This window comes from Henckelia pumila, chromosome 4 (assembly GCF_033568475.1).
Source record: "Henckelia pumila isolate YLH828 chromosome 4, ASM3356847v2, whole genome shotgun sequence".
In the NCBI taxonomy this organism is placed as follows: Eukaryota; Viridiplantae; Streptophyta; class Magnoliopsida; order Lamiales; family Gesneriaceae; genus Henckelia; species Henckelia pumila.
This window is the reverse complement of record NC_133123.1, coordinates 80,256,965-80,329,053: the sequence shown is the minus strand read 5'-3', so window position 1 is coordinate 80,329,053 and position 72,089 is coordinate 80,256,965. Positions and strand designations below refer to the sequence as shown.

Here is a 72,089-nt window from a genome sequence, read left to right as displayed (position 1 = left end):
ATTTGACCTGGATTGGCTTGATATCTGCTCGTGACGCTAAGAGCATAGGCCACATCCGGTCTAGTAGATATCATCCCATACATGATACTACCTATGACTGACGCATATGGTATATGTGTCATTTTCTCTATCTCTTCGTCAGTCTTGGGACACATAGACTTGGATAGAGAAACTCCATGACACATAGGTAGATGTCCTCTCTTGGACTCATCCATTGAAAACCTTTTCAATATAGTGTCGATGTAGGTTGCTTGAGTGAGTCCTATCATTCTCTTAGATCTATCTCTATAGATCTGTATCCCTAGAATATAGGATGCCTCACCCAAATCCTTCATCGAGAATCTACCTGATAACCATATCTTTGTTGACTGCAACATCCCTACGTCATTCCCAATGAGTAGGATGTCATCAACATAAAGTACTAAGAATGTTACCGCATCCTTAACTACTTTCTTGTACACGCATGGTTCCTCCGGGTTCTTGATGAAACCAAAATCCTTTATTGTTTCATCAAATTTCTGGTTCCAACTTCTTGATGCTTGTTTGAGACCATAAATTGATCTCTGAAGCTTGCATACCTTATGCTCGCTTCCCATGGATGTGTATCCCTCAGGCTGCATCATATAGATCTCTTCCTTAATGTTTCCATTAAGAAAAGCAGTCTTTACATCCATTTGTCATATCTCATAGTCATACCATGCTGCTATGGCAATAAGGATTTTTATGGACTTGAACATTGCGACTGGTGAAAAGGTTTCATCATAGTCAACTCCTTGTCTTTGAGTATAACCTTTTGCCACCAATCGTGCCTTGTAGGTCAATACCTTTCCGTCAGGCCCAAGCTTTCTCTTGTAGATCCATTTTCACCCTATTGGAACAATTCCATCGGGAGGTTCTACTAAAGACCAAACTTGGTTAGAATGCATCGAGTCTATTTCCGACTGCATTGCTTCAAGCCATAAATTAGAATCCGCATCAGAAATTGCTTCCTTGAAGTTTCTTGGATCACATCCAATATCGGGTTCACTTTGATCCCCTTCAAGAAGAAGACCATATCTAACAGGAGGCCTAGAAGTCCTCTCGGATCTTCTAGCAATAGGCGTGTCTTGTGATGATTCTTGAGGTGTAGGATCGTTAATTTGTATTTCGGGTTCTTCTCGAATTTCTTCGAGTTCCATCATCTTGCCTTTCTTATCCAATAAGAATTTCTTCTCCAAGAAGGTGGCATTCCTTGAAACAAACACCTTTGTTTCAGCAGGATGATAGAAATAATATCCGATTGAATTCTTCGGATACCCCACAAAATAACATAAGATGGATCGACTATCCAACTTATCTCCCACTGTCTGCTTCACGTAAGCAGGACATCCCCAAATCCTCAAGTACGAATACTTAGGAGTTTTGCCATTCCATAACTCGTATGGTGTTTTATCTACTGCTTTATTGTGAACGTTGTTCAACAACAAAACCGTCATTTCAAGCGCGTAGCCCCAAAACGATGGTGGGAGCTCAGTGAAGCTCATCATGTATCGAACCATGTCCAACAAGGTTCTATTACGACGCTCCGAAACACCATTCAGCTGTGGTGTCATAGGAGGAGTCCACTGAGAGAGAATCCCATTCTCTTTTAGATAGTCCAAAAACTCGGCACTTAAGTATTCTCCACCACGATCCGATCGAAGTGCCTTAATACTTTTGCCTAGTTTGTTTTCTACTTCAGCCTTGAATTCTTGGAACTTTTCAAATGCTTCAGACTTATATTTCATTAAATATAAATACCCATACCTTGAATAATCATCAGTAAGGTAATGAAGTAGGTGTGGCCAAATTGAGTACCAATTCTAAATGGACCACAAACATCTGTATGGATCAAATCCAACAGATTTTGACTACGCTCAGGTTTCCCCTTGAATGGAGATTTAGTCATTTTTCCTTTCAGGCAGGATTCACAAGTAGGTAGAGAGTTAATATCAGACATATCAAACATGCCCTCTCCCACTAGCTTGTTCATCCTCCTTGAGGAAATATGACCTAGCCTAGCATGCCAAAGATTTGCCGGGTTTTGACTATCGTTTTTCCTTTTATTTGTTGTTACCGGTTTATCGACATAATTCATTGAAACGTTTTTTAATTTTAAGTTATATAGATCGTTTTCAAGTTGTCCATTTCCAATCAAACATTCATTCTTGTAAATATTGCAAATCCCATTCACAAAATTGCAAGAATAACCATCTCTATCAAGCATAGAAATAGAAATAATGTTTTTGACCAAATCCGGAACATACAAAACATCTCTCAAAAATAACTTAAAATTGTTTTGCAAAATTAAATAAATGTCTCATATCGCTTTGGCTTCGACTCTTGAACCATTCCCGAGTCTCAGTTGGGTCTCACCTATCCTTAGCTTACGACTTCTTGTCATCACCTGCAAATCATTGCAAATGTGAGATCCACATCCGGTATCCAATACCCAAGAAGAAGTATTAAGAGAAACATTTATTTCAATGTAAAACATACCCTTTTCAGTTCGCAACTGATCGAGGTATTCCTTGCAGTTACGTTTCCAATGACCGGGCTTCTTGCAGTAATGGCAAACGTTTTCATCCTTCTTATCATATGAAACCTTGGCCTTCCCCTTCTTATTCGGTACACTCTTCTTGGGCGGGGCAGAACGCTTCTTACCCTTTCCACTTGGCCCCTTCTTCGAGTTAGAAGAGGACCCAACCAAGAGTACCGGTTTATCCTTCTTTAGTGTGGCTTCATATGTGACAAGCATATTGACCATCTCTTCAAGGGTGGCCTCTATCTTGTTCATGTTGAAGTTCACCACAAAACCGTCATACGATGAAGGAAGTGAAAGGAGTAACAAGTCCGAGCTGAGTTCATGATCCAAAGTCAAGTCAAGTGTTACCAACTTTTCAATGAGCCCAATCATGCGCACCCCATGCTCACGGACAGAAGTCCCCTCTTGCATGCCGCTTCTCATGAGCTCTCTGACAGTGGCATACCTCTCCGACCTTGACTGAGCTCCAAATAGCTCCTTGAGTGCTTTGTGAATGTCAGGAGCATTCACGGCATCCTCAAATCGTCTCTGGAGTTCATCAGACATCGAAGCTGTTGGAAAACGGTGTTCAGATCAATCAGAATTGATACCCGGCGCAGCGGAAGTTTAAAAAATTTATATGGAACGATTCCATAATGGGTATCAAAACTTTACGATTAAATTGTGCGTGTAAAAATTAAATAACAACTAAATTTTTACCTCCAATCTCGAAACGAGATTATGGACACCAACAGATTACTCTGCTCTTGTTGTATATCCCAGGAACTAATGGACGAACAATTCTTCAATCAGGTCCACGAACGGAAATTTAATCCCTCTGATAGATTGCACTAGAAAATCTATCAGAAGTTTCTACGAAGAGAATTAACGAATTTGATCCGTTAAACCAGACTGCAAATTCAAAATTCACAGGCTGGAATTTTTCGAGCAGAGAGGGAGAGGGGGCGGCGGCCACAGTGATAAAAACTAGGGTTTTTCGAAAATTGTGAGCATCTGTTGTGTAATTTCTGTACTGCAATAACTTATTTATAATGTGGGCTGCTAACAGCTTAGGGCCCATTAGTCATAAGTTCAAGCCTCACAAGCAAAGCCCGCAAGTTCAGAAATTAATATAAAATTTATCGTGACTCAGATTGATAAACCAATTTCACCAATGTGCACAGAAACCATTTCTGCATCTTTTAAAGTCAAGATAAATTTTCTGAATCCGAATTCAGTGATTTCCAAAAATGCCCATCCCTATGTCATTTTAGGAAATCTTACTCCTCTACTCTGATATAAGAAGTCCTACTTCTTTGTTCATTAAATTTAACTCTTTAAATTTAACTATCTCAACGGGGATTAAAAATCCATTACTTGTGTGACCCTCAATGGTTCAGGGATACAGCTAGCCGTGGGCTCACAACTCCTTGTGACTCGGAACAACAATTTCCGACTTGCCCATCGAATCATGGTAAGAGCGCCTAGCAACATCGCCCCATGATTCCCTAGGTATCACTGATAGTGCCTGCAAGAACCAATAGATTTTGGTTAGCGTACAGTTCGGTCCCTTCATCCAAATATCCCGATCGAATCAACAACCATTGGTAAATCGAGAGTCGTTCGAGATTCGATAACTATGCAATACATCTTGAAGATCAAATAGTGACATCGCATGTGCTACTAAGAAACCATTTCTTAAAACACATCATGTACTCTGGCCAAAGATTCGTCACACTAATATCTCCTCAGATTGCATAGGATATCCACACTAGCAAGTATGTGGTGAATCCTTGACAACAAAGCATCGACTCCTATATGTGTCGTAACTGTACCCAATCCCGACACCTGATGACCCCAATAGAGTCGGTAAATGAGTCAAAGTACAGTACTAGCATATAGAGTCTCAATGATGTTTCAAGTAGTAAGGACTAATGGTGTACAACCAAAACCGCGGACTTTATCCACTCGATAAGTGATAACCACTTGGAAAGTCCGGATAGGGTAGTTCGATCATTCATCGTATGAATATCCATTTGCATGCTTTGAACATCTCTATGTTCCATACCAATGAAACGTGTTACTCGGCATCGCAAATGCTAGTCTCAATCTCGAGCGATCCTTATCCTTATTAACGGACGGCTCAATCGACTAGGAACTGTTTAGAATATACAGTGACTATAAGATGTGTTTCATGATAGCCATCCCCATGTGCCACCACATCCTACATACACTATAGTATATTCAAGGTCTTCATCTAAAAATCTTATAGTATGTCACAACATAATAATATGATAAAAGATAAAGTAAACGCCTTTATAAAAGTGTAAATTATATTAAACAAAAGATTGTTTATACATAGAGTCATCAAAGCCCTTAGCCACAAGTTGGCTCACCGGGCACCCACTCTTTCAATCTCCCACTTGCCCTATAGCCAACTAGTCATACTACGCAGTCCCATTGCTTCGCGATGTTTGTCAAATAATGGTCCTGGTAAGGGCTTAGTAAGTTGTTACGCCTTAAACGCATATAAATCTCGAATTATGAGATTAATGTTTTTAATGCATTAACAAGTTTTATTTCTCTATGTTTTGATGATTAACAAAACTAGGTTAAAATGTTACTAATATTTACATTACGCATTTATTTACCGCACTTATTATTTGATTGCTTAAGTCTTCCGCTTGCGTACTTGCATAATCGCTTTAAATTGCTAAAGTTGCCAATAGAACCTAAATCCCCCCCCCCCATTAGGTTCTAACAAGTGGTATCAAAGCCATTTGAAAATACTTTTCAAAACCTTTTTATGGCAAACCTAGCAAGTGATTATGCTCAAGGGCAATCTACTAATCGTCCTCCTCTTTTCAATGGCATAAACTACGGGTATTGGAAAAATTGTATGTCCCTATATATCCAATCCGTAGACTATGACCTATGGAAAGTGACGGTGAAAGGTCCCTATACACCTATGAAAATAGTTGATGGGGTTGAAATTCCTAAGGGAATGGATGACTTTTCAAAAGAGGACATGAAATTAATTTCGCAAAATGCTAAAGCTATGAATATCTTGCACTGTTCCTTAGATATGAACGAGTACAACCGGATATCGATGTGCTCATCTGCTAAAGAGATATGGGACAAGCTAGAGATATGTCACGAAGGCACCAACCAAGTGAAAGAAACAAAGATCGACTTACTCCAACTCAAATACGAAACATTTGAGATGGAATCCAACGAAGATGTTGACACCATGTTCCGAAGGCTTACTCAAATCATCAATGAGTTAGCACAATTGGGAGAACAATATCCTACCAAGCAAGTTTGGAGGAGAGCTCTTCGTGCCCTACCAAAAGAATGGGATGCAAAGAGAACCGCCATCATCGAATCGAACAAAGGGGACACTGCCGCCTATGATCTTGATCAACTACATGGGACCCTAAAAACCCATGAGTTAGAAGTGTCCACAAGAAAAGAATCAAAGAAAGAAGATGTCAAGCACAAAGGGATAGCCTTGACTACACAAGTCGAAGAAGATGACGATGATGACATGGCTCTCTTCGCAAGAAAATTCAAGAAATTCATGCGAGGAAACAAATTCAAAAAGGACAAGAAACCTGAGAAAGAAGTGACCTGCTACAAATGTCAACAACAAGGTCACTACGCCAATGAATGCCCACTCAAGAAGAAAGTGGACAAAGGAAAGAAGAAAGCCCTACTAGCTACCTGGAGTGATAGCGACGACGACGACGAGGAAGCAAACCTCTGCTTAATGGCTAAAAGTGATGACATCGTCTCTGATGACAATGACGAGGTACCTACTTACGATGAACTCTTACATGCTTATAAAGATATGTTTGATATGGTTAAGGTTCTTAGAAAAGAGAATAGAAATCTTAAAAAGGAATTAGAAACTAAGGAGCATGATAACCTTAGACTTAAGGATGACTTAGATCACTTAGAAAAATCTTTCGATAAATTCAATGTGAGTAGCAATAAATTAAACAACCTACTTAGCATGCAGAAATGTAGCTTTGATAAGGGAGGAATAGGCTATGGTAAGAAGTCTATAGACTTTGCTAGTCTAATAGCTAAGGCTAAGATGAGATCACCCCCTACTTGTTCTTATTGTTGCAAATCTGGTCATGTTAGACATAAATGCAGATCATTGAAATATCAATATGTTCAAAAGAGCTATATGAAATGGAGGCCTAAGAGTACTTAACAACTCATTAGTCGACATTATGAGATCACAATCTAAGGGAGTTCAATATAGACCGGCTTAAAAATGCCTTGACTTGCGGCTGGTCTCCCTGTTGAACGTTGCTCTGTCCAAGGAAATAGGTTTTTAAAGTGGCCATATGCCCTACCTACTACTGGGAGCACTCTTAGAAAGTGGCGATGATGTTGCTATGAGAGACTGAACTCTTAGAAGTCTATTTTGTATCTCTCCTTTCTAACATTTTGGACCCAAAAGAACTAAAGGGTACCAAAATCAATTATTTTCAGGGAAACAAGAAAAATGCTCTCCCTAGCATATGGTATCTAGACAGTGGATGTTCTAGACATATGACGGGGAACAAGGATCTTCTTCAATCAATCAAACCAAAGGAGAAGGGGACTGTCACCTTTGGAGACAACAGCAAAGGAGTAATTGAAGGCATCGGCTCAATAGGTATATCTAATTCTTGTCTAATTGATGATGTACTCCTAGTGAAAGGACTTAAGCATAATCTACTAAGCATAAGTCAATTGTGCGATAGAGGTTATGAAGTCAAATTCACTCCCCAACACTGCACTGTATCATTTATTAGTGACAAATCCATAAATTTCAAAGGATATAGAAGTGAGAACGTTTACAAGGTCTCTTTAAATAATTTATCTTTATCAAATATAAAAAGCCTTGTATCCGTGAATGTTGATGATAACATTCTTTGGCATAGACGATTGGGTCATGTTGGTCCTAGTACCATCAAAAAACTTTTAAAACTTGACTTAGTCGTTGGTATGCCAAAACTTGATTTGAAACTTGATTCTGTTTGTGATGCGTGTCAATTTGGCAAACATACAAGGGAATCTTTTAAAAGCAAAAATTTTGTATCCACTTCTATGCCCCTTGAACTTCTCCACCTAGATCTATGTGGTCCCTCGAGGAACGCTAGTTTAGGAGGAAAGCTTTATGCGTTTGTCATTGTAGATGATTTTTCACGTTACACGTGGACATTGTTTTTAGCTCACAAAAATGATGCCTTTGAGTATTTTAAAAATTTTTCTAAACGAGTTGAGAATGAGAAAAATCTTTCAATAAAACAGATCCGTAGTGACCACGGAACTGAATTTCAAAATGAGAATTTTTCAAACTTTTGTATAGAAAAAGGCATCGGTCACAATTTTTCTTGTCCTAGGACTCCTCAACAAAACGGGGTCGTTGAGAGGAAAAATAGGACACTAGTAGAGATTGCAAGGACCATGTTATGTGAGCATTCTCTACCAAAATATTTTTGGGCTGAAGCAATGAACACTGCCTGTTACATCATCAATCGCGTATCAATAAGGCCAATTCTCAAGAAAACTCCATACGAGTTATGGAGGGAGAGAAAGCCTAACATTTCATTCTTTCGGGCTTTTGGATCTAAGTGCTTCATTCACAACAATGGTAAGGACAACCTTGGCAAATTTGATGCCAAATCCGATAAAGGTATTTTTCTTGGGTATTCTACTACAAGTAAGGCTTATAGAGTATTCAATAAGCGCACCTTACTTGTTGAAGAATCAATGCATGTTATATTTGATGAATCTTTGTTAAATATTTCTCGCACTAACAATGATGATATAGAAATACTTGAAGAAGAGATGGTTTCCTCAAGCTTAAATGATATAGATGCTACAGTTGAGGAAACACCACTTCCTAAGGAATGGACACATCACAAAGATCATCCTAAAGATCTGATAATTGGAAGTCCATCAAAGGGAGTATCTACTCGCTCTTCTCTCAATAATATTTGTAATCATCTTGCTTTTGTTTCTCATGTTGAGCCAAAATGTGTTGATGATGCTTTACTTGATGATTCCTGGATTATTGCTATGCAAGATGAGTTAAATGAATTTAAACGCAATAATGTTTGGGATCTTGTTTCTAGGCCGCATGATAGACCTGTGATAGGTACTAAATGGGTGTTTAGAAATAAACTTGATGAGCATGGCACCATCACTAGAAATAAGGCTAGGCTCGTAGCTAAAGGATATAGTCAAGAAGAAGGCATTGATTATGATGAGACTTATGCTCCTGTTGCCCGTCTTGAATCCATTCGTATGTTACTTGCTTTTGCATGCTCTAGAAATTTTAAATTATTTCAGATGGATGTTAAAAGTGCTTTCTTGAATGGTGATTTGAAAGAAGAGGTCTATATTGAACAACCTGATGGCTTTGTTGATAATTTGTTATCTGATCACGTATATAGACTCAACAAAGCTTTGTATGGATTGAAACAAGCTCCTCGAGCTTGGTATGAAAAACTCTCTTCTTTCCTTATTACCAATGGCTTTACTAGAGGAATTGTTGATATTACATTGTTTACTTTATCTAGAGATAATGATTTGCTTATTGTGCAAATTTATGTGGACGATATCATTTTCGGTTCTACTAACGAAGATCTTTGCCAAGAATTTTCTAAGCTTATGCAAGATCACTTTGAGATGAGCATGATGGGGGAACTTAACTATTTCCTCGGATTGCAAATCAAGCAGTGCAAGGATGGGTTCTTTGTGAACCAAAGCAAATACATAAAGGAGATTCTAAAGAAATTCGGGATGGAGAACACAAAATCATCATCCACACCGATGAGCACAGCAATCAGACTCGACAAGGATGAAAATGGTAAAACTGTAGATCAATCTTCCTTTCGTAGTATGATTGGCTCCTTATTATATGCTACTGCTAGTAGACCGGACATTATGTTTAGTGTATGCTTGTGTGCACGATTTCAATCATGTCCAAAGGAATCACATTTGTTCGCCTTAAAACGCATTTTTAAATATCTTTCAAATACTCCAAATCTCGGCTTGTGGTATTCGAAAAATTCTTTCTTTGATTTAAAAGCTTACTGTGATGCCGACTTTGGTGGATATAAGGTGGACCGGAAAAGCACTAGTGGAACCTGTTTCTTTTTAGGAAACTGTTTGGTTTCTTGGTTTTCCAAAAAGCAAAAGTGTGTTGCGTTGTCAACGACCGAAGCCGAATATATGGCTGCTGGTAGTTGTTGTGCGCAAATTCTTTGGATGAAGCATCAATTGCTCGACTATGGCGTCTCTTTTTCAAAAATCCCTATTTTCTGTGACAACACTAGCGCCATTTGTCTTACAAAGAATCCGATTCAACATTCGCGCACCAAACATATTGACATTCGTCATCATTTTATTCGTGACCACATCGAACGAAATGAAGTTGAACTTCAATATGTTGACACTAAAAATCAAATTGCCGATATTTTTACAAAACCACTAAATGAAAATACTTTTATTCGTTTGCGTGGTGAACTTGGCATGATTGAATTGTAATCACTTGTAGGCATAAATTAAATTTAATGTCATATTAAGGGGGAGCTTAATATTAAATTCGAGCAAATTAATTTTGGATAATGCAAATCAATTGTATTTATTCAAAATTAAGAAGCTCACATTTTTATGTGAATTATTTGCTTAAATGTTAAATAAAATAAATTTTAAAAGAGTAGAAATCATGCATTCTTCCTATGGCAGATCGGAACCACCGCTCCAGATCGGAACCACCGATCCAGATCGGAACCACAGATCCAGATCGGAACCACCGATCCAGATCGGAACCACCGATCTGTATCCCGCCACTTTTCATCTTGCGCGGTAATTTTTCCCTCCTAGATGCGGATCGGAACCACCGATCACGATCGGAACGTCCGATCCCCATCTAATCCGACTTTTCAAATTACTTTTCACCGTCTTATCTTTAATTACCGCCTCAGGATCGGAACGTCCGAAGCATGTTCGGAGCTTCCGATCGACACGTGGCCTTACCTCAGTGGACCGCACGATCGGAACGACCGATCCAGATCGGAGCTTCCGATCGTTCCATCCACTATAAATATCAGATCGCTCATTCCGATTTCTTGCACCTAAAATTCTTCTCTTATCTCTATTTTATCCGATTCCAACATATTAAAATTCCTGTCAAACGCCGTCGCGATCAGGCGAGTTCTAGTCGTCCTATTATTGTCCGTGATCCTACCCAACCAGTTGTGTCTAGGCCCATACCTGATGATTATTTACATCGTCAGATTCATCCGGGTCGTATCTTAGATACTATTTACTTGGCCCAATCCCATCTCCTACTGTTGAACTTAATCAATGTTCAACATTGGGAATCCTTTTTTCAGCCATCTGTCCCCGACCGAATCTTTCCTCCACTAATTCACGAGTTCTATGCCAACCTTGAACTCGAATTAGGGCATGGTGATATCACCATTGCCACCATCGTTCAAGGTAGGCATATCATTTTTTCTTCTGCTGATCTGTCCTCCTGGTTTGATCTTCCCAGGAATGGACCCGGTGAATACTTCTCCCAAACTTGGCCACAAAATGATCCAAACTTTGATCGTGATCTCTTTCTTTCTACTATTCTCGGTCGTCAAGCCACTGCTGCTGACGATCGAATCCATCTCAAGAGTCTTTGTCCTGATTTCCAAATCATTCAAAAACTCATCACCACATCCATAGTTCCCCGCAGTGGAGACCTCTCCACTTGCAAATATCTGGATTTGTATATTCTTTTTCATATCATCTCCTCTCGACCTTTTAACCTTCCGCGCCTTGTTATGCAGACTATGCATCACACGGCAACGACGGCTAAAAAGGTTTCCTTTCCTTTTGCCCGGTTTATTAACCGGATTTTGAGTCGTTTTGATATTGATTTTGAGGGGATCCCTTCTCTTGAAATCCAATCGAGTCATATCATCAACCATCAGTCTATTATCAGGATGGATTTATCTTGGAATCCTGTGTATTCTCGATGGGTTGATGATCCTAGTCGAGCTTTTTCTAGATTTTCTTCTATTTCTGATTTTCATCGAGACTTTTCCTCTCTTCCTCACTCTATCCAAACCAAAGGCTTTCCGACTGGTCCGCCCAACACTGATATTCCATCCTCTTCCAGTTTTGAGGCCTTTGCGTCTACCATTGGTGATCTTCCTTTCCAGGCTCCTGAGGTCCCTCCTACACCAATAAATCAATTTCCTAGCGACTGACTCTTTGAGGCTCTTCATCGCATTGAGACGAGTATGCACACTCATTTTACCGAGTTGACTGCTAGAGTTGCCTCTCTGGAGACTCGATTTGATGATTTCGCCGCTCGCTACCCTCCTCCGCAGCATGATGATGACTCTTAGATTTTTATTTTATTTGTTTTTTTTTTCTCTTCTTTCTTGCGTTGTATTAAAAATTTATTATTGTAAATGAAATTGTTGAGTATTTTTTATATGTTTCATTACTTTTTGTTTATCACAAAGGGGGAGAATTAATGGTTAAAATATTAATTAAGATAAAATTTGTTTATCTGATAAAATTTGTTTATCCGTTAAAATCTGTTGCTTAATAAAAAATTGTTTATGATTATCGTATATTTTATCTCCTTTTTTTAACCAAGTTTTGTGATCATCAAAAAGGGGGAGATTGTTACACCTTAAACGCATATAAATCTCGAATTATGAGATTAATGTTTTTAATGCATTAACAAGTTTTATTTCTCTATGTTTTGATGATTAACAAAACTAGGTTAAAATGTTACTAATATTTACATTACGCATTTATTTACCGCACTTATTATTTGATTGCTTAAGTCTTCCGCTTGCGTACTTGCATAATCGCTTTAAATTGCTAAAGTTGCCAATAGAACCTAAATCCCCCCCCCCCCCCCATTAGGTTCTAACATAAGTGGATCAGCGATATTGTCTGCAGAGGCCACTCTCTCGACAGTGATGTCTCCTCTTTTCACGATCTCTCGGATGATGTGGTATTTCCTCAGTACGTGTTTGGATCTTTGATGAGACCTTGGTTCCTTTGCCTGAGCAACGGCACCCGTGTTGTCACAGTACACCGGGACTGGACCAACAACTTCAGGAATAACGCCCAACTCTTGGACGAAATTCCTCATCCAAACGGCCTCTTTAGCAGCAGCTGATGCTGCAATGTATTCTGCCTCAGTGGTGGAATCCGTTGTGGTGTCTTGCTTGGAACTCTTCCAAGAGACAGCACCGCCATTGAGCATGAACACAAATCCAGAGGTTGACTTCGAGTCTTCCACGTTACTTTGGAAGCTAGAGTCGGTATAGCCTTCCAATTTCAGTTCTCTTCCTCCATATACCATGAACATATTCTTAGTCCTTCGTAAGTACTTAAGAATGTCCTTCACGGCTTTCCAATGCATTTGACCGGGATTAGCTTGATATCTGCTCGTGACACTCAGAGCAAATGCTACATCCGGTCTGGTAGATATCATCCCATACATGATACTACCAATGGCTGACGCATATGGTACATGTGTCATTTTCTCTATCTCTTCATCAGTCTTGGGACACATAGACTTGGATAGAGAAACTCCATGACACATAGGTAGATGTCCTCTCTTGGACCCATCCATTGAAAACCTTTTTAATATGGTGTCGATGTAGGTTGCTTGAGTGAGTCCTATCATTCTCTTAGATCTATCTCTATAGATCTGTATCCCTAGAATATAGGATGCCTCACCCAAATCCTTCATCGAGAATCTACCTGATAACCATATCTTTGTTGACTGCAACATCCCTACGTCATTCCCAATGAGTAGGATGTCATCAACATAAAGTACTAAGAATGTCACAGCATCCTTAACTACTTTCTTGTACACGCACGGTTCCTCCGGGTTCTTGATGAAACCAAAATCCTTTATTGTTTCATCAAATTTCTGGTTCCAACTTCTTGATGCTTGTTTGAGACCATAGATCGATCTCTGAAGCTTGCATACCTTATGCTCGCTTCCCATGGATGTGTATCCCTCAGGATGCGTCATATAGATCTCTTCCTTAATGTTTCCATTAAGAAATGCAGTTTTCACATCCATTTTCCATATCTCATAGTCATACCAAGCAGCTATGGCAATAAGGATTCTTATGGACTTGAACATTGCAACTGGTGAAAAGGTTTCATCATAGTCAACTCCTTGTCTTTGAGTATAACCTTTCGCCACCAATCGTGCCTTGTAGGTCAATAGCTTACCATCAGGCCCAAGCTTTCTCTTGTAGATCCATTTACACCCTATTGGAACAATTCCATCGGGAGGATCTACTAAAGACCAAACTTGGTTTGTAAGCATCGAATCTATTTCCGACTGCATAGCTTCAAGCCATAAATTTGAATCCGCATCAGAAATTGCTTCCTTGAAGTTTCTTGGATCACATCCAACATCGGGTACATCTTGATCCCATTCAAGAAGAAGACCATATCGAATAGGAGGTCTAGAAGTCCTCTCGGATCTTCTAGGTATAGGCGTGTCCATCATTGGTTCCTGAGGTGTAGGATTATTATTTTGTATTTCGGGTTCTTCTCGAATTTCTTCGAGTTCCATCATCTCGCCTTTCTTATCCAATAAGAACTCCTTCTCCAAGAAGGTGGCATTCCTTGAAACAAACACCTTTGTTTCAGCAGGATGATAGAAATAATATCCGATTGAATTCTTCGGATACCCTACAAAATAACATAGGGTGGATCGACTATCCAACTTATCTCCCACTGTCTACTTCACGTAAGCAGGACATCCCCAAATCCTCAAGTACGAATACTTAGGAGCTTTGCCATTCCATAACTCGTATGGTGTTTTATCCACTGCTTTGGTATGGACGTTGTTCAACAACAATACCGTCGTTTCAAGCGCGTAGCCCCAAAACGAAGGTGGAAGCTCAGTGAAGCTCATCATGGATCGAACCATGTCCAACAAAGTTCGATTACGATGCTCCAATACACCATTCAGCTGAGGTGTCATAGGAGGAGTCCACTGTGAGAGAATCCCATTCTCTTTCAGATAGTCCAAAAACTCGGTACTTAAGTATTCTCCACCTCGATCCGATCGAAGTGCTTTAATACTTTTACCTAGCTTGTTTTCTACTTCAGCCTTGAATTCTTTGAACTTTTCAAATGCTTCAGACTTATATTTCATTAAATATAAATACCCATACCTAGAATAATCATCAGTAAAGGTAATGAAGTAGGTGTGGCCAAATTGAGTACCAATTCTAAATGGACCACAAACGTCTGTATGGATGAAATCCAACAGATTTGACTACGCTCAGGTTTCCCCTTAAAAGGAGATTTAGTCATTTTTCCTTTCAGGCAGGACTCACAAGTAGATAGAGAGTTAATATCAGACATATCAAACATGCCCTCTCCCACTAGCTTGTTCATCCTCCTTGAGGAAATATGACCTAGCCTAGCATGCCAAAGGTTTGCCGGGTTTTGACTATCGATTTTCCTTTTGTTCGTTGTTACCGGTTTATCAACACAATTTATTGGAATGTCTTTTAATTTTAAGTTATATAGATCGTTTTCAAGTTGTCCATTTCCAATCAAACATTCATTCTTGTAAATATTGCAAATCCCATTCACAAAATTGCAAGAAAAACCATCTCTATCAAGCATAGAAACAGAAATAATGTTTTTAATCAAATCTGGAACAAATAAAACATCTCTCAAAAGTAACTTAAAATCGTTCTGCAAAATTAAATAAACGTCTCCTACAGCTTTGGCTTCAACTCTAGAACCATTTCCGAGCCTTAGCTGGGTCTCACCCATTCTAAGCTTGCGACTTCTTGTCATCACCTGCAAATCGTTGCAAATGTGAGATCCACATCCGGTATCCAATACCCAAGAAGTAGTATTAAGTGAAACATTTATTTCAATATAGAACATACCCTTCGCAGTTCGCAACTGCTCTAGATATTCCTTGCAGTTACGTTTCCAATGACCGGGTTTCTTGCAGTGATGGCAAACATCCTTGGACTTTTCCATGTTTGAAGCCTTTGTCTTGTTCTTCTTCTCGGGTCCGGTTTTCTTGGGTGGGGCAGAACGTTTCTTACCCTTTGTACTTGGCCCCTTTTTAGCTGAAGAAGAGGAGCCCACCAAGAGAACTGGTTTATCCTTCTTTAAAGTGGCTTCATATGTTACAAGCATATTGACCATCTCTTCAAGGGAGGCCTCTATCTTATTCATATTGAAATTCACCACAAATCCGTCAAACGAAGAAGGAAGAGAGAGAAGTAATAAGTCCACGTTGAATTCATGCTCCAACACCAAATCAAGCATTACCAACTTCTGTATGAGCCAAATCACTCGTACCCCATGATCACGGACCGAAGTCCCTTCACGCATGCAACACGTCATTAGCTCTTTTACAGTAGCGAACCTTTCAGCTCTCGATTGAGCCCCAAAAAGTTCCTTGAGTTGTACGTGAATGTCAGCAGCATTCACGGTGTCCTCAAATCGCCTCTGGAGTTCATCAGACATCGAGGCTTCCATATAGCATTTGGCCTTGATATCATGGTCCCACCATGTATCAAGTTTGGCCAACTCTTCCGGACTTATGTCAGCTGGTGCTTCCTTCGGAGGAGATTTTTCTAACACGTAGAGCATCTTCTCCGAGGTCAAGACAATCTTCAACTTACGGAACCATTCCGTATAGTTTGCGCCAGTCAGTTTATTTTGTTCGAGAATAGAGAATAGTGGATTGCGCGAATTCATCTTTATGAAATACTGAAAAGAAACAGACAATTATCAGTGATTGTTTAATTAATTTACTAAGACATAAAATAGGCGAAATTTATTTTATGAATCTCACTCCCACTATTTTGACGATTTCACTACCCTCTAGTGAAAACGGGAAACTATTTTCCTTAGGAGGAACATGGAGTCCAATTGACAAACTATGGTCCCGAATAATATCAGTCAACCATAATTTTCAAAAGGTAGAGCCCAATTGCTTCCAAAGCAACCTCCACGTTTTTACCTCATGTCCAATAAGGGCCCAATAATATGACGCCGTTTATTGTGACATGTCAAGATGACCCATCAATATTAAGTTTTGATGGACGGTCGCCATGTGGATCCCCCAATAATATGAGCCGATCCCATGGGAGTTCCACCCAACTCACAACATGTGTCGATCCAATGTACAGATTTCCGACGAACGGGCAACCCCCAATAATATGAGCCGGACCGTATCCGCGGGTAGCATCTCATACATTGATCGTTGATGGAAGGTAGGAACATTTAAACAATATTTAAATTTCCTTTATTTATCTTGATATCAATTTTAAATCATATTTAAAATGAGGGATTTTAATTTTGAAAATTTGTCTCATCATTTAAAATTTGTATGCTTGCGGGATTCATACAATTTAGTCTAAAACATGCATACAACGATAATATCATATATTATATAGGATGATCGATTCCATTTCTAATCGACCCGTGGTTGCCAATCACGAGTCTAAGTCCAATCCTAGGTAATATGCAGGTATGCAATGCAATCCTATTACATTGAGCTTCCAATTTACATTTCTTCAGTCTTTATTGTCTGCTGGGCCCACCTCCGTCTTCAAATCTTCATCTCCCACTAAGTCTAATGTATTTACAATAAATAACTATGACAAGTAGGGGATACATTTCAAGGGGTGGGAACGGGCCATAAACCAGGCCCACTTTTATTACATATGACAATTCATATTGGGCTATAAACCAGGCCCATTAATAAATCCAACAACAATAAAAACAAATGTAAATTCCTAACATACACCTACAAAATTGGTCATGGCAATCGATCATCCTTATCCAATAATATTTAATTCAAAATTAATTTATTGGATAACATGCAATGACAATTAAATTTAAAAGGATAAAATCATATTCCATATATAAAATCTTATTTTACATACAAAATCATATTTTATCTTTTTATCAAATAAAATCATATTTTACATATAAAATCCAATTTTATACATAAAATCATATTTTACTCAATATTTCCACAAGATCATATCTTATCATCAATTGTAACAAAAATAATTAATTTCATAAAATCTGATTTAACGGATAAAATCTATAAATTTTCCAAAAATTCAAATTTATCCAAAATCAATTTTAAAATTTTCGGACTCGAACAATTCGATCCGACGCCTCGTGGACCAATCAAAACAATTTTCGATCGGACCAAAAATAGAATTTTAACATATTAAAATTTTAATTTAAAATAAAAAATTAATTCTTCCTGGGCCGCCCGGGACGATCCCGGGCAGCCCGTCGCTGCCCCCCCCGGGCAGCGATCCAATCGCTGTCCGTGTTTTGCCCGAAAAAAAAAATTATTTTTAAAAAAAAATTATTTTGTTTCAAAAACCGAGGCTTAAAATTTTTTTTTGTACAATCGATTAATTTAATCGCTTGATCTGAGCAACTTGGCTCTGATACCACTGTTGGAAAACGGTGTTCAGATCAATCAGAATTGATACCCGGCGCAGCGGAAGTTTAAAAAATTTATATGGAACGATTCCATAATGGGTATCAAAACTTTACGATTAAATTGTGCGTGTAAAAATTAAATAACAATTAAATTTTTACCTCCAATCTCGAAACGAGATTATGGACACCAACAGATTACTCTGCTCTTGTTGTATATCCCAGGAACTGATGGACGAACAATTCTTCAATCAGGTCCACGAACGGAAATTTAATCCCTCTGATAGATTGCACTAGAAAATCTATCAGAAGTTTCTACGAAGAGAATTAACGAATTTGATCCGTTAAACCAGACTGCAAATTCAAAATTCACAGGCTGGAATTTTTCGAGCAGAGAGGGAGAGGGGGCGGCGGACACAGTGATAAAAACTAGGGTTTTTCGAAAATTGTGAGCCTCTGTTGTGTAATTTCTGTACTGCAATAACTTATTTATAATGTGGGCTGCTAACAGCTTAGGGCCCATTAGTCATAAGTTCAAGCCTGACAAGCAAAGCCCGCAAGTTCAGAAATTAATATAAAATTCATCGTGACTCAGATTGATAAACCAATTTCATCAATGTGCACAGAAACTATTCCTGCATCTTTTAAAGTCAAGATAAATTTTCTGAATCCGAATTCAGTGATTTCCAAAAATGCCCATCCCTATGTCATTTTAAGAAATCTTACTCCTCTACTCTGATATAAGATGTCCTACTTCTTTGTTCATTAAATTTAACTCTTTAAATTTAACTATCTCAACGGGGATTAAAAATCCATTACTTGTGTGACCCTCAATGGTTCAGGGATACAGCTAGCCGTGGGCTCACAACTCCTTGTGACTCGGAACAACAATTTCCGACTTGCTCATCGAATCATGGTAAGAGCGCCTAGCAACATCGCCCCATGATTCCCTAGGTATCACTGATAGTGCCTGCAAGAACCAATAGATTTTGGTTAGCGTACAGTACGGTCCCTTCATCCAAATATCCCGATCGAATCAACAACCATTGGTAAATCGAGAGTCGTTCGAGATTCGATAACTATGCAATACATCTTGAAGATCAAATAGTGACATCGCATGTGCTACTAAGAAACCATTTTTTAAAACACATCATGTACTCTGGCCAGAGATTCGTCACACTAATATCTCCTCAGATTGCATAGGATATCCACACTAGCAAGTATGTGGTGAATTCTTGACAACAAAGTATCGACTCCTATATGTGTCGTAACTGTACCCAATCCCGACACCTGATGACCCCCATAGAGTCGGTAAATGAGTCAAAGTACAGTACTAGCATATAGAGTCTCAATGATGTTTCAAGTAGTAAGGACTAATGGTGTACAACCAAAACCGCGGACTTTATCCACTCGATAAGTTATAACCACTTGGAAAGTCCTGATAGGGTAGTTCGATCATTCATCGTATGAATATCCATTTGCATGCTTTGAACATCTCTATGTTCCATACCAATGAAACGTGGTACTCGGCATCGAAATGCTAGTCTCAATCTCGAGCGAACCTTATCCTTATTAACGGACGGCTCAATCGACTAGGAACTGTTTAGAATATACAGTGACTATAAGATGTGTTTCATGATAGCCATCCCCATGTGCCACCACATCCTACATACACTATAGTATATTCAAGGTCTTCATCTAAACATCTTATAGTATGTCACAACATAATAATATGATAAAAGATAAAGTAAACACCTTTATAAAAGTGTAAATTATATTAAACAAAAGATTGTTTATACATAGAGTCATCAAAGCCCTTAGCCACAAGTTGGCTCACCGGGCACCCACTCTTTCAGAAGCCTGCATGTAGCATTTGGCCTTGATATCATGGTCCCACCATAAATCAAGTTTGCCTAACTCTTCCGGACTTGTATTAGCCGGGGCTTCCTTCGGGGGCGACTTCTCTAACACGTAGAAAGCCTTTTCCGAAGTGAGAATAATCTTTAACTTACGGAATCATTCCGTATAGTTTGCGCCAGTGAGTTTGTTTTGTTCGAGAATTGCAAATAGTGGATTACGCGAATTCATTGTAACGATATACTGAAAAGGAAACAGACAATAATCAGTGATTGTTTAATTAATTTACTAAGACATAAAATATGGCGAATTTTAATTTTATGAATTACACTTCCACTATTTTAACGATTTCACCACCCTCTAGTGAAAACGGGAAACTTTTTCCTTAGTGAGAACATGGAGTCCAATTGACAAATCATAGTCCCGAATAATATCAGCCAACCATAATTTTCAAAAGGTAGAGCCCAATTACTTCCAAAGTAACCCCCATGTATTTACCTCATGTCCAATAAGGGCCCAATAATATGACGCCGTTTATTGTGACATGTCAAGATGACCCATCAATATTAAGTTATGATGGACGGTCGCCATGTGGATCCCCCAATAATATGAGCCGATCCCATGGGAGTTCCACCCAACTTACAACATTTGTCGATCCAATGTACAGCTTTCCGACGAACGGGCCCCCCCAATAATATAAGCCGAACCATATCCGCGGGTAGCATCTCATACATTGATCGTTGATGGAAGGTAGGAAAATTTAAACAATATTTAAATTCCCTTTTATTAATCTTGATATAAATTTTAAATCATATTTAAAATGAGGGATTTTTAATTTTGAAAATTTGTGTCATCATTCATTTTTATGTATGCTTGCGGGATTCATACAATTTGTTCTAAACATGCATACATCAATAATATCATATATTATTTAAGGATGATCGATCCTATTATCTATTCGACCCATGGTTGCGAATCACGAGTCTAAGTCCAATCCTAGGTAATATGCAGGTATGCAATGCAATCCTATTACATTGAGCTTTCAATTTACATTTCTTCAGTCTTCATTGTCTGTTGGGCCCACCATTTCTTCAAATCTTTGTCTCCCACTAAGTCTAATAAATTTACAATATATTTCGATGACAAATATGGGATACATTTGTAGGGGTGGGAACGGGCCATAAACCAGGCCCACTTTTATTACATATGACAATCATATTGGGCTATAAACCAAACCCATTAATAAACACCAACAACAATAAGACAAATGTAAATTCCTAACATACACCTACAAAATTGGTTATGGCAATCGATCATCCCATTATCCAATTTTAAATTCAAAATTTAAATAATTGGATAAACATGCTGTGGCATCATAATTTAAAAGATAAAATCATATTTTATCTTATTCATCCATAAGATCACATCTTATCATCAATTGTACCAAAATAATCAATTTTCAAAATTCAATTTAACGGATAAAATATTTAAATTTTCCAAAAATTCAAATTTATCCAAAAATCAATTTTAAAAATTTCGTACTCGAACAATTCGATCCGATGCCTCGTGATCTTATCAAAAACATTTTTCGATCGGATCAAACACTAGAATTTCAAAAATTCAAAATTTTCAAAATCAATTTTTAATTTTTCCGGGCTGCCCGGGACAATCCCGGGCAGCCCGTGCCCTGACCGGGCGTGGGCTGGGCAGCGACGATCGCTGCCCTTTTTTTCTTGCCCGTCAGAAAAATAAAATTTTTGATTTTTTTTAAAAATATGTTTTGTTTCAAAAACCCGAGGCCAAAAATTTTTGTACAATCGATTAATTTAATCGTTTGATCTGAGCAACCTGGCTCTGATACCACTGTTGGAAAACCGTGTTCAGATCAATTGAATCGATACCCGGTGCAGCGGAAGTTTAAAAAATTTATTTTTCTTTGATATGAAACAATTTCATATCATGGGTATCAAAACGTTTAACGATTAAATCACACAAGTAAAATAAATAATAATTAATTAAATATTTTACCTCCAATCTCGAAGCGAGATTATGGACACCAACAGAATTTAATCTGCTCTTCTTGTATATCCCGGGAACCGATGGCGTCACGATCAATCACCGGAATAAGGTCCACGAACAGAAAACAGAAACCCTCTGATTGACTGCACTAGAAATCAATCAGAAGTTTTGCGTAGAGAATAAACAGATATGATCTGTTAATTCAGAATTGTAATTTTTCACAAAAATCACAAGTCTGAATTTTCTCCGGGAGGGACAAGGATTTCGAAAAACCCTTAGAATAATTAGAGTGTAATTTCGAAAATTATAAGACACAAAGTGTTTGATTTTCGAACCCAACACCTCTATTCATAGATAATTTCTAGTTATAATTGTATCAGGACTCTAACTCCTTAAAGCCCACAATCCATAACTTAAGCCCAACAAGCCAAGCCCGTTGTTATAGAAATTAATATAAAATTCATCGTGACTCCGATTGATAAACTGATTTCACCAATGTGCACAGAAACCATTTCTGCATCTTTTAGAGTCAAGATAATTTTTCTGAATCCGAATTCAGTGATTTCCAAAAATGCCCATCACTATGTCATTTTAGGAAATTTCACTCCCTTTAGTTGAGAAATCCAATTTCTCTTTCATTAAATTTAACTCTTTAAATTTAACTATCTCTATGGGGTTTTAGTAATCCATTACTTGTGTAACCCTCAATGGTTCAGGAATACAGCTAGCCGTGGGCTCACAACTCCTTGTGACTCGGAACAACAATTTCCGACTTACCCATCGAATCATGGTAAGAGCGTCTAGCAACATCGCCCCATGATTCCCTAGGTATTGCTGATAGTGCCTGCAAGAACCAGTAGATTTTGGTTAGCGTACAGTACGGTCCCTTCAACCAAATATCCTGATCGAATCAACAATCATTGGTACATCGAGAGTCGTTCGAGATTCGATAACTATGCATAACATCTTAGAGATCTATTAGTGACATCGCATGTGTTACTAGGATAACCATTAACCTAAAACACATCATGTACTCTGGCCAGAGATTCGTCACACTAATATCTCCTCAGATCGCATAGGATATCCACACTCGCAAGTATGTGGTGAATCCTTGACAACAAAGCATTGACTCCTATATGCGTCATAACTGTACCCAATCCCGACACCTGATGACCCCCATAGAGTTGGTAAACGAGTCAAAGCACAGTACTAGCATATAGAGTCTCAATGATGTTTCAAGTAATAAGGACTAATGGTGTACAACCAAAAACGCGGACTTTATCCACTCGATAAGTGATAACCACTTGGAAAGTTTGAATAGGGTAGTTCGATAATTCATCATATGAATATCCATTTGCATGCTTCGAACATCTCTATGTTCCCTACCAATGAAACGTGGTACTCTGCATCGCAAATGCTAGTCTCAAACTCGAGCGATCCTTATCCTTATTTTCGGACGGCTCAATCGACTAGGAACTGTTTAGAATATACAGTGACTATAAGATGTGTTTCATGATAGTCATCCCTATGTACTACCACATCTTACATACACTATAGTATATTCAAGGTCTTTATCAAAACAACAATAGTATATCACAATATAACAATATGAAGAAAGATAAAGTCATTGCCATTAATAAAATGTAAATTATATTAAACAAAGATTGTTTACACAAAGAGTCATAAAAGCCCTTAGCCACAATTTGGCTATCCGGGCACCCACTCTTTCAACGTAGAGTCGTATGATTCTTACTATGGGCGGCAGCCGCTCTTTGATGGTTGCTTCTGCATATTCGGGCTGTAAACTATAAACTTAGCGCTTACTGGGAGGCAACCCAGAGTTCTTTCCCTTGTTTTTTTTATTTTTATTTTTGGTTTTTGTTTTTTTTTTAATTTTTACTTCTTTCCCATTCCAGTTTTCCGAGCCTGCCGATATACACAGTTTGCTGCTGCTGTCCCAGCTGATACTATCAAGAAGGAAGAGGATGCATCGAAACCAGGGGAGTGTTATTTTTGTTCTCATTGTGTTTTTGTTTGTCTTTGCATTTGTGGGTTTGTTATGCATTCTGTTCATTGTTCTGAAGCATTGAGGACAATGCTTTGGATAAGTATGGGGGGGGTAGACTAGTATTGCATTGTCTATGTGTTTGTGTTGCATCTGTCGTGTTTCGTATTTGTTTGCATACAGTTTGTTTTTGTTGTTGTTTGCATTGTTATGAGTAGGATGAATCATAATAGCCAATGATGATTAAGTTTATTTGAAAAAATGTTTTTTTGAAAAATTTTGCTCTTGACTGGACATGAGAAACTGTAGGTTGAATCGTGAATATTTTTAAGCACTAATGTTAGACCAGTGAATTGTAGCGAAAGATTTGATGAAGTTTCTATCTATTTGACCATTGCACGGCAATAGGTGGTTTGTGGATCTTGATTGTGTTCTATGAATTTTGATGAGGCTCTAGTTTACACTTATGATCTTGGGCGCACCTAGAAAAAATTATTCAATTCCATCCGGGCCTTGAAAGGATTAAAATCCTAAAAAAAAAAATTAAATTTAAGGCTAAGTATGCAGATTAAATGGTATTGATGCTCCATCCGGGCTATAGACGAGGGGATTAGAAAGAAAAAATAGAATGATTGTTCGTATCCTAGCCAGTTATAGCTAAGTCAGCAGGTAATTATTGGGGCTAAAGTAATACCGAGTGCAAAATCCGGAGGTGTGTAATTTATTATCTCAAGGGAGGTGGGTTTGTCTAGAGGTCGTTGGAAGGAATGTGTACTTGAAAAGTGAAACTTGCACTAATTTGTCACAGGTCTCTAAGCAGATTTTAGACGAATTCGATCTAAGTTGCATGAAACTGGAATGACATTTCACACACACACGTTCACGTTAAACCGAAAGTGTATTATGAAAAGTTGAGAGCATGTTTGTGTTTTTGGTTTTGTGATTGAACTTCTTGGAGGCTTTGCACATTTATGAATCGTCCTCACTTATGTTTTTGTTTGCATGTTGTTTTTTCATGTCTTGCTCGAGGCGAGCAAGGTTTAAGTATGCGGGTGTTGATAAGTGCATTTTGTATGCATTAGTTCATGATATTTTTATGTCTATTTTGTGTGCATTCATATTATTTTTATGTGTTTTTATGTGTTTTAGTGCATGTGTGTGTATTTCACTCCTTGGGTTAATTTTGTAGGAAAATATATTTTTGAAGAGTAAATTACGGACCAGCTTTGTTCAAAAACTCAAATTTAATTTTAGAAAGCTCGAAATCCAATCTCCACCGTTCATATTAAAGTTCAAGATGTTTGAAGCTTTTTTCCAAATTTCAGCTCAATCCGACGGCTAGATCTTGAGATATAAATTTTTGAAAATTGTCGCTCGGTGCAGAATTTTTGTACTGCGCGCGCGCGCGAGTTTCGTGTCCAGGCCTTTGTTTTTATGTGTTGCGCGCGAGCGAGGCCTATGCCGCGCACGCGCGCGTGTTCGGGGGTCATATGTGTTCCCAAAAATCCTTGTTTTGAGAGGAAATTAACTGGTAGGCGTTCCGGACCATATATATACAAGATATAACATATTTTTGAGGTTTTCGAAGTTCCAGATCGCGCACAACACAGAGGAGGCGGCTACAAGGCTTGGGAGAGAAGATTTTTTCTTTCTTTTCTTCTTTTTATTTTTATTTTTGAATTATTATTTTTAATTATTGAGTAGTTTATTTTCAACCAAGACGGCGTGATTGGGACGAACAAATTTATGTAGAAAACTTGGATGTTTGTTTGGGATTTTTTAGAGTTGATTTTATTTTATTGATTGTCAGATTTATATTTGTCTTGTGAATAGTCTGATCAACTGTTTGCTTGCATGTTAATAAATTCCAAATCGACAGAGGAGGTTTTGATTTTGATCACTCTGATAATTAACATATTGTAAAACCGACTAGAAATAGAATTCGGTTTCAGTGTGCGGTTTAGGTGTAAACTAAATTTTCACAAATATTTAATGCATTCAAATTTGATTAGAATTACGAAAGATTAGTTCATCAATATTTGAATAGGTTTGATTGTTTTGATTAGAATTACGAAAGATTAGTTCATCAATATTTGAATAGGTTTGATTGTTCTAGAAATAGACCTTTGAACAAATTAGGAGAATTCCCGTGAATTAAGATTAAATCTGAGTCCTGAATCGACTACATGTTACGTGATTTGTTTGGTACCTACGTGTGTCTTGGTTGTCTTTGTCTTAATTATTTTTATCTTCAGTTATTTTTATTCTTATTTCTTAATCAATTTTTATTTTATATTGTTATTTTATTTAATTCAAAATCCTTCTATTATTTTGTTTAGATTAAGTAAAATAATTAATTCTTGAGAATTGACTGCAGTCCCTGTGGGATCGATACTTGGACTCTCTGTCCACTTTACTATTACTTGACCTGGTATGCTTGCCAGTAGATTTATATCACACCGATTTAGCCGGTCAAAAGGCTTAAACCTTATACAATCAATAGCCTTGAATATCTTGGTTTTTGCTCTAATATGATAACGATTAGATCTATAGTGCATATCTTAGCGTGTAAACTTATTCTGAAGTCTACCAAGCAATTTGTATACAATAACTAATTACTCTTGATTCTCACTAGAATCTTTATTACTTATCAACATCATGCTGGAATTATATCTTCATTCTAATTCAATCTCCATACAAACTGTATGTGAACAATGGCTCCATTCTGATGTCTGTCAAGGAAATACTCTTTCCACGATAACTCCTGGTCATAAAGATCTTATGATCATTGATTCATATTATTTATCTATAACAATTTCAAAAGATAAATACACATGGCCTCCTTAGCACTAAACTCGATACAAAACTGAATCTTACTGTAATATCCGAAAATCCATAAATCTATTTATGATTTATTAAAATAATTTTAAATGAATTTTAATTTATTTCATTTGATTATTTATGATTTAAACGTTATTGTTATTTAAATGCTTTATGTGTTGTGTAATAATTTAAAAGTTGAAATTCATGTATTAAAATATACGTTTATTTATTCTGTTAAATGATTTTAATGGTTTTATGCACTTCATTTATGAAGTGTAAAGTTATGATTTAAATTAATTTATGTTAGGTATATGTCTAATATAATTTTATTCCTTGTTAAATAATTTAATGTTTTCGCGATGGTATTGATCCTGGACTGAGAAAACGAGGAAAGCCTATGAACGAGGTCGGAGAAAATAATTCTACGAGTATTTTAATTAAGTATAATATTGCTATGGTTTTATTTCAAGAACCGGGAGGAAAAAATTTTATTAGTCAAGTTTGAGGGTGTTGGGCAGACTACGTTTGATGTAGCCTTCCCAACCACCGCCCCTTATCATTATAATTCCCTACCCCATGCCATTATTTTGTTCCTTGTCTCCTTATCTTCACGTTCTTCCCTCATCTTCTCCATTCCTCCATCTTCTTCTCTTCATTTTCTCAACCTTCATCCTCCAAAATCGCCTCCCTTTGAGCAGCTGCAGTAGATGGCTCATATCTCCTTCATCCGATGTCTAAACTTCAATCCGTTTGAAGGGTTATATTTCATTCGTCCGTAGCTTCGATTTGAATCATGAATATATCACTATTTTTTATGGTCATTTCAGCCTAGATCAAAGCCTTCTTGAAGATGTTTCTGCACAGATTTTTATTCCATTTCTTCTTATATTTTACCTTTGATTCTTGGTGTCTTCTCACCATGTAAAAGTTTTATTTTGAGCTTAGGAACAGCTGAACCAATTCCTGGATTTCATCTTCCTTCGGCTGCCTTTTGAGCATGTATCGATTTCATTTGAGTAAGACTAGATCTCTACCAAGGTCCAAGTTAATTCGGTTCTTTGAGAACAAAGGCAAGTGCAAGTATTTTAAAGGTTTGAAACCACCATTCAAGATATAATTATTTTGGTATGAAATTATGTATCTTGAGGTATGTATGCATGATTTTTAAGAGTTTCAAGAGCATGAAATTATATATGATGTTACGAGATCGTGAAACGTAAGCCGTTTTTGTCGAGTTCTTGAGTTCGATACAAGATTTTCATGTTTCTTTTAAGTTTTGATGTGTTCTTGTAGCTTTGATGAAAGTTATTTCAAGTATTATAGTGTGAAAAGTATGACTTTGTTATTTTAATTTACATATACTAGATATAACACTAATATGAAAGACACACAAAGTGAAATTTCTAAATTATTCTTAATCATTGAAATATTGTGAGATTCAATTGGAAATTGTCCTAGTTAGGCGTAATATAGATTAATAGTTTTATTCTCTTCCATATATTTATCTAGTCTAACTTAAACAAACATTTAAAATTTTAATAAGTAAATAGTAAGTCTATGTGAGATCGAATGGATATATTATAATCCGACTAATCATAACTTGAACTATACTATTTTCGCTAATTTCCCGACAGAAAAGACTAGTGAGTTATAAATGATATGAGAGGCGTAGAGATAGATTGACAAATGAAAAAAGACCGGTCAGTTACAAATGACATGAGAGGTGTAGAGATTGATTGACAAATAAAAATCAACTTGAAGAAGAATTTTCATTAAATATTTCTACCTTGGAAACTGCATTGCAACTTATTTATAAGTTGATGCATGTAGATAAGAGAGTATAAAAACATAATGCAAACTAGTAATAAAGCTTATGATGTGTCAAATTGTCTAGCATGCTTGAGTCCACGATTACAGATCAGAATATTGTTCAACAAAGGATTAATACCTACTCTGAGTTATATATTATCGCCCAATATATTTCTCAAATTGCATGTGATCTCATTGAAAGAAGGTCGGGCTGCAGGTTCTTGATCCCATAATTGTTGTATGAGTTCAATGATCATCTCCTCCAAGTATGTTCCAGCCTTGGCAATTGATGGCCTTAGTCCATTTTCTGCAACTTCCAGAGCTATCTGTTCATGCATATATATATATATAATTAAAAAAAATTAAATATATGACTCATTCATGATTAATATATATATATATTACACCAGTACGTACTTACTAGCTAATTAATTTGAATACCTACCTTTGAAGGACCATAATCTGTATCGATGTAGGGATATTCACCACTCACTAGTTCATTCAATATGACACCAAAACTGTAGACATCACATTTTTCGTCATAAGCACCGCAACTAATCACCTCAGGAGCCATATAAATAAAAGTACCTGCAGAAACATATATGCAATGCATGCATTAATATATATATGATGGATGAAATTAATTAAATTTCCATGCATGCACGTAGTACCTGTTTCCCCTGTGAGCGCCTTTTCTCCATCACTCAAGAAGCGGGCATGCCCAAAATCAGCTACTCTGACATGTAAAGCATCATCCAGGAAAATGTTGCTTGGCTTCAAATCACGATGAACAATCTTTGGGTTGCTTTGGTGGAGATATTGCATAGCTTGAGCAATCTCCAATGCTTTTGCAAGTCTATCCTTGAAGGGTGGAAGTGGGATGTTTCTTTGCTTGTGCCTTTTCCACGAACCATGGAGCCAATCTTTTAGATTCATTGTCAGGAATTGGGTGACGATCCAACGTCTATCCGATCTGCACTTCGGAAGTTCTAATCTCGTTCGGAAGCTCTGATCGAACAATTCGGATGTTCCGATCTTGCATTCATCTCACGTGTCTCCAACAGCTTGGCACCTCACTATGCATGTAGTTCGAAAGGTCCGAACTCCTATTCTAAAGGTCCAAACTTGTCACTTGTCAACCTCATTTTGACAACACATTAGAGTACGTGTTTGCTCTGGTTCGGAAGGTCTAAACTACGATCGGAAGGTTCGATCTCACCGTCTGATCCCGAACCACTTCAGATGGATCTGAACTACATGGGTCTATGAACTTTCCTGACCACTTTCAGACATCCTGGACATGATTTTCCACTTGGTTTTAACAAAATAAATCCCTTAAATCATGTTTTACCATATTAAACGTGTTTAGATATTTTAATTAAGTAAAACAGAGTTCGGGTCACTACAAGTATCAGTTGGCGTTGAAACTTGTTGGATCTCAGATCTCTATCGTGCCCAAGGCGCAGCGAAAGTTTAAAAATTATTTTGACGTTCAAAATATGCTTAGACACTCGTATGGTTTAAATAAATGTACGTAGGGTGTTTCTGTTGGAGAACTGCGATCAGATCAATCAGAATTGATACCCGGTGCAGCGGAAGTTTAAAAATTTTATATGGAACGATTCCATAATGGGTATCAAAACTTTACGATTAAATTGTGTGTGTAAAAATTAAATAACAATTATAAATTTTTACCTCCAATCTCGAATCGGGATTATGGACACCAACAGACTACTCTGCTCTTGTTGTATATCCCTGGAACTGATGGACGAACTGTTCTTCAATCAGGTCCACGAACAGAGATTTAATCCCTCTGATAGATTGCACTAGAAAATCTATCAGAAGTTTCTATGAAGAGAATTAACGAATTTGATCCGTTAAACCAGACTGTAATTCAAAATTCACAGGCTGGATTTTTCTCGAGTAGAGAGGGAAGGGGGGGCGGCCACTTTGAGAGAAAATCAGCTAGGTTTTCGAAAATTGTGACCCTGTTATATAATTTATGTAATGCAATAACTTATTTATAATGTGAGATGCTAACAGCTTAGGGCCCATTAGTCATAAGTTCAAGCCTGACAAGCAAAGCCCGCATGTTCAGAAATTAATATAAAATTCATCGTGACTCAGATTGATAAACCGATTTCACCAATGTGCACAGAAACCATTTCTGCACCTTTTAAAGTCAAGATAAATTTTTCTGAATCCGAATTCATTGATTTCCAAAAATGCCCATCCCTGTGTCATTTTAGGAAATCTTACTCCTCTACTCTTAAATAAGAAGTCCAACTTCTTTGTTCATTAAATTTAACTCTTTAAATTTAACTATCTCAACGGGGATTAAAAAGCCATTACTCTGTGTGACCCTCAATGGTTCAGGGATACAGCTAGCCGTGGGCTCACAACTCCTTGTGACTCGGAACAACAATTTCCGACTTGCCCATCGAATCATGGTAAGAGCGCCTAGCAACATCGCCCCATGATTCCCTAGGTATCACTGATAGTGCCTACAAGAACCAATAGATTTTGGTTAGCGTACAGTACAGTCCCTTCATCCATATATCCCGATCGAATCAACAACCATTGGTAAATCGAGAGTCGTTCGAGATTCGATAACTATGCAATACATCTTGAAGATCAAATAGTGACATCGCATGTGCTACTAAGAAACCATTTCTTAAAACACATCATGTACTCTGGCCAGAGATTCGTCACACTAATATCTCCTCAGATCGCATAGGATATCCACACTCGCAAGTATGTAGTGAATCCTTGACAACAAAGCATCGACTCCTATATGTGTCGTAACTGTACCCAATCCCGACACCTGATGACCCCAATAGAGTCGGTAAATGAGTCAAAGCACAGTACTAGCATATAGAGTCTCAATGATGTTTCAAGTAGTAAGGACTAATAGTGTACAACCAAAACCGCGGACTTTATCCACTCGATAAGTTATAACCACTTGGAAAGTCCGGATAGGGTAGTTCGATCATTCATCGTATGAATATCCATTTGCATGCTTCGAACATCTCTATGTTCCTTACCAATGAAACGTGGTACTCTGCATCGCAAATGCTAGTCTCAAACTCGAGCGATCCTTATCCTTATTAACGGACGGCTCAATCGACTAGGAACAATTTAGAATATACAGTGACTATAAGATGTGTTTCATGATAGACATCCCCATGTACTACCACATCTTACATACACTATAGTATATTCAAGGTCTTTATCAAAACAACAATAGTATATCACAATATAACAATATGAAGAAAGATAAAGTCATTGCCATTATTAAAAGTGTAAATTATATTAAACAAAAGATTGTTTATACAAAGAGTCATCAAAGCCCTTAGCCATAAGTTGGCTCACCGGGCACCCACTCTTTCAATCTCCCACTTGCCCTAAAGCCAACTAGTCATACTACGTAGACCCATTGCTTCGCGATGTTTGTCAAATAATGGTCCTGGCAAGGGCTTAGTAAGTGGATCAGCGATATTGTCTGCAGAGGCCACTCTTTCGACAGTGATGTCTCCTCTTTCCACAATCTCCCGGATGATGTGGTATTTTCTCAGTACGTGTTTGGATCTTTGATGAGACCTTGGTTCCTTTGCCTGACCAACGGCACCCGTGTTGTCACAGTACACCGGGACTGGACCAACAACTTCCGGAATAATGCCCAACTCTTGGACGAAATTCCTCATCCAAACGGCCTCTTTAGCAGCAGCTGATGCTGCAATGTATTCTGCCTCAGTGGTGGAATCTGCTGTGGTGTCCTGTGAAAGAGTGGGTGCCCAGTGAGCCAACTTGTGGCTAAGGGCTTTGATGACTCTTTGTATAAACAATCTTTTGTTTAATATAATTTACACTTTTATTAATGGCAATGACTTTATCTTTCTTCATATTGTTATATTGTGATATACTATTGTTGTTTTGATAAAGACCTTGAATATACTATAGTGTATGTAAGATGTGGTAGAACATGGAGATGTCTATCATGAAACACATCTTATAGTCACTGTATATTCTAAACTGTTCCTAGTCGATTGAGCCGTCCGATAATAAGGATAAGGATCGCTCGAGTTTGAGACTAGCATTTGCGATGCAGAATACCACGTTTCATTGGTAAGGAACATAGAGATGTTCGAAGCATGCAAATGGATATTCATATGATGAATGATCGAACTACCCTATCCGGACTTTCCAAGTGGTTATCACTTATCGAGTGGATAAAGTCTGCGGTTTTGGTTGTACACCATTAGTCCTTATTACTTGAAACATCATTGAGACTCTATATGCTAGTACTGTGCTTTGACTCGTTTACCAACTCTATTGGGGTCATTAGGTGTCGGGATTGGGTACAGTTACAACACATATAGGAGTCGATGCTTTGTTGTCAAGGATTCACCACATACTTGCGAGTGTGGATATCCTATGCGATCTGAGGAGATATTAGTGTGACGAATCTCTGGCCAGAGTACATGATGTGATTTAAGAAATGATTTCTTAGTAGCGCATGCGATGTCACTATTTGATCTTCAAGATGCATTGCATAGTTATCGAATCTCGAGCGACTCTCGATATACCAATGGTTGTTGATTCGATCGGGATATATGGATGAAGGGACCGTACTGTACGCTAACCAAAATCTACTGGTTCTTGTAGGCACTATCAGTGATACCTAGGGAATCATGGGGCGATGTTGCTAGGCGCTCATACCATGATTTGATGGGCAAGTCGGAAATTGTTGTTCCGAGTCACAAGGTGTTGTGAGCCCACGGCTAGCTGTATCCCTGAACCATTGAGGGTCACACAGTGTAATGGATTTTTAATCCCCGTTGAGATAGTTAAATTTAAAGAGTTAAATTTAATGAACGAAGAAGTTGGACTTCTTATTTAAGAGTAGAGGAGTAAGATTTCCTAAAATGACATAGGAATGGCCATTTTTGGAAATCACTGAATTCGGATTCAGAAAAATTTATCTTGACTTTAAAAGGTGCAGAAATGGTTTTTGTGCACATTGGTGAAATCGGTTTATCAATCGGAGTCACGATGAATTTTATATTAATTTCTGAACATGCGGGCTTTGCTTGTCGGGCTTGAACTTATGACTAATGGGCCCTAAGCTGTTAGTGGCCTGCATTATAAATAAGTTATTGCAGTACAGAAATTACACACAATAGGCACAAAATTTTCGAAAACCCTAAGCTATTTTTCTTAAAGTGGCCGCCCCCTCTCCCTCTCTCTACTCGAGAAAAATTCCAGCCTGTGATTTTGAATTACAGTCTGGTTTAACGGATCAAATTCGTTAACTCTCTTCGTAGAAAACTTCTGATAGATTTTCTAGTGCAATCTATCAGAGGGATTAAATCTCTATTCGTGGACCTGATTGAAGAACTGTTCGTCCATCGGTTCCAGGGAGATACAACAAGAGCAGAGAAATCTGTTGGTGTCCAGAATCTCGATTCGAGATTAAAGGTAAAAATTTTATAATAGTTATTTAAATTTTTACACACACAATTTAATCGTAAAGATTTGATACCCAATATGGAATCGTTCCATATAATAAAAATTTTAAACTTCCGCTGCACCGGGTATCAATCATGTTTGATCTGAACGCCGCGCAATCCAACAGTGGTATCAGAGCCAGGTTGCTCAGATCAAGCGATTAAATTAATCGATTGTACAAAAATTTTTAGGCCTCGGTTTTTGAAACAAAATAAATATTTTAAAGTACAAATATTTTTTTTTCGGGCAAAAACCCGGGCAGCGATTGGATCGCTGCCCGGGAGGGGCAGCGATGGTCGCTGCCCCGGGCAGCGCACGGCGCTGCCCAGGGCAGCGATCGTCGCTTCCCTAGGGGCAGCCGGGCTGCCCGGCCCGCGGGAAAAAAAATTATTTTTTAATTTTAAATTAAATTTTAATATGTTAAAATTCTAATTTTGGTCCGATCGAAAATTGTTTTGATTGGTCCACGAGGCGTCGGATCGAATTGTTCGAGTCCGAAAATTTTAAAATTGATTTTTGGATAAATTTGAATTTTTGGAAAATTTTAATATTTTATCCTTTAATTGAATTTTGAAATTAATTAATTTTTGGTACAATTGATGATAAGATATGATTTTATGGATATATTGAGTAAAATATGATTTTATGTATAAAATTGGATTTTATAGATGAAATATGATTTTATTTGATAAAAAGATAAAATATGATTTTATATGTAAAATAAGATTTTATGTATGAGATATGATTTTATCTTTTTAAATTTAAATTGCCATTGCATGTTATCCAATAAATTAATTTTGAATTAAATGTTATTGGATAAGGATGATCGATTGCCATGACCAATTTTGTAGGTGTATGTTAGGAATTTATATTTGTTTTATTGTTGTTGGTTTTATTAATGGGCCTGGTTTATGGCCCAATATGAATGTCATATGTAATAAAAGTGGGCTTGGTTTATGGCCCGTTCCCACCCCTTAAAAATGTATCCCCTACTTGTCATTGTTATTTATTGTAAATACATTAGATTTAGTGGGAGATCAAGATTTGAAGATGGAGGTGGGCCCAGCAGACAATAAAGACAGAAGAAATGTAAATTGGAAGCAAATGTAATAGGATTGCATTTCATACTGCATATTACCTAGGATTGGACTAAGACTCGTGATTGGCAACCACGGGTCGATTAGAAATGAAATCGATCATCCTATATAATATGTGATATTATAGTTGTATGCATGTTTTAGACAAAATTGTGTGAATCCGACAAGCATACAAAATTTTTAAAAAAAATGATGAGACAAATTTTTATAATTAAAAATCCCTCATTTTAAATATGATTTAAAATTGATATCAAGATAAATAAAGGAAATTTAAATTTGTTTAAATGTTCCTACCTTCCATCAACGATCAATGTATGAGATGCTACCCGCGGATACGGTCCGGCTCATATTATTGGGGGGGCCCGTTCGTCGGAAAGCTGTACATTGGATCGACACATGTTGTAAGTTGGGTGGAACTCCCATGGGATCGGCTCATATTATTGGGGGATCCACATGGCGACCGTCCATCACAACTTAATATTGATGGGTTATCTTGACATGTCACAATAATCGGCGTCATATTATTGGGCCCTTATTGGACGTGAGGTAAAAACGTGGAGGTTGCTTTGGAAGCAATTGGGCTCTACCTTTTGAAAATTATGGTTGGCTGATATTATTCGGGACTATAAGTTTGTCAATTGGACTCCATGTTCTCACTAAGGAAAACAGTTTCCCGTTTTCACTAGAGGGTAGTGAAATCGTGAAAATAGTGGGAGTGAGATTCATAAAATAAATTTTGCCTATTTTATGTCTTAGTAAATTGCTTAAACAATCACTGATATTTGTCTGTTTCTTTTCAGTATTTCATACAATGAATTCGCGTAATCCACTTTTCTCGATCCTCGAACAAAATAAGTTAACTGGCGCCAACTATACGGAATGGTTCCGCAAGTTGAAGATTGTCTTGACTTCGGAGAAGATGCTCTACGTGTTAGAAAAATCTCCTCCGAAGGAAGCCCCAGCTGACGTAAGTCCAGAGGAGTTAGCCAAGCTTGATACATGGTGGGACCATGATATCAAGACCAAATGCTATATGCAAGCCTCGATGTCTGATGAACTCCAGAGGCGATTTGAGGACACCGTGAATGCTGCTGACATTCACGTTCAACTCAAGGAACTTTTTGGGGCTCAATCGAGGGCTGAAAGGTTCGCTACTGTAAAGGAGCTAATGACGTGTCGCATGCGTGAAGGGACTTCGGTCCGTGATCATGGGGTACGAGTGATTTGGCTCATACAGAAGTTGGTAACCCTTGATTTGGTGTTGGAGCATGAACTCAACGTGGACTTACTACTTCTGTCTCTTCCTTCTTCGTTTGATGGATTTGTGGTAAATTTCAATATGAACAAGATAGAGGCCACCCTTGAAGAGATGGTCAATATGCTTGTGACATATGAATCCACATTAAAGAAGGATAAACCGGCTTTCTTGGTGGACTCCTCTTCTTCGGCTAAAAAGGGGCCAAGTACAAAGGGCAAGAAACGTTCTGCCCCACCCAAGAAAGTCGAACCCGAGAAAAAGTACAAGACAAAGGCTTCAAACAATGAAAAATCCAAGGATGTTTGTCATTTATGCAAGAAGCCCGGTCATTGGAAGCGTAACTGCAAGGAATATCTAGAGCAGTTGCGAACTGCGAAGGGTATGTTCTATATTGAAATAAATGTTTCACTTAATACTACTTCTTGGGTATTGGATACCGGATGTGGATCTCACATTTGCAATGATTTGCAGGTGATGACAAGAAGTCGCAGGCTTAGGATGGGTGAGACCCAGCTGAGGCTCGGAAATGGTTCCAGAGTTGAAGCAAAAGCCGTGGGAGATGTTTATTTAATTTTGCAGAATGGTTTTAAGTTACTTTTAAGAGATGTTTTATTTGTTCCGGATTTAATTAAAAACATTATTTCTGTTTTTATGCTTGATAGAGATGGTTATTCTTGCAATTTTGTGAATGGGATTTGCAATATTTACAAGAATGAATGTTTGATTGGAAATGGACAACTTGAAAACGATCTATACAACTTAAAACTAAAAGACGTTCCAATAAATTATGTTGATAAACCGGCAACAACAAACAAAAGGAAAATCGATAGCCAAAACCCGGCAAACCTTTGGCACGCTAGGCTAGGTCATATTTCCTCAAGGAGGATGAACAAGCTAGTGGGAGAGGGCATGTTTGATATGTCTGATATTAACTCTCTACCTACTTGTGAATCCTGGCTAAAAGGAAAAATGACTAAATCTCCTTTTAAGGGGAAACCTGAACGTAGTCAAAATCTGTTGGATTTGATCCATACAGATGTTTGTGGTCCATTTAGAGTTGGGACTCAATATGGCCACACCTACTTCATTACCTTTACTGATGATTATTCAAGGTATGGGTATTTATATTTAATGAAATATAAGTCTGAAGCATTTGAAAAGTTCAAAGAATTCAAGGCTGAAGTAGAGAACAAGCTAAAAAAAAATATTAAAGCACTTAGATCGGATCGAGGTGGAGAATACTTGAGTACCGAGTTTTTGGACTATCTGAAAGAGAATGGGATTCTCTCTCAGTGGACTCCTCCTATGACACCACAGCTGAATGGTGTATCGGAGCGTCGTAATCGAACTTTGTTGGACATGGTTCGATCCATGATGAGCTTCACTGAGCTTCCACCTTCGTTTTGGGGCTATGCGCTTGAAACGGCGGTATTGTTGTTGAACAACGTCCACACTAAAGCAGTGAACAAAACACCATACGAGTTATGGAATGGCAAAGCTCCTAAGTATTCGTACTTGAGGATTTGGGGATGTCCTGCTTACGTGAAGCGGACAGTGGGAGATAAGTTGGATAGTCGATCCAGCTTATGTTATTTTGTAGGGTATCCGAAGAATTCAATCGGATATTATTTCTATTATCCTGCTGAAACAAAGGTGTTTGTTTCGAGGAATGCCACCTTCTTGGAGAAGGAGTTCTTATTGGATAAGAAAGGCGAGATGATGGAACTCGAAGAAATTCGAGAAGAACCCGAAATACAAAATAACGATCCTACACCTCAGGAACCATTGATAGACACGCCTGTACCTAGAAGATCCGAGAGGACTTCTAGACCTCCTATTCGATATGGTCTTCTTCTTGAAGGGGATCAAGGTGAACCCGATGTTGGATGTGATCCAAGAAACTTCAAGGAAGCAATTTCTGATGCGGATTCAAATTTATGGCTTGAAGCTATGCAGTCGGAAATAGATTCGATGCATACAAACCAAGTTTGGTCTTTCGTAGATCCTCCCGATCGAATTGTTCCAATAGGGTGTAAATGGATCTACAAGAGAAAGCTTGGGCCTGATGGTAAGGTATTGACCTACAAGGCGCGATTGGTGGCAAAAGGTTATACTCAAAGACAAGGAGTTGACTATGATGAAACCTTTTCACCAGTTGCAATGTTCAAGTCCATAAGAATCCTTATTGCCATAGCAGCATGGTATGACTATGAGATATGGCAAATGGATGTGAAGACTGCTTTTCTTAATGGAGACATTAAGGAAGAAATCTATATGAAGCAGCCTGAGGGGTTCACATCCATGGGAAGCGAGCATAAGGTATGCAAGCTTCAGAGATCAATTTATGGTCTAAAACAAGCATCAAGAAGTTGGAACCAAAAATTTGATGAAACAATAAAAGATTTTGGTTTCATCAAGAATCCGGAGGAACCATGCGTGTACAAGAAAGTAGTTAAGGATGCTGTGACATTCTTAGTACTTTATGTTGATGACATCCTACTCATTGGAAATGATGTAGGGATGTTGCAGTCAACAAAGATATGGTTATCAGGTAGATTTTCGATGAAGGATTTGGGTGAGGCATCCTATATTCTTGGGATACAGATCTATAGAGATAGATCTAAGAGAATGATAGGACTCACTCAATCAACCTACATCGACACCATATTGAAACGGTTTTCAATGGATGGGTCCAAGAGAGGACATCTACCCATGTGTCATGGAGTTTCTCTATCCAAGTCTATGTGTCCCAAGACAGATGAAGAGATAGAGAAAATGACACATGTACCATATGCGTCAGCCATAGGTAGTATCATGTATGGGTTGATATCTACCAGACCGGATGTAGCATTTGCTCTGAGTGTCACGAGCAGATATCAAGCTAATCCTGGTCAAATGCATTGGAAAGCCGTGAAGGACATTCTTAAGTACTTACGAAGGACTAAGAATATGTTCATGGTATATGGAGGAAGAGAACTAAAATTAGAAGGCTATACCGACTCTAGCTTCCAAAGTGACGTGGATGACTCGAAGTCAACCTCTGGATTTGTGTTCATGCTCAATGGCGGTGCTGTCTCTTGGAAGAGTTCCAAGCAGGACACCACAGCGGATTCCACCACTGAGGCTGAATACATTGCAGCATCAGCTGCTGCTAAAGAGGCCGTTTGGATGAGGAATTTCGTCCAAGAGTTGGGCGTCATTCCTGAATTTGTTGGTCCAGTCCCGGTGTACTGTGACAACACGGGTGCCATTGCTCAGGAAAAGGAACCAAGGTCTCATCAAAGATCCAAACACGTACTGAGGAAATACCACATCATCCGGGAGATTGTGGAAAGAGGAGACATCACTGTCGAAAGAGTGGCCTCTGCAGACAATATCGCTGATCCACTTACTAAGCCCTTGCCAGGACCATTATTTGACAAACATCGCGAAGCAATGGGTCTACGTAGTATGACTAGTTGGCTATAGGGCAAGTGGGAGATTGAAAGAGTGGGTGCCCGGTGAGCCAACTTGTGGCTAAGGGCTTTGATGACTCTTTGTATAAACAATCTTTTGTTTAATATAATTTACACTTTTATTAATGGCAATGACTTTATCTTTCTTCATATTGTTATATTGTGATATACTATTGTTGTTTTGATAAAGACCTTGAATATACTATAGTGTATGTAAGATGTGGTAGAACATGGAGATGTCTATCATGAAACACATCTTATAGTCACTGTATATTCTAAACTGTTCCTAGTCGATTGAGCCGTCCGATAATAAGGATAAGGATCGCTCGAGTTTGAGACTAGCATTTGCGATGCAGAGTACCACGTTTCATTGGTAAGGAACATAGAGATGTTCGAAGCATGCAAATGGATATTCATATGATGAATGATCGAACTACCCTATCCGGACTTTCCAAGTGGTTATCACTTATCGAGTGGATAAAGTCTGCGGTTTTGGTTGTACACCATTAGTCCTTATTACTTGAAACATCATTGAGACTCTATATGCTAGTACTGTGTTTTGACTCGTTTACCGACTCTATTGGGGTCATCAGGTGTCGGGATTGGGTACAGTTACAACACATATAGGAGTCGATGCTTTGTTGTCAAGGATTCACCACATACTTGCGAGTGTGGATATCCTATGCGATCTGAGGAGATATTAGTGTGACGAATCTCTGGCCAGAGTACATGATGTGATTTAAGAAATGGTTTCTTAGTAGCGCATGCGATGTCACTATTTGATCTTCAAGATGCATTGCATAGTTATCGAATCTCGAGCGACTCTCGATATACCAATGGTTGTTGATTCGATCGGGATATATGGATGAAGGGACCGTACTGTACGCTAACCAAAATCTACTGGTTCTTGTAGGCACTATCAGTGATACCTAGGGAATCATGGGGCGATGTTGCTAGGCGCTCATACCATGATTTGATGGGCAAGTCGGAAATTGTTGTTCCGAGTCACAAGGTGTTGTGAGCCCACGGCTAGCTGTATCCCTGAACCATTGAGGGTCACACAGTGTAATGGATTTTTAATCCCCGTTGAGATAGTTAAATTTAAAGAGTTAAATTTAATGAACGAAGAAGTTGGACTTCTTATTTAAGAGTAGAGGAGTAAGATTTCCTAAAATGACATAGGGATGGCCATTTTTGGAAATCACTGAATTCGGATTCAGAAAAATTTATCTTGACTTTAAAAGGTGCAGAAATGGTTTCTGTGCACATTGGTGAAATCGGTTTATCAATCGGAGTCACGATGAATTTTATATTAATTTCTGAACATGCGGGCTTTGCTTGTCGGGCTTGAACTTATGACTAATGGGCCCTAAGCTGTTAGTGGCCTGCATTATAAATAAGTTATTGCAGTACAGAAATTACACACAATAGGCACAAAATTTTTGAAAACCCTAAGCTATTTTTCTTAAAGTGGCCGCCCCCTCTCCCTCTCTCTACTCGAGAAAAATTCCAGCCTGTGATTTTGAATTACAGTCTGGTTTAACGGATCAAATTCGTTAACTCTCTTCGTAGAAAACTTCTGATAGATTTTCTAGTGCAATCTATCAGAGGGATTAAATCTCTATTCGTGGACCTGATTGAAGAACTGTTCGTCCATCGGTTCCAGGGAGATACAACAAGAGCAGAGAAATCTGTTGGTGTCCAGAATCTCGATTCGAGATTAAAGGTAAAAATTTTATAATAGTTATTTAAATTTTTACACACACAATCTAATCGTAAAGATTTGATACCCAATATGGAATCGTTCCATATAATAAAAATTTTAAACTTCCGCTGCACCGGGTATCAATCCTGTTTGATCTGAACGCCGCGCAATCCAACATCCTGCTTGGAACTCTTCCAAGAGACAGCACCGCCATTGAGCATGAACACAAATCCTGAGGTTGACTTCGAGTCATCCACGTCACTTTGGAAGCTAGAGTCGGTATAGCCTTCATATTTTAGTTCTCTTCCTCCATATACCATGAACATATTCTTAGTCCTTCGTAAGTACTTAAGAATGTCCTTCATGGCTTTCCAATGCATTTGACCGGGATTAGCTTGATATCTGCTCGTGACACTCAGAGCAAATGCTACATCCAGTCTGGTAGATATCATCCCATACATGATACTAACTATGGCTGACGCATATGGTACATGTGTCATTTTCTCTATCTCTTCATCAGTCTTGGGACACATAGACTTGGATAAAGAAACTCCATGACACATAGGTAGATGTCCTCTCTTGGACCCATCCATTGAAAACCTTTTCAATATGGTTTCGATGTAAGTAGCTTGAGTAAGTCCTATCATTCTCTTAGATCTATCTCTATAGATCTGTATCCCTAGAATATAGGATGCCTCACCCAAATCTTTCATCGAGAATCTACCTGATAACCATATCTTTGTTGACTGCAACATCCCTACATCATTCCCAATGAGTAGGATGTCATCAACATAAAGTACTAAGAATGTCACAGCATCCTTAACTACTTTCTTGTACACGCATGGTTCCTCCGGGTTCTTTATGAAACCAAAATCCTTCATTGTTTCATCAAATTTCTGGTTCCAACTTCTTGATGCTTGTTTTAGACCATAGATTGATCTCTGAAGCTTGCATACCTTATGCTCGCTTCCCATGGATGTGTATCCCTCAGGCTGCATCATATAGATCTCTTCCTTAATGTTTCCATTAAGAAATGCAGTCTTCACATCCATTTGTCATATCTCATAGTCATACCAAGCAGCTATGGCAATAAGGATTCTTATGGACTTGAACATTGCAACTGGTGAAAAGGTTTCATCATAGTCAACTCCTTGTCTTTGAGTATAACCTTTCGCCACCAATAGCGCCTTGTAGGTCAATACCTTACCATCAGGCCCAAGCTTTCTCTTGTAGATCCATTTACACCCTATTGAAACAATTCCATCGGGAGGATCTACTAAAGACCAAACTTGGTTTGTATGCATCGAGTCTATTTCCGACTGCATAGCTTCAAGCCATAAATTTGAATCCGCATCAGAAATTGCTTCCTTGAAGTTTCTTGGATCACATCCAACATCGGGTTCATCTTGATCCCCTTCAAGAAGAAGACCATATCGAATAGGAGGTCTAGAAGTCCTCTCGGATCTTCTAAGTATAGGCGTGGCCATTATTGGTTCCTGAGGTGTAGGATCATTATTTTGTATTTCGGGTTCTTCTCGAATTTCTTCGAGTTCCAGCATCTCGCCTTTCTTATCCAATAAGAACTCCTTCTCCAAGAAGGTGGCATTCCTTGAAACAAACACCTTTGTTTCAGCAGGATGATAGAAATAATATCCGATTGAATTCTTCGGATACCCTACAAAATAACACAAGGTGGATCGACTATCCAACTTATCTCCCACTGTCTGCTTCACGTAAGCAGGACATCCCCAAATCCTCAAGTACGAATACTTAGGAGCTTTGCCATTCCATAACTCGTATGGTGTTTTGTCCACTGCTTTAGTGTGGACGTTGTTCAACAACAATACCGCCGTTTCAAGCGCATAGCCCCAAAACGAAGGTGGAAGCTCAGTGAAGCTTATCATGGATCGAACCATGTCCAACAAAGTTTGATTACGACGCTCCGATACACCATTCAGCTGTGGTGTCATAGGAGGAGTCCACTGAGAGAGAATCCCATTCTCTTTCAAATAGTCCAAAAACCCGGTACTTAAGTATTCTCCACCTCGATCCGATCGAAGTTCTTTAATACCTTTACCTAGCTTGTTTTCTACTTCAGCCTTGAATTCTTTGAACTTTTCAAATGCTTCAGACTTATATTTCATTAAATATAAATACCCATACCTAGAATAATCATCAGTAAAGGTAATGAAGTAGGTGTGGCCATATTGAGTACCAATTCTAAATGGAACACAAACGTCTGTATGGATCAAATCCAACAGATTTTGACTACGCTCAGGTTTCCCCTTAAAAGGAGATTTAGTCATTTTTCATTTCAGGCAGGATTCACAAGTAGGTAGAGAGTTAATATCAGACATATCAAACATGCCCTCTCCCACTAGCTTGTTCATCCTCCTTGAGGAAATATGACCTAGCCTAGCATGCCAAAGGTTTGCCGGGTTTTGACTATCGATTTTCCTTTTGTTTGTTGTTACCGGTTTATCAACATAATTTATTGGAACGTCTTTTAATTTTAAATTATATAGATCGTTTTCAAGTTGTCCATTTCCAATCAAACATTCATTCTTGTAAATATTGCAAATCCCATTCACAAAATTGCAAGAATAACCATCTCTATCAAGCATAGAAACAGAAATAATGTTTTTAATCAAATCTGGAACAAATAAAACATCTCTCAAAAGTAACTTAAAATCGTTCTGCAAAATTAAATAAACGTCTCCTACAGCTTTAGCTTCAACTCTAGAACCATTTCCGAGCCTCAGCTGGGTCTCACCCATTCTAAGCTTATTACTTATTGTCATCATTTGCAACTCATTGCAAATATGAGATCTACATCTGGTATCCAATACCCAAGAAGTAGTATTAAGAAAAACATTTATTTCAATGTAAAACATACCCTTTGCAGTTCGCAACTGCTCGAGGTATTCCTTGCAGTTACGTTTCCAATGACCGGGTTTCTTGCAGTGATGGAAAACTTGTTTAGACTTGTCCAATTTTGCATGTAACATTTGGCCTTGAGATCATGGTCCAACCATTTCTCTAGTTCGGCCAACCTTTCGGCAGTTACATCAGCCGGGGCTGTTTTCGGAGAAGCCTTTTCTAACACTTAGAAAATCTTTTCCGAACTTAGGACAATCTTAACTTATGGAATCATTCTGTATTGTTTGCGCCAGTAAGTTTATTTTGTTCGAGAATAGAGAATAGTGGATTATGAAGATTCATCATAATGATATACTGAGATGAAACAGACAATTATCGATGATTGTTTAATTAATTTACTAAGACATAAAATAGGCGAAATTTATTTTATGAATCTCACTCCCACTATTTTAACGATTTCACTGCCCTCTAGTGAAAACGGAAAACTGTTTTCCTTAGTGAGAACATGGAGTCCAATTGACAAACTATGGTCCCGAATAATATCAGCCAACCATAATTTTCAAAAGGTAGAGCCCAATTTCTTCCAAAGCAACCTCCACGTTTTTACCTCATGTCCAATAAGGGCCCAATAATATGACGCCGTTTATTGTGACATGTCAAGATGACCCATCAATATTAAGTTGTGATGGACGGTCGCCACGTGGATCCCCCAATAATATGAGCCGATCCCATGGGAGTTCCACCCAACTTACAACATGTGTCGATCCAATGTACAGCTTTCCGACGAACGGGCCCCCCCCAATAATATGAGCCGGACCGTATCCGCGGGTAGCATCTCATACATTGATCGTTGATGGAAGGTAGGAACATTTAAACAATATTTAAATTTCCTTTATTTATCTTGATATCAATTTTAAATCATATTTAAAATGAGGGGTTTTAATTTTGAAAATTTGTTTCATCATTTTAAAATTTTGTATACTTGCCGGATTCACACAATTTTGTCTAAAACATGCATACAACAATAATATTATATATTATATAGGATGATCGATTCCATTTCTAATCGACCCGTGGTTGCCAATCACGAGTCTTAGTCCAATCCTAGATAATATGCAGGTATGCAATGAAATCCTATTACATTGTGCTTCCAATTTACATTTCTTCTGTCTTTATTGTCTGCTGGGCCCACCTCCGTCTTCAAATCTTCATCTCCCACTAAATCTAATGTATTTACAATAAATAACAATGACAAGTAGGGAATACATTTTAAGGGGTGGGAACGGGCCATAAACCAGGCCCACTTTTATTACATATGACAATTCATATTGGGCCATAAACCAGGCCCATTAATAAATCCAACAACAATAAAAACAAATGTAAATTCCTAACATACACCTACAAAATTGGTCATGGCAATCGATCATCCTTATCCAATAACATTTAATTCAAAATAATTTATTGGATAACATGCAATGGCATTTTAAATTTAAAAGGATAAAATCATATTCCATATATAAAATCTTATTTTACATACAAAATCATATTTTATCTTTTTATCAAATAAAATCATATTTTACATATAAAATCCAATTTTATACATAAAATCATATTTTACTCAATATTTCCATAAGATCATATCTTATCATCAATTGTACCAAAAATAATTAATTTCATAAAATCTGATTTAACGGATAAAATCTATAAATTTTCAAAAAATTCAAATTTATCCAAAAATCAATTTTAAAATTTTCGGACTCGAACAATTCGATCCGATGCCTCGTGGACCAATCAAAAACAATTTTCGATCGAACCAAAAATATAATTTTAACATATTAAAATTTTAATTTTAAAATTAAAAATTAATTTTTCGCGGGCCGCCCGGGACGTTTCCGGGCTGCCCGCGCCCCAAAGGGGCTCGGGCCGGGCAGCGCCGAGCGCTGCCTGGGGCAGCGACTCTCGCTACCCCCCCCCCCCCCGGGCAGCGATCAAATCGCTACCCGTGTTTTTGCCCGAAAAATTTTTAATTAAAAAATTTATTTTGTTTCAAAAATCGAGGCTTAAAAATTTTTGTACAATCGATTAATTTAATCGCTTGATCTGAGCAACCTGTCTCTGATACCACTGTTGGAGAACTGCGATCAGATCAATCAGAATTGATACCCGGTGCAGCGGAAGTTTAAAAATTTTATATGGAACGATTCCATAATGGGTATCAAAACTTTACGATTAAATTGTGTGTGTAAAAATTAAATAACAATTATAAATTTTTACCTCCAATCTCAAATCGAGATTATGGACACCAACAGATTACTCTGCTCTTGTTGTATATCCCTGGAACTGATGGACGAACTGTTCTTCAATCAGGTCCACGAACAGAGATTTAATCCCTCTGATAGATTGCACTAGAAAATCTATCAGAAGTTTCTACGAAGAGAATTAACAAATTTGATCCGTTAAACCAGACTGTAATTCAAAATTCACAGGCTGGATTTTTCCCGAGTAGAGAGGGAAGGGGGGGCGGCCACTTTGAGAGAAAATCAGCTAGGTTTTCGAAAATTGTGACCCTGTTATATAATTTCTGTAATGCAATAACTTATTTATAATGTGGGCTGCTAACAGCTTAGGGCCCTTCAAGCTTGACAAGCAAAGCCCGCATGTTCAGAAATTAATATAAAATTCATCGTGACTCAGATTGATAAACCGATTTCACCAATGTGCACAGAAACCATTTCTGCACCTTTTAAAGTCAAGATAAATTTTTCTGAATCCGAATTCAGTGATTTCCAAAAATGCCCATCCCTATGTCATTTTAGGAAATCTTACTCCTCTACTCTTAAATAAGAAGTCCAACTTCTTTGTTCATTAAATTTAACTCTTTAAATTTAACTATCTCAACGGAGATTAAAAATCCATTACTCTGTGTGACCCTCAATGGTTCAGGGATACAGCTAGCTGTTGGCTCACAACTCTTTGTGACTCGGAACAACAATTTCCGACTTGCCCATCGAATCATGGTAAGAGCACCTAGCAACATCGCCCCATGATTCCCTAGGTATCACTGATAGTGCCTACAAGAACCAATAGATTTTGGTTAGCGTACAGTACGGTCCCTTCATCCATATATCCCGATCGAATCAACAACCATTGGTAAATCGAGAGTCGTTCGAGATTCGATAACTATGCAATACATCTTGAAGATCAAATAGTGACATCGCATGTGCTACTAAGAAACCATTTCTTAAAACACATCATGTACTCTGGCCAGAGATTCGTCACACTAATATCTCCTCAGATCGCATAGGATATCTACACTCGCAAGTATGTGGTGAATCCTTGACAACAAAGCATCGACTCCTATATGTGTCGTAACTGTACCCAATCCCGACACCTGATGACCCCAATAGAGTCGGTAAACGAGTCAAAGCACAGTACTAGCATATAGAGTCTCAATGATGTTTCAAGTAGTAAGGACTAATGCTGTACAACCAAAACCGCGGACTTTATCCACTCGATAAGTGATAACCACTTGGAAAGTCCGGATAGGGTAGTTCGATCATTCATCGTATGAATATCCATTTGCATGCTTCGAACATCTCTATGTTCCTTACCAATGAAACGTGGTACTCTGCATCGCAAATGCTAGTCTCAAACTCGAGCGATCCTTATCCTTATTAACGGACGGCTCAATCGACTAGGAACAGTTTAGAATATACAGTGACTATAAGATGTGTTTCATGATAGACATCCCCATGTACTACCACATCTTACATACACTATAGTATATTCAAGGTCTTTATCAAAACAACAATAGTATATCACAATATAACAATATGAAGAAAGATAAAGTCATTGCCATTAATAAAAGTGTAAATTATATTAAAGAAAAGATTGTTTATACAAAGATTCATCAAAGCCCTTAGCCACAAGTTGGCTCACCGGGCACCCACTCTTTCAGTTTCATGAATTTTACCTATCAATCTTAAAAGATTGACGATGGCTCCAACTATTTCGAAACAATTTCGAAAATAGCTCTTGTTGTAAATCCCTACAAACAATCAACTGGATTTTTCCTCCTTTCTTCAAATCAGGTCCACGAGCCGGATTTCCTGTTCCTCTTCTAAATTGCACTTAAAAGAAGAAGAAATTTTTCGTTGAAAAATGAAGAAGATGACTGGCCGAGAAGAGAGTTTTTAGCAGCAAAGAAACATTTTCTTTTCTCTGCCTTTTCTGAGAGCTTCGAGCAGAGAGAACGAAAAAATTTTTGTGTATCCAATGCACTTAATTTTCTTCTTTTGTCAATCCCTTCAATCAATTGATTGAAGGGATTAAATGAGATTGTCGGCTATTATTGCCGACAACTCATTAAACTTTTTTTTTAATATTATAATAATATAATATATATATATATATATATAATATATATAAATATATTATTATAAACATAAGGTCCCACTATCATAAATATATATATTATATATATCCATATATATATTGTATATATATATATATATATCTATATATATGCATTTATATATATTGTATGAGTCCTTAAATCCGAGTCCAACTCGGAAAAATTAATTAAACCTTTTTAATTAATTTTGCTCTCAAAATTTCTATAAGCCTTTATAAACCATTTATAAAGCTTATCTATCGATCCAATCAAATTTGTTCATCATAAATTCAACTCTTTGAATTTATTATCTCAACGGGAACAGGAAAACCAGTACTTGTGTAACCCTCAATGGTTCAGGGATACAGCTAGCTGTGGGTCCAGGCTTACCCTTATTAGCCTCATTCTATGCATCAACTCCTTGATCATAAAATGTCAGAACTCATTTCTGATTTAACCCATCGAATCATGGTAAGAGCGTTAAGTAGCACCGCCCCATGATTCCCTAGGTATCACTGATAGTGCCTGCAAGAACTAGTCGATTATGGTTAACGTACAGTACAGTCCCTTCATCTCATATATCCCGATCGAAACTGCAACCATTGGTTCATCGAGGGTTGCACGTGAATTTCGATAACGATGTGATGTCTTTGAGAATACATAGTGGCATCGCATGTGTAACTTGGTAAACACTTTACTCTACTACACATCTTACACTCTGGCCAGAGATTCCATGCACTATTATCTCATTTTATCACATAGGATATCCACACCCGTAGGTGAGAGGTGAATCCCCGACTACAATGCACTGGCTCCTACATGTGTCACAACTGTACCCAACCTCGCCACCTGATGACCCTCATGAAGTCGGTAAATGAGTCAAAGTAAAGTCCTAGCATGTAGAGCCTCAGTTTTGTCCCGGGTCGTAAGGACTAATGGTGTACAACCATAACCACGGACTTATCCACTCGATGAATGATAACCACTTGGGAAGTCCGAGGGAGGGTAGTTCAGTGAACTCATCGTATGAGAATCAATCTGTATGATTGAACATCTCTATGTCCATACCAATGAAACGTGGTACACATCATCACAGATTCTAGTCTCGAGCTCGAGCGATCCTTATCCTTATTTCGAACGGCTCAATCGACTAGGAACTTGATTTAGAATATACAGTAATTAATAATATGTGTTTCATGATTTCCATCACATGTACAACCTCATATCTTACTATAGTATATTCAAGGTCTTTATCTATGCAACTTTCATGGGTATACAGATAAAGAAAATGCCAGATAAAAGATTAATTATATTAAAATAAAGATTGTTATTACACTTGAGTCAATAAAATCCTTGACCAACATTTGGCTTGCAGGGCATCTACTCTAACAATCTCCCACTTGCCCTAAAGCCAACTACTCATTAGTTTTAATCCCATTGTTTCGCGATGCTTCTCAAACAATGGTCCTGGCAAGGGCTTTGTTAGTGGATCAGCAACATTATCTGCAGAGGCAACTTTCTCGATAGATATGTCTCCTCTTCCCATAATCTCCCGAATGATGTGGAATTTCCTCAGTATGTGTTTGGATCGCTGATGAGACCTTGGTTCCTTTGCCTGAGCAATGGCACCAGTGTTGTCATAGTACACCGGGACTGGATCAACTCCATTTGGAATAACGCCCAACTCTTGGACAAAATTCCTCATCCAAACTGCCTCTTTGGCTGCAGCAGATACTGCTATGTATTCGGCCTCAGTGGTGGAATCCACAACTGTGTCTTGCTTGGAACTCTTCCAAGAGACAGCAGCACCATTAAGCACGAATACAAAACCAGAAGTCGATTTCGAATCATTCACGTCACATTGGAAGCTAGAATCAGTATAGCCTTCCAATTTTAATTCTCCACCCCCATAAACCATGAACAAATTCTTAGTCCTTCTCAAGTACTTAAGAATATCTTTCACGGCTTTTCAATGCAATGGACCAGGGTTAGCCTGATATCTGCTTGCAACACTCAGAGCATATGCTATATCAGGATGCGTTGATATCATACCATACATGATACTACCAATTGCTGACGCATAGGGAACACGTGTCATCATCTCTATCTCTTCATCAGTCTTAGGGCACATTGATTTTGATAGAGTAACACCATGACACATTGGTAAGTATCCTTTCTTGGAATCTTCCATAGAGAATCTTTTAAGTATGGTATCAATATACATGACTTGGGTGAGCCCCAGCATCTTCTTTGATCTATCTCTATAGATTTGTATTCCCAATACATAAGATGCTTCACCCATGTCTTTCATGGAGAATTTACTTGCTTACCATACTTTAGTTGATTGCAATAATCCTATATCATTCCCAATGAGGAGGATATCATCAACATAAAGTACTAGGAATGTCACTGCATTCCCACTAACTTTCTTGTACACACATGGTTCCTCAGGATTTTTAACAAAACCAAACTCTTTGATAGTGTTATCAAATCTGAGATTCCAACTCCTAGATGCCTGCTTGAGACCGTAGATCGATCTCTGAAGTTTGAATACCTTATGCTCACTTCCTACTGATGTGAAACCCTCAGGTTGAGACATATAGATCTCTTCTTTAATGTCTCCATTGAGGAATGCTGTTTTCACATCCATCTGCCATATTTCATAGTCATACCATGCAGCTATGGCTAGCAATATTCTAATTGACTTGAACATAGCGACTGGTGAAAAGGTTTTCTCATAGTCAACTCCTTGTCTTTGAGTATAGCCTTTTGCCACTAATCTTGCTTTGAAGGTCAATACCTTCCCATCCGCCCCAAGTTTTCTCTTGTAAATCCATTTGCATCCTATGGGAACAATTCCCTCAGGTGGATCTACTAAAGTCCATACTTGGTTCGAATACATGGAGTCTATTTCGGACTGCATAGCTTCAAGCCATTTAGATGATTCAGCATCAGATATTGCTTCTTTGAAGTTTCGTGGATCGCATCCATCATTAGGCTCATCATGGCCTTGTTCATGAAGAAGCGTATATCTTGCAGGCGGTCTGATTATTCTTTCAGACCTTCTAGGTATGTGTGACTCAACTACTGGTTGTTGGAGATTGGGTTCAACTTCTACAGTCGTGGGTGTATCTCGAATTTCCTCGAGTTCTATCATTTTGCCTTTTCTATCTAATAGAAACTCCTTCTCCAAGAAGGTGGCATTTCTAGAAACAAACACATTTGCTTCCTTTGGATGATAGAAATAATATCCAACAGAGTTCTTTGGATATCCCACGAAGTAGCACAAAATGGATCTACTATCCAATTTGTCTCCCACTGTCTACTTCACGTAAGCAGGACATCCCCATATTCTCAGATAAGAATATTTGGGAACCTTTCCCATCCATATCTCATATGGTGTTTTATCCATTGCCTTTGTATGGACATTATTCAACAACATTGCCGCAGTTTCAAGCGCAAAGCCCCAAAACGATCTAGGCAATTCAGTGAATCTCATCATAGATCGAACCATGTCCATCAAAGTTCGATTTCGATGTTCAGAAACACCATTCAATTGTGGTGTTCCTGGTGGAGTCCACTGTGAGAGAATCTCATTCTCTTTAAGATAGTCCAAAAATTCAGTACTCAAGTATTCTCCACCTCGATCAGATCGGAGTGTTTTAATACTTTTACCCAATTGTTTCTCTACTTCAGATCTGAATTCTTTGAACTTTTCAAATGCTTCAGACTTGTATTTCATCAAATAAACATACCCATACCTCGAAAAATCATCAGTAAAGGTAATGAAGTAGGACTGCCCATATTTAGTGCTAACATTTAGCGGGCCACATACGTCTGTGTGGATCAAATCCAAAAGACCATGTGCACGTTCTACATTCCCATTAAAGGAAGTCTTGGTCATTTTTTCCCTTCAGACAAGATTCACAAGTAGGTAGAGAGTTTATATCTGACATGTCGAACATGTTAGAAAACTGGCGAGTTCCCAGACCAATTACGATTGATACCCGGTGCAGCGGAAGTTTAAAAATTTTCATGGAACGTTTCCATGGTATGGGTATCAACCGTTCATCGATTGAATTACGTGTGTGTAAAATTTAAATAACAATTAAATAAATTGTACCTCAAATCTCGCAACGAGATTAATGGACACCAACAGAACAATTCTGCTCTTGTTGTCTCTCCCTGGAACCGATGAACGCCTTCAATCAGGTCCACGAACAGAGGTTTAATCCCTCTGATAGATTGCACTAGAAAATCTATCAGAAGTTTTCTGCGAAGAGAATACACGAATTTGATTCGTTATTCCTTACTGCGATTCAAAATCACAGACCGGAATTTTCTCGGGCAGAGGGGGAGGGTTCGGCCGATTTGTTGAGAGAGAGGCTAGGGTTCGATTTTTGCTCTGTCTCAAAAATTATGACCTATTGTGTGTAATTTCTGTACTGAAATAACTTATTTATAATGCAGGCCACTAACACCTTAGGGCCCATTAGTCATAAGCTGGGGCCCGACAAGCAAAGCCCGCTCGTTCAGAAATTAATATAAAATTCATCGTGACTCCGATTGATGAAACGATTTCACCAATGTGCACAGAAACCATTTCTGCACGTTTTAAAGTCAAAATAAATTTTCCTGAATCCGAATTCAGTGGTTTCCAAAAATGTCCATCCCTATGTCATTTTAGGAAATCCTACTCCCTTACTCTTATTTAAGAAGTCCAACTCCTTAGTTCATTAAATTTAACTCTTTAAATTTAACTATCTCAACGGGGATTAAAACTCCATTACACTGTGTGACCCTCAATGGTTCAGGGATACAGCTAGCCGTGGGCTCACAACTCCTTGTGACTCGGAACAACACTTTCCGACTTGCCCAACGAATCATGGTAAAGCGCCTAGCAACATCGCCCCATGATTCCCTAGGTATCACTGATAGTGCCTACAAGAACCAGTAGATTTTGGTTAGCGTACAGTACGGTCCCTTCATCCAAATATCCCGATCGAATCAACAACCATTGGTATATCGAGAGTCGCTCAAGATTCGATAACCATGCAATACATCTTGAAGATCAAATTAGTGACATCGCATGTGCTACTAAGAAACCATTTCTTAAATCACATCAAGTACTCTGGCCAGAGATTTGTCACACTAATATCTCCTCAGATCGCATAGGATATCCACACTCGCAAGTATGTGGTGAATCCTTGACAACAATGCATTGACTCCTATATGTGTCGTAACTGTACCCAATCTCGACACCTGATGACCCCCTCAGAGTCGGTAAACGAGTCAAAGCACAGTACTAGCATATAGAGTCTCCATGATGTTTCAAGTCGTAAGGACTAATGGTGTACAACCAAAACCGCGGACTTTATCCACTCGATAAGTGATAACCACTTGGAAAGTCCGGATAGGGTAGTTCGACTATTCATCCTATGAATATCCATTTGCATGCTTCGAACATCTCCATGTTCCCTACCAATGAAACGTGGTACTCCGCATCGCAAATGCTAGTCTCAAACTCGAGCGATCCTTATCCTTATTATCGGACGGCTCAATCGACTAGGAACGGTTTTAGAATATACAGTGACTATAAGATGTATTTCATGATAGACATCTCCATGTTCTACCACATCTTACATACACTATAGTATATTCAAGGTCTTTATCAAAACAACAATAGTATATAACAATATGAAGTAATATAAAGTCATTGCCATAAAAGTGTAAATAATATTAAACAAAAGATTGTTTATACAAAGAGTCAACAAAGCCCATAGCCACACAGTTGGCTCACTGGGCACCCACTCTTACAATCTCCCACTTGCCCTATAGCCAACTAGTCATACTACGTAGACCCATTGCTTCGCGATGTTTGTCAAACAATGGTCCTGGCAAAGGATTAGTAAGTGGATCAGCGATATTGTCTGCAGAGGCCACTCGTTCGACACTGATGTCTCCTCTTTCCACAATCTCCCGGATTATGTGGTATTTCCTCAGTACGTGTTTGGATCTTTGATGAGACCTTGGTTCCTTTGCTTGAGCAACGGCACCCGTGTTGTCGCAGTACACCGGGACTGGACCAACAAATTCAGGAATGACGCCCAACTCTTGGACGAAATTCCTCATCCAAACGGCCTCTTTAGCAGCAGCTGATGCTGCAATGTATTCAGCCTCAGTGGTGGAATCCGCTGTGGTGTCCTGCTTGGAACTCTTCCAAGAGACAGCACCACCATTGAGCATGAACACAAATCCAGAGGTTGACTTCGAGTCATCCACATCACTTTGGAAGCTAGAGTCGGTATAGCCTTCCAGTTTGAGTTCTCGTCCTCCATAAACCATGAACATATTCTTAGTCCTTCGCAAGTACTTAAGAATGTCCTTCACGGCTTTCCAATGCATCTGACCAGGATTAGACTGATATCTGCTCGTGACACTCAGAGCAAATGCTACATCCGGTCTGGTAGATATCATCCCATACATGATACTACCTATAGCTGACGCATATGGTACATGTGTCATATTCTCTATCTCTGCATCAGTCTTGGGACACATAGACTTGGATAGAGAAACTCCATGACACATGAGTAGATGTCCTCTCTTGGACCCATCCATTGAAAACCGTTTCAATATGGTATCGATGTAGGTTGCTTGAGTGAGTCCTATCATTCTCTTAGATCTATCCCTATAGATCTGTATCCCAAGAATGTAGGATGCCTCACCCAAATCCTTCATCGAAAATCTACCTGATAACCATATCTTTGTTGACTGCAACATCCCTACATCATTCCCAATGAGTAGGATGTCATCAACATAAAGTACTAAGAATGTCACCGCATCCTTAACTACTTTCTTGTACACGCAAGGTTCCTCCGGGTTCTTGATGAAACCAAAATCTTTAATTGTTTCATCAAATTTATGGTTCCAACTTCTTGATGCTTGTTTTAGACCATAAATTGATCTCTGAAGCTTGCATACCTTATGCTCGCTTCCCATGGATGTGAACCCCTCAGGCTGCTTCATATAGATTTCTTCCTTAATGTCTCCATTAAGAAAAGCAGTCTTCACATCCATCTGCCATATCTCATAGTCATACCATGCAGCTATGGCAATTAGGATTCTTATGGACTTGAACATTGCGACTGGTGAAAAGGTTTCATCATAGTCAACTCCTTGCCTTTGAGTATAACCTTTCGCCACCAATCGCGCCTTGTAAGTCAATATCTTACCATCAGGCCCAAGCTTTCTTTTGTAGATCCATTTACACCCTATTGGAACAATTCCATCGGGAGGATCCACTAAAGACCAGACTTGGTTAGTATGCATCGAATCCAATTCTGACTGCATAGCTTCAAGCCATAAATTCGAATCCGCATCAGAAATTGCTTCCTTGAAGCTTCTTGGATCACATCCAATGTCGGGTTCATCTTGACCCTCTTCAAGAAGAAGACCATATCGAACTGGAGGTCTAGAAGTCCTCTCGGATCTTCTAGGTGCAGGCGTGTCCAGCAATGGTTCCTGAGGTGTGGGATCGTTATTTTGTATTTCGGGTTCTTCTCGAACTTCTTCGAGTTCCATCATCTCGCCTTTCTTATCCAATAAGAACTCCTTCTCCAAGAAGGTGGCATTCCGTGAAACAAACACCTTTGTTTCAGCAGGATAATAGAAATAATATCCGATTGAATTCTTCGGATACCCCACAAAATAACACAAGCTGGATCGACTATCCAACTTATCTCCCACTGTCCGCTTCACGTAAGCAGGACATCCCCAAATCCTCAAGTATGAATACTTAGGAGCTTTGCCATTCCATAACTCGTATGGTGTTTTGTCCACTGCTTTAGTGTGGACGTTATTCAACAACAATACCGCCGTTTCAAGCGCATAGCCCCAAAACGAAGGTGGAAGCTCAGTGAAGCTCATCATGGATCGAACCATGTCCAACAAAGTTCGATTACGACGCTCCGATACACCATTAAGCTGTGGTGTCATAGGAGGAGTCCACTGAGAGAGAATCTCATTCTCTTTTAGATAGTCCAAAAACTCGGTACTCAAGTATTCTCCACCTCGATCCGATCGAAGTGCTTTAATACTTTTACCTAGCTTGTTTTCTACTTCAGCCTTGAATTCTTTGAACTTTTCAAATGCTTCAGACTTATATTTCATTAAATATAAATACCCATAACTAGAATAATCATCAGTAAAGGTAATGAAGTAGGTGTGGCCATGTTGAGTCCCTACTCTAAATGGACCACAAACATCTGTATGGATCAAATCCAACAGATTTTGACTACGTTCAGGCTTCCCCTTAAAAGGAGATTTAGTCATTTTCCCTTTTAGGCAGGATTCACAAGTAGGTAGAGAGTTAATATCAGACATATCAAACATGCCCTCTCCCACTAGCTTGTTCATCCTCCTTGAGGAAATATGACCTAGTCTAGCGTGCCAAAGGTTTGCCGGGTTTTGACTATCGATTTTCCTTTTGTTTGTTGTCGCCGGTTTGTCAATACAATTTACTGGAACGTCTTTTAGTTTTAAATTGTATAGATCGTTTTCAAGTTGTCCATTTCCAATTAAACATTCATTCTTGTAAATATTGCAAATCCCATTCACAAAATTACAAGAATAACCATCTCTATCAAGCATAGAAATAGAAATAATGTTTTTAATTAAATCTGGCACAAATAAAACATCTCTCAACAATAATTTAAAACCATTCTGCAAAATCAAACAAACATCTCCAATGGCCGTAGCTTCAACTCTGGAACCATTCCCGAGCCTCAGCTGGGTCTCACCCATTCTAAGCCTGCGACTTCTTGTCATCACCTGCAAATCATTGCAAATGTGAGATCCACATCCGGTATCCAATACCCAAGAAGTTGTATTAAGTGACATGTTTATTTCGATATAGAACATACCCTTTGCAGTTCCCAACTGCTCAAGATACTCCTTGCAGTTGCGCTTCCAATGACCCGGCTTCTTGCAGTAATGGCAAACATCCTTGGATTTTCCATCGTTTGAAGCCTTTGTCTTTTGCTTCTTCTCGGGTTCCACTTTCTTGGGTGGGGCAGAACGTTTCTTGCCCTTCATACTTGGCCCCTTCTTAGCAGAAGATGAGGAGCCCACCAAGAAAGCTGGCTTATCCTTCTTAAGTGTGGATTCATATGTAACGAGCATATTGACCATCTCTTCAAGGGTGGCCTCTATCTTGTTCATATTAAAATTTATCACGAATCCATCAAATGAAGAAGGAAGAGATAGAAGCAGCAAGTCCACATTGAGTTCATGCTCCAACACCAAATCAAGGGTCGCTAACTTCTGTATGAGCCAAATCACTCGTACCCCATGATCACGGACCGAAGTCCCTTCACGCATGCGGCACGTCATCAACTCCTTAACAGTAGAGAACCTTTCAGCCCTCGACTGAGCCCCAAAAAGTTCCTTGAGTTGCGTGTGAATGTCAGCAGCATTCACCGTGTCCTCAAATCGCCTCTGGAGTTCATCAGACATCGAGGCTTGCATATAGCATTTGGTCTTGATGTCATGGTCACACCATGCATCAAGTTTGGCCAATTCCTCCGGACTTATGTCAGCTGGTGCTTCCTTCGGAGGTGCTTTCTCTAACACGTAGAGCATTTTCTCCGAAGTTAAGACAATCTTCAACTTCCGGAACCATTCCGTATAGTTGGCGCCAGTCAGCTTGTTTTGTTCGAGGATCGAGAATAAAGGATTTCGCGAATTCATTGTATGAAATACTGAAAAGGAAAAACAGACATATATCAATGATTGTTTAACAATTTACTAAGACATAAAATAGGCGAATTTAATTTTATGAATCTCACTCCCACTATTTTAACGATTTCACCACCCTCTAGTGAAAACGGGAAACTTTTTCCTTAGTGAGAACATGGAGTCCAATTGACAAACTTATGGTCCCGAATAATATCAGCCAACCATAATTCTCAAAAGGTAGAGCCCAATTGCTTCCAAAGCAACCCCCATGTATTTACCTCATGTCCAATAAGGGCCCAATAATATGACGCCGTTTAAAGTGACATGTCAAGATGACCCATCAATATTAAGTTGTGATGGACGGTCGCCATGTGGATCCCCCAATAATATGAGCCGATCCCATGGGAGTTCCACCCAACTTACAACATTTGTCGATCCAATGTACAGCTTTCCGACGGACGGGCCCCCCCAATAATATGAGCCGGACCGTATCCGCGGGTAGCATCACATACATTGACCGTTGATGGAAGGTAGGAACATTTAAACAATATTTAAATTTCCTTTATTTATCTTGATATAAATTTTAAATCATATTTAAAATGAGGGATTTTATTTATAAAAATATTTGTCTCATCATATTTAATTTATTGCATGCATTGCCGGATTCACGCAATTTATGTCTAAACATGCATACAATCATAATATCACATATTATATAGGATGATCGATTCCATTTCTAATTGACCCGTGGTTGCCAATCACGGGTCTTAGTCCAATCCTAGGTAATATGCAGTATGCAAATGCAATCCTATTACATATGCTTCCAATTTACATTTCTTCAGTCTTCATTGTCTGCTGGGCCCACCATCTTCAAATCTTGATCTCCCACTAAATCTAATGTATTTACAATAAATAACAATGACAAGTAGGGGATACATTTTTAGGGGGTGGGAACGGGCTATAAACCAAGCCCACTTTTATTACATATGACATTCATATCGGGCCATAAACCAGGCCCATTAATAAAACCAACAACAATAAAGACAAAATGTAAATTCCTAACATACACCTACAAAATTGGTCATGGCAATCGATCATCCTTATCCAATAACATTTAATTCAAAATTAATTTATTGGATAACATGCTGTGGCAATTCAAATTTAAACAAGATAAAATCATATTTTATATATAAAATCACATTTCACATATAAAATCATATTTTATCTCCATATCAAATAAAATCATATTTTATCTATAAAATCCAATTTTACAAATAAAATCATATTTTATCTAATATATCATAAGATCATATCTTATCATCAATTGTACCAAAATAATTGATTTCAAAATTCAATTTACGGATAAAATATTAAAATTTTCCAAAAATTCAAATTTATCCAAAATCAATTTTAAAATTTACGGACTCGAACAATTCGATCCGAAATCTCGTGAACCAATCAAAAACAATTTTTGACCGGACCAAAAATAAAATTTTAACATATTAAAATTAATTTTTAATAAAATATTAATTTTTCCCGCGGGCCACCCGGGACACTCCCGGGTTGGCCCGCACCCGGGGCGCGGGCCGGGGGCTGCCCGGCTGCCCCCTTAGGGCAGCAACGCTTGCTGCCAGGGCGGCGCCTGGCGCCGCCGCTGGGCGGCGCCGAGCGCTGCCCTGCGCAGCGCCCAGCGCTGCGCTGGGCAGCGCACAGCGCTGCCCTGGGCAGCGCCGTGCGCCGCCCTGGGCGGCGACGGTCGCCGCCCCTGGGGGCAGCGACCATCGCTGCCCCTTCCGGGCAGCGATCCAATCGCTGCCCGGGTTTCGCCCCCGGAAAAAAAAATTTTTTTATTAAAAATATTTATTTTGTTTCAAAAACCGAGACTCAAAAATTTTGTACAATTGATTAATTCAATCGATTGATCTGAGCAACCTGGCTCTGATACCACTGTTGGAAAACTGGCGAGTTCCCAGACCAATTACGATTGATACCCGGTGCAGCGGAAGTTTAAAAATTTTCATGGAACGTTTCCATGGTATGGGTATCAACCGTTCATCGATTGAATTACGTGTGTGTAAAATTTAAATAACAATTAAATAAATTTTACCTCAAATCTCGCAACGAGATTAATGGACACCAACAGAACAATTCTGCTCTTGTTGTCTCTCCCTGGAACCGATGAACGCCTTCAATCAGGTCCACGAACAGAGGTTTAATCCCTCTGATAGATTGCACTAGAAAATCTATCAGAAGTTTTCTGCGAAGAGAATACACGAATTTGATTCGTTATTCCTTACTGCGATTCAAAATCACAGACCGGAATTTTCTCGGGCAGAGGGGGAGGGTTCGGCCGATTTGTTGAGAGAGAGGCTAGGGTTCGATTTTTGCTCTGTCTCAAAAATTATGACCTATTGTGTGTAATTTCTGTACTGAAATAACTTATTTATAATGCAGGCCACTAACACCTTAGGGCCCATTAGTCATAAGCTGGGGCCCGACAAGCAAAGCCCGCTCGTTCAGAAATTAATATAAAATTCATCGTGACTCCGATTGATGAAACGATTTCACCAATGTGCACAGAAACCATTTCTGCACGTTTTAAAGTCAAAATAAATTTTCCTGAATCCGAATTCAGTGGTTTCCAAAAATGTCCATCCCTATGTCATTTTAGGAAATCCTACTCCCTTACTCTTATTTAAGAAGTCCAACTCCTTAGTTCATTAAATTTAACTCTTTAAATTTAACTATCTCAACGGGGATTAAAACTCCATTACACTGTGTGACCCTCAATGGTTCAGGGATACAGCTAGCCGTGGGCTCACAACTCCTTGTGACTCGGAACAACACTTTCCGACTTGCCCAACGAATCATGGTAAAGCGCCTAGCAACATCGCCCCATGATTCCCTAGGTATCACTGATAGTGCCTACAAGAACCAGTAGATTTTGGTTAGCGTACAGTACGGTCCCTTCATCCAAATATCCCGATCGAATCAACAACCATTGGTATATCGAGAGTCGCTCAAGATTCGATAACCATGCAATACATCTTGAAGATCAAATTAGTGACATCGCATGTGCTACTAAGAAACCATTTCTTAAATCACATCAAGTACTCTGGCCAGAGATTTGTCACACTAATATCTCCTCAGATCGCATAGGATATCCACACTCGCAAGTATGTGGTGAATCCTTGACAACAATGCATTGACTCCTATATGTGTCGTAACTGTACCCAATCTCGACACCTGATGACCCCCTCAGAGTCGGTAAACGAGTCAAAGCACAGTACTAGCATATAGAGTCTCCATGATGTTTCAAGTCGTAAGGACTAATGGTGTACAACCAAAACCGCGGACTTTATCCACTCGATAAGTGATAACCACTTGGAAAGTCCGGATAGGGTAGTTCGACTATTCATCCTATGAATATCCATTTGCATGCTTCGAACATCTCCATGTTCCCTACCAATGAAACGTGGTACTCCGCATCGCAAATGCTAGTCTCAAACTCGAGCGATCCTTATCCTTATTATCGGACGGCTCAATCGACTAGGAACGGTTTTAGAATATACAGTGACTATAAGATGTATTTCATGATAGACATCTCCATGTTCTACCACATCTTACATACACTATAGTATATTCAAGGTCTTTATCAAAACAACAATAGTATATAACAATATGAAGTAATATAAAGTCATTGCCATAAAAGTGTAAATAATATTAAACAAAAGATTGTTTATACAAAGAGTCAACAAAGCCCATAGCCACACAGTTGGCTCACTGGGCACCCACTCTTACAGAACATGCCCTCTCCCACTAGTTTGTGCATCCTTCTTTGAGAAATATGACCTAGTCTAGCATGCCATATATGTGCTGAGTTTTGACTATCTTGTTTTCTTTTATTTGTTGTTGTTACTGTTTGGACATTGTTCAATGAAATATCTTTTAATTTTAAGTTATAGAGATCGTTTTGTAATTCACCAGTTCCAATCAAACATTCATTCTTATATATATTTCAAACACCTTTTGCAAAAACACAAGAATAACCATCTCTATCAAGCATAGAAATAGAAATAATGTTTTTAACCAAATCAGGAGCATACAAAACATCACTCAAAAGCAACTTAAAATCATTGTTTAATATTAAAATAATATCTCTTTTGGCCTTGGCAGCAACCCTTGCTCCATTTCCAAGTCTTAGAAAGGTCTCACCTTCTCTAAGTTTCTTGCTTCTTGTCATCACCTGCAAATCATTGCATAGATGAGAACCACATCCGGTATCCAATACCCAAGAAGAAGAATTCATTGAGATATTAATTTCAATATAAAACATACCATGGCCAGAACGCTTCTGGGCAAGATATTCAGTGCAATTACGCCTCCAATGTACAGGCTTGTTGCAGTGGAAACAGACTTGTTCTGATTTATTTGCCCTTTTGGGCCCTTGAGCAGGTTTCTTGTATGGCTTCTTATTAGGCTTTGTGAGACCTCGATTCTAAACATCTAATCTTGGGATTAAACAACACTAAAACAAACAATAACCAAAGGTTAAAGCAATTAAAAGAAATTTTTTTTTTAAAATAATGCCTCGCTCTATCCGCATGATCTTGCGGATCGAGCGAGCAGATCGAGCGGTGACAGAAACAGAGTAAAAACAGCAGAATTAATGCAGAAACTTAAGTCCAAAACCAACAACATTTTATCATGCATTACAATCACAAGTTCTTCATATAATACATGAAATTCTAGGATTACACAACCGCTCAAAAGTATTGGATTTGTAACGACAAAATTTCAACACAGCTCGCATAAACAATACAATAACATAACGAAGTTCGATATCTAAACATGTTCAAATACAACTAGGTAGACATGCTGACACGACTTCTAAACCGAGTCTCACTACTAGCTCTCCCTCTTGTTGCTAACCAAGCCTTCGCTGACTTGGTCCTGTCCCATCTGTTGCCAAGTACACATACAAAACAAAGCAACAGCCGGATAAACCGGTGAGAATGACATTCTCAGTAAAAACAACATAACAAGTAATGAATATACAACATGCTATCAAACAACATATTCAAGTCGAAGCTAATGATATGCATGTCTTTAAAACCAGGATATCAATTCTGATAAACAAGGGAGTACTGCTCTGCTTTTGGGATCCCGAGGATGAGATCACATAACGACTCACCGACTTTCCCAATCGAGGTGGTGCCACGTATCCCACTCCTCTAGACTTTGAGCAACCATAATGAGTATGCTAGCACTAGGCAAAATACTACAACCTAGGCCACTCAATCATAGTTCCCAAACATGTAAACAAAAAAAGGGCGGTTCTGCCCGCTGAAATCAAAGTAGGCTCAAGATGAATGCATAACAGAAACATAAAACATAAGCCATATAAAAAATCCAATCAATCAACAAGACACAAGTTCCTCATGCTAGAACAAGTGTAATGCAATATGTGATTTGAAAGGGAAACTCGAGAACCAACAGTCCCGAGTATACTATCCCGCTACGATGACTGCTTTTACCTTTCAAGGCAAGTAGTTCCAATCTCCACTACAAGAAAAATGTTAATTAACAACACTCAAACAACAACGGTTTTATGTAAAAACCATTGTGTTTTACCCTATAACAATGGTTTTAATTAAAACCGTTGTCTTTGGGCGTTTCCTTAATAAAAAACACAACAGTTTTTTTAAAACCGTTGTCTTTTGGGGGTAAAAGTCAACGGTTATTTAAAACTGTTGTCTATAAACGTTTATTTTGGACATACGACAACGGTTTTTGAAACTGTTGTCTATGTGCGTTTTTTTTAGGTTAAAAGTCAACAATTTCGTAAAACCGTTGTCTTTTATAACAATTTTTAAATTATTTTATTGATATCTCTTACACACAACATATACACTTACCCCCGATAATAATTTCTTCAAAAAAATAAATTATAAAAATAAATAAATAAAAGAAGAAAACCTACCGTCAAAAAAGAAAAGAAAGAAAACCTATCCCCAAAATCACCCAACCTGATTCCTTGTCTTCTCCCTTCGATTTTTCTTCGCCACTGCCGTACGTCATCGGAGAAGGTGCGACCCACCGCAGAAGGTTGCTTAGTGCTTGGAGATCTCGATTATGGTTGCAATCGCAAGGCTTCAGATCGGTACTTGCACGACCAAGCTGCTCGATTTTTCCTCGACGAACCAACCGGTGGACTCGAGAGGTGATCACTCAAAAATCTCTTTCTCGTTATAACTTATTACCTGGGCTTGTTTGATTCTGTGGCAGTGCATCATCATTCTTTGTGACACAAACGTTGAGAGCTTTGTCCCAATACGGGCGGACAGTTATTGCCTCCAAACACCAACCGAGCAGTGAGGTTTTCGAGCTGTTCGATCGATTGTACTTGCTCTCTGGTGGGAAAACAGTGTACTTCGGACAAGTTTATGAGGCAAGAAATCTTCGTGGATTTCACCAAAACAGTACACATACACGCATATATATAGGCTAGAAATCTCTTGCTCCAGAGTGTTGAATTTGCTGTTTTATTATGAGGTGATCGAGTTTAATAGTATAGTGTAGTGCTATGTGTTGTCTTTGATTTGTCACTGAAATCAGGTCATTTGAATTAAAATTTAAAGAGATATGCCAATTTTTCTGAAACCTGCTCTGTATCAAGAATAATTTATTTCACCTACTGTCATTTCGAAATCTGGTATTGATTGGAGCATATTTTGACTTTAAAATTCACATAAAACTTGTAGATAATTGTGTTGTCTTCGATTTGACACCAGTTATAACTCCTTTGGATGTAAAATGAATTTTATATGAATTTTCTACTGAAACTGCTCCAATCTGCGGAAAACAAAATGTCCGAGTTTCAGATGTGTTCTTGCAGATAGATTTAGGACTATTAGATTATTTTATTTGGAAAATCTCTGAGAAGATGAAATGTATCAAAATGAGTTAGCTTTCATTTCCACTTTAGAGAACCTGTTTTGAATGCGAAATGAATTAAATATGATTTTTATACTATCGGCTGACGAATCTGAAATTCGGTTTTGACCTTGTTGCCTTGTGTGTAGAAGTCTTGTTGCTCTTGTATTTACATTATGTTCAAGTACTTCTCCAGTCATATGGTATCCTTTTACAATATGTAAGTCTGTTTTTCTAGTTGTCCTTGTACATTTGATTGTTTTTCTAGGTGATATGATTTTTATACAATATCTCCATTGTTTAGTCTACTTTTCAAAGTTTCTTAACATCCAATTCAATATTTCTTTCTATAATCAGCATTCAGTTATTGCAATCTGAGTTAAATTGAAAATTTTAGGATATATTTACAGTATGGAAATTCGGAAGAGATTTTCACTTTTCATTAAAATACCACTTAGCAACTTCCTGAAAATCGCTGAGATCTGTTGCTTTGCTTGCAGGTAAATCTGTTTGTGTGAGATTTTTTAAACTACTATTTATCCCATGTCTGTTGTATCTTTGTAGGATGTCATTGATGCCATCATGACGATGAGGAAATCAAAGTTGTTTCATATATTGATTCACGGGTACTTCATGTGTTCTTCAAAATGCTTACTCGATCTTTTAGTAATTTTTTTGTTTGTTGAGTAAGATAAAGGAGTTATTAACAAAAACATGGAACCATAGTGCATGAGGTAAGTTTATCATACCTCATGAAATTAAGTGAATCATGCCTCGGAGACAATCCATACGTTCGAATGGTATGTATATTTGAGCTCTAGATTTTCTATTTTCCCTATTGTTTTTGGAAATTAAGTGTTTTTCTACTCGTAGAATAATGTTCAGAAAAATTTACTTTGAATTAGTTCATTTGATAAAAGATTCGTTAGATATCTAGAGCTTAAAATGTTAGGGTTACGGATTTGGTTTCCCCAACCCCTCTAGTTGCTTAAATAATTGCTAAAAAAAGTTACTTTCAGTGGCTCAGTCTTTATTGGAATACCATGGATATCGATCTGTATGCAAAGACACGGATTTTACCATGCCATAGTTACATGTTAAAATTTGGTCTTCAGTAGTGTTTAGGATTGGGCTTTGTCTCAATTGTTTTGGAGTATCCAGTTCTTTTTTTTTTTTTGCAGCTTATTCATTATTTGGTAAAATTTTCTGCAGAATGGGAAAGTCTCTACCATTCATTGTTATTGGTCTTGGCTAGGTGATTAGTCTTATAAATCTGCTGGTTCTGGTGTTGAAGGTTTGTGCTTTTTCTTTCTTAACTTTCTTGGGTGAACTGTTATGTTTTTGTTTCTACATTTATGGTTTCTTTTTGCTGATTTTTAAGTTCTCTTGTACTTTGGATTTCACTTGTCGTTGGATGTCATTTTCGCTATCTTATTCGTTAGCCATTGCTTGTTAGTTGCCATTTTTTGCTCTGACAAACATTGTTCTGTGTTTATTTAGATGACTTAGTCTAATATGCTTTTGTTTCAAGTGTAAATAATGTTATCCCTTTTATCCAAATAAATTTATTTCAAGTGTAAAATGGGAGAAAGCCTGTCTAGCTCTTGTTTATGCAAATTTGTATTGCTGGAACAGTTTCTAAACGGGAAAAGGTCATGCTATAAATTGCTGCTAAGACATTTGATGGCCTCCCTTGTCCGTGGACTGTATTTTCTTCCCAAGTTCCATACTCTATTTGTTGGTTTCATTTTTAATAAAAATCATATTCCAGGAATTTTTTTTCCTTTGTTAGTTTAGATATAACTGATTTCAAGCTATTTTGTTCTGGAACAGCCTTGTTAAATTGATATCCTAACCATCTTGTTACTTGTTCAAAGGTTTAACCATCTATAATTATACTACAGTTACTGATTCCAATATCCTTGGTGGCTTGCAGGTTCCTGTTGACCTTGTAATTGATCACTTTCTTCATTAAGTTTAGTTAATTCCAGCATTCCTAGCTATTTTATCACTTTGAAAAAAAGTTTCTTTTAATTTTTAATTTTTATTTTTATTTTTTTAAAAATACACCGCAATAGTAAAATGCATCGATCTAATACTCAAGGAAATTTCAGTTACCGTCTGATATACATAAAATAAAATTAAATAGGAGCTAATCATGAACAAGGTAGAGTTCAACAATGAACAAATAGATTCCTAAGATTGGTTTAAAAAATAAAAAGAGAAATAAAAAAGGAAAGGATATGTAACTTTGAGCCTCATTTTTGTGATTTGATAGCCTTTTTAATCCCTATTTGTTCTCTTATTATCTCGTTGAATTAACGCTTGAATCGTCGGTTGTGTCTCAAGGTTCCAAAGAAGATGAAACAACCAATTTTTGTTTACTATCCAGCTGGACGATTCTATCAGAACCATCGCCGGTTCGTAAAAATCATTTTTTTTATTTCTTATAACTATTATAACTCTCCTTGTGAGTTAAATTTCTATATATGTTTACATTCGTCTGAAAAATATAAATCTCATTTTCAAATTTGGATCCAAAAAGATGGATTTTCCACTCGAGGCGCAGTCTATGTTATGTGTTCAAACGTCATTATGATTTGAAGTCAAGAAAAATATTGTCAGCGCAGATGATTATATTTAATTCAGTGACTACTGTAATTGATTTCTGTGTATTTTTTCGAATAATTTCTCATGGTTGGTTATGGTTGGTTATGAAGATATGTGGTTTTTGAATTTTATTATTTTGCTTTTGGCATTCCCATTTGGGTGATTATGATCTGAAATTAGATTGCGGTTTTAAAGTTGTGATGAATTAATGTAGGCAATGGGTTTTTCATTGTGGAATTGATGGTGGAATGTGTCAGAATTTTTTAAATTTAATTAAAAAAATTGTGAAAAAGTACTAAGAAACTGTATTGAATCCTAATTAAAGTTTTAATAAATGGTTTATTTCTTATCTAGTATTGCTACTTATTTCTATGAGGTTTATGTTCTATCACTGTTTAATTTTAAAGTTGATTTTTCTTTTTTTGAGGACTTTTTGTTGTTGAAACTTAGATTTTCTCTAAAATAATTTATGAGTTTGAAGATATTATTTGTTAACACAAAAGACAATCAGGTTTACAATTATGGTTTTTAATTTATATTATATATATTTATTTTGATCATGTGTCTTCAGGAGTATTGGGAAAATGCTGGAAAGCCGAAAAAATATAAAGGTTTCAGCAAGTGAACTAGAGCTGGGAGTTGTTGTGCGGTCTCTTTACGTTCGGATATTAGTGTATTTTTTTTGTCATTTTATTGGTTGTATTAATTTTCGGAACGTTGTAAATCTTATTTTCTAACGTTGGAAAATTGTTTATTAAATTTTATTTTTGAATTTTGTATTTTAAATAATTTATAATACTGCAAATTTGTGTATTAATTTTTTTTTATCTGAAAAAAGACAACATTTTTTAATTGTTGTCGTAGGTACTTAAAAACTGTTGTTGAAAGTCCTGCTTTTTAAAAAAACATGCTCAAAGACAACAGTGAAAAACCGATGTCTTTGATGGCAAAGACAACGGTTTTTCACTGTTGTAAAACCGTTGTCTTTTCTTAAAAGACAACAGTTTTTAACCGTTGTCTTTGAGCGCTCTCTTTAACAACACGGCCTTTAACAACAGTTTTTTATGGCCTTTAACAACGGATAAAAGTTGTTGTTGTTTTGCATTTTTCTTGTAGTGCTCTGGAAAGCTACAACAAAAGATTGTATCAAAGTCTAACCAAACTAAACAACAACAAGGCTCAAGGTAAAACTCTTTACCAATCTTCGTCTAACTCTTGACGATCAAAACGTTGTTAACTCTTGCTTGACAAACTCCAAACGAATCTGTCCAGATGAAATACAAGATCAATAACCAAGATCAACTTACAAGCCAAGTTCAACAACTTCAAAAACAGTTCAAATCTCCAAAACTCAAACCGACGGCATAACGGCTATAAACTGAACAAACCGACAATGCAGACAGCAGTTCAATAGCGATAACAACTCATAACAATTGTAACACAACCTTAACAAGGCAATCCCAACAAATCTCAAAATCATTATTTTCGAAAATGGCTTCCAAAAATCACAACAAATCTGAACGTCGCTCTAATTCAAAACCGACAGATAATAAATGATCAGAACTCCACCAAGAACAACATACTAGAATCTAAATCGATTCTAACAACCTTCGAAAAAAAACATATCCGATCGGAGAAATACTTATGGTATAACGGAGCTCTCACTGCAGTGATCACTAATCTGCCTTCAGAAATAATTTCCAACGGACGGATCGAGCTCGGACTGAAATCCCAAAGCTTGGAATGAGAAGGGGGCGGCTCTAATGGAGGAGGCGTTCAATGAGGAAGAAGGAGAAGACTTTTCCAATCAAATCCAAGTGTAGATAATATATAAAAATCAATATTTGCATTTTAGTCCCTGAAATTTCCAAAATTTGCAAAAAGGACCCTGATCAAAATCAAATCGGCTTGAGAACTCTGTAATCTCTGATTAACTCAAATAAACTCATTTAAGATAAAAACGGGGCGTTACAATTCTCCCCCTCTAAGAAGAGATTTCTTCCTCGAAATCAACAAGAACCACAACTCATAAGATAGAATAAAGAACTAAAGACAGTAAGAAGAACTCACGTCATCCGAATAACTCCGAAAATTGCTGTCTCATGTCAGATTCTGTCTCCCAAGTCGCTTCCTCGACGCCGTGACGGCTCCACTGCACTTTCACTAATGGAATCAACTTGGTTCTGAGTTGCTTTTCTTTCCGATCAAGGATCTGAATCGGTCGTTCAAAATAGCTCAGAGTCTCGTCTAACTCGGCTTCGTCAGGCTGAAGAACATGAGAAGGATCTGGATGATACTTTCACAGCATAGAGACGTGAAAAATGTTGTGAATACCAGATAAAGACGGAGGAAGTGCAAGTCTGTAGGCAAGATTGCCTATCTTCTCGAGAATCTCGTACGGCCCGATGAATCTCGGAGATAACTTCCCTCTCTTACCGAATCTGACAGTGCCTCTGAAAGGAGAAATTTTAAGGAAAACACGGTCTCCCTGCTCGAAACTCAGAGGTCTACGTCTGACGTTCGCATACTTCGCCTGCCTATCTTGAGCTGACTTCATTCTGGTCTGAATGATCTTAACCTGCTCTGCAATATCTCTAAGCATCTCCGGTCCCAAATCTGGTGACTCGGACAAGTCATCCCAAAACAGTGGAGATCGGCATTTCTTACCGTACAATGCCTCAAAAGGCGCCATACCGATACTCGCTTGGAAGCTGTTGTTGTAAGAAAACTCAACAAGAGGCAAAGAATCCTGCCAACTAGTGCCAAAGTCTAGCACTACCGCTCGCAGCATATCCTCTAACGTCTGGATAGTCCGCTCTGACTGTCCATCCGTCTGAGGATGATAAGCTGTACTCAGATGCAATCGAATACCAAGTGCCTCCTGAAGACTATGCCAGAAGTGTGAAGTGAATCTAGGATCTCTGTCTGAAACGATCGACTTTGGCACACCATGCAATCTCACAACATTGCTAACATACAACTCAGCCATCTGATTATGACGATACGTCATCCTGTACGGAATAAAACAAGCAGACTTCATCAATCGGTCGATCACTACCCAAATAGCATCGCATCCTCGAACGGATCGTGGTAGCTTCGTGACGAAATCCATGGAAATGTGATCCCATTTCCATTTAGGAACAGATAGACTGTGCAACAGACCTCCGAGCTGCTTCCGCTCTGCTTTTACCTGCTGACAATTCAAACACCGAGATACAAACCTCGCTACGTCGCTCTTCATTCTCTTCCACCAAAACTGAATCTTCAGATCGTTGTACATCTTATGACCTCCAGGATGAACGCTGAACCGACTACAATGAGCCTCTTGGAGAATACGCTGTCTCAATTCTGGAATATCAGGCACAACAATACGGTTATTCACCAACAAAACATCATCTCTAACCTGGAATTCAGACTGATGTCCCGATCTGACTTTCTCTACTGAAACCTGAATGCTCGGCTCAGACTTCTGTGCTTTTCTGATTGCAACAAACAACTCCGGCTCGGCTTGAATAGCAAACACTCTGATAGTCTCCCTATCTGTTTCAAACTCTAAACCAGAAGTGCAACAATCATCGATCAACTGAGAAACACCAATAGTAGAAAAAGATAAAGAACAAAGCTTTCGGCTCAAGGCATCTGCAACTGCATTCGACTTTCCCGGATAATACTTGATTTCACAGTTGAAATCCTTCAACAGGTCTAACCATCTTCTCTGCCTCATATTCAGTTCTGCCTGTGAAAACAAGTACTTAAGGCTCTTTGTTGGAAAACGGTGTTCAGATCAATTAGAATTGATACCCGGTGCAGCGGAATTTTAAAATTTTATTTTATTATATGGAACGATTCCATATATGGGTATCAAAACTTTTACGATTAAATTTGTTCAAGTAAAAATAAAACACAGTTAAATTTTTACCTCGTCAAGCAAAGGCTTGATCGTGGACTCCAACAGA

At 38.1% G+C, this 72,089-nt stretch overlaps 1 protein-coding gene and 1 long non-coding RNA gene across 3 annotated transcripts; one reads left to right on the top strand and one right to left on the bottom strand.

Moving 5' to 3' along the window:
- Window positions 1-28,705: 28,705 nt before the first annotated feature.
- On the bottom strand, window positions 28,706-52,009 carry LOC140861324 (serine/threonine-protein kinase STY17-like). The gene is made up of 4 exons (XM_073264333.1): window positions 51,753-52,009; window positions 29,228-29,529; window positions 29,002-29,144; window positions 28,706-28,882 (listed from the first exon to the last, which is right to left on the bottom strand). The coding sequence occupies exons 1-4, from the start codon at window positions 52,007-52,009 to the stop codon at window positions 28,706-28,708; spliced, it is 879 nt and encodes a 292-aa protein (XP_073120434.1).
- Window positions 52,010-64,600: 12,591 nt separating this feature from the next.
- Window positions 64,601-68,844, top strand: LOC140866889 (uncharacterized). 2 transcript variants are annotated; one of them, XR_012144989.1, is made up of 5 exons: window positions 64,601-65,038; window positions 66,088-66,149; window positions 66,736-66,817; window positions 67,873-67,943; window positions 68,705-68,844. It is a non-coding gene; the product is annotated as an uncharacterized lncRNA (long non-coding RNA). The 2 variants fall into 2 exon arrangements; XR_012144990.1 differs by having other exon boundaries at window positions 64,601-65,743.
- Window positions 68,845-72,089: the final 3,245 nt, after the last annotated feature.

Bases quoted from the DNA above. Each gene is read 5' to 3' on its own strand.
- LOC140861324 (XM_073264333.1), bottom strand. From the start codon at position 52,009: ATGATAGAACTCGAGGAAATTCGAGATACACCCACGACTGTAGAAGTT. The intron at 29,145-29,227 runs GTACTACGTGCA...ATGTTTCTGCAG, and splicing joins GGCGCTCACAGGGGAAACAG to GTACTTTTATTTATATGGCT. The intron at 28,883-29,001 runs GTAGGTATTCAA...ATGCATGAACAG, and splicing joins CAGATTATGGTCCTTCAAAG to ATAGCTCTGGAAGTTGCAGA.